Source organism: Cryptomeria japonica, chromosome 5 (genome assembly GCF_030272615.1).
Source record: "Cryptomeria japonica chromosome 5, Sugi_1.0, whole genome shotgun sequence".
In the NCBI taxonomy this organism is placed as follows: domain Eukaryota; kingdom Viridiplantae; phylum Streptophyta; class Pinopsida; order Cupressales; family Cupressaceae; genus Cryptomeria; species Cryptomeria japonica.
In genome coordinates, this window is record NC_081409.1 from 672198804 (window position 1) to 672270892 (window position 72089).

The 72089-nt window shown below is 37.4% G+C and overlaps 1 protein-coding gene across 1 annotated transcript; it reads left to right on the forward strand.

The window, feature by feature from the left end:
* Positions 1 to 208: 208 nt before the first annotated feature.
* LOC131039533 (probable 2-carboxy-D-arabinitol-1-phosphatase) lies at positions 209 to 42323 on the forward strand. Its single transcript, XM_057972319.2, has 9 exons — positions 209 to 723; positions 8722 to 8827; positions 9296 to 9512; positions 9610 to 9731; positions 10811 to 10918; positions 41035 to 41088; positions 41183 to 41281; positions 41370 to 41471; positions 41793 to 42323. Exons 1-9 carry the CDS (start codon positions 383 to 385, stop codon positions 42198 to 42200), a joined length of 1557 nt encoding a protein of 518 aa, XP_057828302.2. The 5' UTR covers positions 209 to 382; the 3' UTR covers positions 42201 to 42323.
* The last annotated feature ends 29766 nt before the right edge of the window (positions 42324 to 72089 follow it).

The window sequence follows — 72089 nt, forward strand, 5'->3', positions numbered from 1 at the left end:
CTTGACATGAATTAATCGTTTTAAATATTTCTATATATTTAAATTTTTTATCTCTTTATATTTAACTTTAACTTTCTTTCACCATGTTAGTTTGATATAAATATTTAAATATTTAAATATTTATTATTAAGAATTGAAAAATATTTCCTGTGTAAAAAAGACATTACAATGACAGTTTTATGCATAAGGCAATTCTAAGGGCCAAAGAAATGCTGTCCATTCAGGGGTCATCCTCATACAGCTCAAGATTTATTCCCTTCAGCAAGATAGAAAATCGGAGTTATCAATGGTTCCCATCAAAACACTAAATACCAAATAAAAAGCAAGGCAGAAAATCAATACCTACCAAATTCTATTCTGTCTGTCAGCCAAACGAGCGAGAATGTTTATTGCTGACCATGCAGCTATTCTACCGAAATTCCAGGTGATGCAATCCTCATTGTTTAGAGGGTGTTTAGTTCAGTCTGCTCCCCTGTTTTGCCATTTGTTTAAAGCCCACAAAATAGAATATAGATTTAGAATATTTAGATTGAAGGTGAAGGCTTGTGGAGGTGAGCAAAGGAAAAGAGTAGTAGTTGTGAGGCATGGGCAGAGCACATGGAATGAGGAGGGAAGGATTCAGGGCAGCTCCGACTTTTCAGTTCTTACACAGAAAGGAGAAATGCAGGCTGAAACATCCAGACAAATGCTTCTCCGAGACACCTTTGATGTTTGCTTTCACAGGTTAGTTGCTTTCATAAACATTCTAGAAGCGTGGAGGAAAAATTTGTTTGCTAAATTTCCCTTGTATAGTGGTATCTCTTCCTTCAAAGTCACATTGGTTTCTATTGTTGGAGTACACCATGGAAGAGGTGCTTATAAGAAGAAAGTTATTGGGAATTTGTGTTCTTATTCAAGTTACTGGGAATTTGTGCACCTGAGAAGATCTTGTGTACAAAATCTGCCAAGTTAATCCTAATTTGGAATTGTACCCATCTGTGTATTTCATCCTGGGAATTTGTGTTCATATCCCAGTTACAGGGAATTTGTGTACCTGAGTGAGCTTGATGGTGAAGATCTTGTGCAAAACATCTCCCCCGTCAATCTTAATTTGGAATTGTACCCATATGCGTATTTCATCTTGGGAATTTGTGTACTATCGAGGTTACTGGGAATTTGTATGCTTATCCCATTTAATGAGCTTTTGTGTAAGCTTCTAATTTGGAATTGTGCCTATCTTTCTGTATTTCTTCGGCACTGGGACCCTGTTTTATCTCTTGATGTGTGGGGGCTTCATTCATTGTGCTTAGCCCTTGTATTTCACCTGGAACTTGCACCTGGCCTTGTCAGTTGGGGTCTGCAGGCCTTGTCTGTTGACGTACGCTACATTGGATTGGTATCTCATATATCAAAGTCATTGAAGACTTTAACCAAGCTATGTTTATTAGCTTTGACTTTCACCCAGTCTTGTCCATCGAGGTAAGCAGGCCTCATCCATTGGGGTATAACGCATGGATGAATATCTCTTCCGTCAAAGTCAGCCAGTACAGTAACACTTTATCGTCTATGGCAAGCTGGCAACTCCACTTTAGCTGCTGATATTCTCCATATATTATAGAAAATTAAAAATCTATTTTCAGACATTTTAAAGTGATGATTTTGGGTGTATAAAGTTTTTGCCCAATTTTCCGCTATGATAAATATAAAAGCAAATGCTATTTTTTAGTTCATGGCCAAGGTGGATGCCAAACGTAAGTTAAAGCATAAGGATCCATAAAAGAGCCTCTGGACTAAATAGCTGCTATGAGGGTAATTGTTTCATCAGATGTCCTTATAACATATTCAGGATGTAGGTCAGGTTTGAGTGATACAATTTCAGATTTGGGGAATTTTTTGTCACTATTTAAAGAAATAGTCTGCCCATTAATTTTAAACGAGCAGATAAAATATATAAACAACACTAAACAGCTAAAAGTTAATTACAGACAAACACACAAAATAAACACATAACATAATGAATTACATGGTTCACTATAACTGGCTACATCCATGGGAGAGCAGGGAATAACTTCTATTAATCAATATCCAGTACACCAATACATGGTCTACTCTCACATCCATTTATACAATCATATGCAGTTGTGAAATGAAGAGTTGGGATGAGCCAAAAGGTCATGTTACCGTTGGACTTTACATTCCTAACAATCTCCCCCTGAAGTCCAACCGGTACAGCCATGACTGTGACATCCCATGGATTCCACTTCTAATCTCACATTACAGCCAGGCCCATTGAATATTTTAACTTCGCCAGATTCTATTCGAGAACTCTTCGAATTAATCTTCTCCAAATCAAATCAGAATTAATAAAACTTAGCAATTGTTCAAACACTTCAATTACTCTCTGCGCATGCTCGATAGTTCCAACATCAAAGCTCTTAGCAAACTTTCTGATTACATACTGATCCAATCCTGGCTCTTTGTATGCAAACTCCTTCAATCTTCTAGCGAACTGAATCTCAATGACACCAACCCCAGGAAAGATACGAGTCTCCCTGCGCATAGTCTTGTAGCTATTCACATCAACATCAATGGCTCTCTCAAGATCATTCAATATACTAACTATACTTTGAGGCAATACTACTGTTGACACCAAGTTTCCACCTTGTTCAATTTTCATAACAGTTACTCTGGCACCGCCAAATTTTCCTACTGAAATTAAGTCAGCGAATTCCCCAGGATGCCCAACCTCAGATATGGGATCAGCCATTGGAGAAAACTCAGTGAACACTGAAAGCGTTTCTTCATTGGGCCTGTCACGATAAGGCCAAAGCACCCGTCCTGTCACAATGCCCACGGCATGGGTTTTCCCTAGTTGCACCTTTGCAGCACCTTCCTTCCTGCCAAACTTTATTCATAGTCTGGAGAAATTAAAGGGGACATGTCCGTCAATTCTTTGATTGAGTTGCAAAGCCTCTAGTATCACCTTGTCCTTGAAAAATCTGTCAAAAGATTTCTTTTGAATATCTCTCAACTTATCAGTGAAATTTCCCTCCATAACCAAAGAGAAGCCTCCATGCTGTTTGGCCAACTCAGAACCAATGTCGCCACTACTCTGTTTCGTCGGTTCAGGGTACCTAAGTGAACTCTTGTTGCAAGTTGTTCCTTCATTTAACAACCTTCTAAGATGATTTTGGTTTAAGGAACTTTCCAAAGGTCCCGCATCACTGTCTTTTGAACATGAACCTGGTGCATCTTGGGCCTGAAAAAGTTTGCTCACTCCTGACTCCTTGTCCATGGGAATTCAAATATTCACAATCTCTATGTCTACAGCAGATTGAGGCAACTCAACTCCTCCTGGTGTCACACCTACCTTAGCCCCTACCACACCTGCAACACCTATGCGTCTACTAGCAATTGACGTGCCAAAATCTGCTTTCACAACAAATCTTCCATTTTGAATTTGTTCTCGAAGTGCAGATTTTTCTTATTTTAATTTTTCTTCTTCATCTCGCAGCCATTTTAATATTCTCTTCTTTTCTTCGTCAACCACTTCTTATTCCTCCTTCACTTCATTTCTTCTCTTAAAAAAATTCCCATTCTTTCCCGAATTTCTCTTTTTCGAAATTCATCATAGGACAGCGCAAATCCTCCATTTCTTGTTCCATAAAAAACATCTTCCTCAAATTTATCTTCACCCACACCCACCTTGGCGTCCTCATGATTACACTCTGCTTTTCATACCCCCCTTCACCATCATATTTTTCGATTTCCTACACATCACTCTTCATGAGTTCATGGTTGCTCAAACCATTTATTTGTGCTATAGCTACATCAAGAGTCGAGAAGGAAACAAACCAAGCATCCTCTTCCTCTTCAACCATAACCTCCTCTTTTTTCCAGCCATCCCACCAATTTACATGGCGCTTCATTTCAGCTTTCACTTGCACAACATCATTCTTTGAGTTGCCAAGAAATTCTTCAGTGATTGAATCAGCTTCATCATTTTCATCATTTGAAACTACAAATTTAGTCAGTCCCATTAAAACATACTTGAAGTACGGAGAAGCACGGAATGAAAAACCCAGCTTGCAAATTTCACCTTCTTCCATCTCTGCTCAATCTAACCAAGCACTGATACCAATTGTTAATTTTAAACGAGCAGAGAAAATATATAAACAGCACAAAATAGCTGAAAGTAAGTTACAAACAAACACACAAAATAAACACACAACACAATGAATAGGTGGTTCATCATAACTGGCTACATGGAAAGCAGAGAATATTTTATATTAATCAATATCCAGTACACCAATACATGGTCTGCACTCAATCCATCCAAAATCTATGCAGTTGTGAAATGAAGAGTTGGGAGGGGCCAAAACCAAAAGATCATGTGACTGTTGGACTTCACATTCCTAACACTCCTCCCTTATACTAAATTACAAAATTTGAAGTTTTTTCTGAACACTTCCAATGGGATTTCATATGGAATGTAAATTTATTCAACTCCATGGAATTTCGAGGGCCATGAGCTTTTGGAGTTGTACTAATGATGCCTTTCTTTTGTGACGAAAATATATATTCTGCTTTGCAAATGAAGGGAGGAATTAGTCAGATCCATGCGATGATGAATTAAATGGCTTTGAAGTGCAACTTAGTGAGTTTTGTTCTCAAATATATTATATTGTGACAAAAGTTGAGAAAAATAGATTGGTATTAATTTTTTCAGGCTTTCATTAGTAAATATTAAACGTGAATTGAATTCAAGATTTCTAGATGTGAGAGGTGAAGTTTAAACCTAGAAACATGAGAAATGCATTCAAACACACATTCATACTAAATCAAACCACAACTCCTCCGATTGAGCAAAAGAGCTATTCAACATGAGGAACAAAAACATGGTTCAATCCTCCCAATCTCTTTGATGTTTGGGATGAGATCAGGACGAGAGGGAGAGAGATTTTGGTAGAATATATAGGTTGTTTGAAGGATGAGATTTTCTAATTTAGCAGCATGTACTTAAGTTTCTACTTGACGGTTATTTGTTCTAGGAGAGGTAGGCTTATATAGATTTTCAGCCTAGGACATGGATGGTTTGGATTATGTGTTGGCTTGGATGGTTAGGATTTGATTAACATGCAAGGCAAGCTAGGATAGATGCAAGTGGAGGGGTAGAATTGATTTAAGAGATGGAGGGTTGTGAGTACCTTAACTTGCATGGGGAAATGAGATGCAAACAAGTGGAGGCTTGAGGAGGATGTGAGTGGATAGGGGAGATCAAATCATGAAATGAAAGGTTGATATCAATTTGTCTTGCATTGAGAGTTAGGACGCACACATGTGGATGCTTGGGGTGAGTGCAAGTGGAGGAGAGAATTTGAGTTGTGATGGATAGTCAAGATCTTCTTAAATCTGAATGGAGGATCTTCTTAAATCTGAATGGAGGATGGAGATGGGAAAAATGATTTTTTGGATTTTAGTGGTGAGGTGGAAGTGAATTTTTATTTATTTTTAATTTTATGAAAAAGATGAATGGAGGAATGCGCATTAGCTTAATTAATTAAATAAGTTTGATTTATTTAATTGATTAGTAGAAGGAGATTAGTCATAATTAATTAAATAGAATTTGTTTAATTAATTATTCGTAGAAGAAGATTGGTTGAACTAATTAAATAAATATAATTTGTTTAATTAATCAATGAAAGGGAAGTAGCCTAATTAATTGAACAATACTATTTAATTGATTAACAAGGAATCAATGTGGAGATGGAGTAATGAAGATGGTTTGTTAGAATGCACGACTGAACATAAGTGTCTAAACTAGATACATTGCATCAAAATTATAAGTAACTCCTTAAACGTTTGGGGTCTGTTTGAGAAAATAAATATATCCCATCCATTGGGGTATGCAACATCGGATCTTCTGTCAAAGTCACTTGGGACTTTTTACTGAGCTTCGTCTATAACTTGGGACTTGCACTTGGTTTTGTCTATTGGGTTGTGCAGGTCTCAATGTGGGACTTACGTGCTGCCTCATCTGTGGAAGCTCCACTACGCTTACTGATACTTTCCATAGGTCATATAAAATTTTCAGACATTTGGAAATGATGATTTGGCAGTGCTAATTTTTTTTCAGAATTGTCCACCCAGTATGAGAAGTATAAAGGTAAATGTTGTTTTTAAGATGGCCCAGCCAGATGCCAGACGTAGGTTAGTACATAAAAATTATCAAATAAGCTCTGGATTAAATGATTACCATAATGGCACCTAGTTCATTGGATATCCTTATGAACATTCAGGAATAGGTTGACTTTCAGTGATTCAATTTAGATTTAGGAAATCTTTGTCACTATTTAAAGAAATAGTCCACCTTTCCCGAAGTACTTCAAAATTTTAACGTTTTATTGAACACTTATGACTTGCAAATAAATTTCATACGGAATGTTCATTTTTGACATACTAAATTGTTTGGAATTTTAAGAGGGCCACAAACTTTCGAAATTATAATGATGGCGCTGTAGGCATCTAAAAAAGGTCAACGCTTGTGGTGTCATACTTTAACATGTCCGTGTGATCGTATTTTAGGGTTTTCACATCCTATTAACATTTCTTCTATGTCGCACACTTGATCTTTATTATTTGTTGACATTTTGTCATTCTTTTGCGTTTCTTGCATTTGTCGCATTTTCAATTAGGTCTTGTCAACATTATCATTATCAATTGCGATCTTTGATCATTATCAATATTATCATATCAATTGGACATCGTCAACCCTTCTCAATGTCGAACTAGGGTTTTGTCTTGATCAATCATCAATTTATCAATCTCTTATCAATTTGCAACCGATTTGTCATTGGTCTTTGGTCATTTGACCTTCATCAAGTCGACCTTTCATCAATCTTTGATCGATTTGTCATCAATCTCAATCAATCATCATTTCTCGTCAATTTGGATCGATTAGTCATTGGTCCTCATCAATTGGCGTCTATCAATTTCATCCTTGTCAATCTTGATCAGTTTATCATTTATCATTGATCTTTATCAATCAACATTGACACTTTATCAATTATCCAATTTTCATCATTAAATCATGATCAAATCGACCCTATATCAATTATCTTTTGTCATGACCTAATTATCATCCTTGCATTTCTAATTCATCTCCTAGGATTTTGTGATTTAATCATTTAATCCTATTTGTCATTTTCCCTCTAGGTTAAATAATTTATTCATTTATCCTAAGTCTTCTTGTCACAATTAAATATTTATTTAATTGGCTAATTAATTTCCCTTCTTTTTTGAATTAATTAATGAATGAAAACTTATTAATTAATTCACCCAATTTCTAATTTCACCACTTTCTATTTCATCATTTCCACCTAATTTCCTAACTGCTAAATCCTAATTTCCTACTCATTATCTCTCTCAAGTGGCTCCTATTTTTGTGCTTTAATTTGGAAGCATGTTTCCTTATTCGTCATGAGTTTGGATATGGCATCTTATCCTAACATTAGATTTGATGGCTAGTCTTATCCTCTTGCATGGAAAGTGTGCAATGGCATTTCTTTCTAAATCTGATTTTTCCCATTTTTGAATCCAATTGCATCTAATATCGATTTCTTGCTAATTGTTGTCCTCTCTCCAATCTGATTTTTCCTATTTTTGAATCCAATTGCATCTAATATCGATTTCTTGATAATTGTTGTCCTCTCTCCAATTTTTCTATAAATTGGATGCATTTCTCATTAGATAAACCACACTTCTAGTATCTTCGCGCTATCAAAATCGATCTTGCTTTCATACTTTGCTCTTGCACTTGTAGGTGAGATCCACAAATCCGCTATTTGGAGGAGAAAGGAGGACAATGGAGGGATATGAAGGAGATACTTTGCTTCTATGGTTTGCAATTTGATTAGCATTTTGTCTTCATAGCTTCATTGCGTGTAATAGGATCAATTTCATTGCAATCTAGCTTTCGTGGTTGGCTAATGTTAGGCTTTGAATCATCTGTTCCATTTTCCTATCTACAGGCGCCTTTCCTTTTCAAAGATTTTTTTTTGTTTATTTTCAAATGAAGGGATAAAATGTTTAGATTCCTATGATGATGACTAAAATGGCTTTAGAAATTCAACTCGATGAATTTCTTTGTTTTTTATTGTGGTGAGAGTTCAGATAAATAAATTTGTGCTTAATTGTGTCAGGCTTCATCCACAAATATCTATTGAATTCAAGGTTTCTAGATACATTGCATCAAAACTGTAAGTAGCTCCTCAGATATTTGGAGTCTGTGTGGAGAGAATAAGTATATTCCATAAACCCCTCACACCTGCCCCTAGAAAGTTCAAAATTACAATATTAAGGAAAACATCCGTATCATGCTCAAACTCATGACTTTATACCTTCCTAACAATAAAGTACAGCAATGTATTGTTTTCTTATAATTCATTAAGCTCAATTTTTTATTATTATTGTTGCCTCTTCTCAATTCTTCAAGGGGTTTCAAAGATTGCTTTGCTTTTTTTTCTTAATTTTGACTTCCTGTTTTGATTTTTCACTTTCTACAAGAAAAAAGTTGCATGTTTATGTCTGGATACATCCAGCAGGCTGAGACTATCAAATTGTGTTAGCAGGTGGTCCTCAGTTGCCTTCTCTTTATAAATGCACATTATATATATCATCAAATGGTTTAGAACTGAACGAAAACAATATTGACACAACAATTTTTCTTGATGTTTACTTCAGTCCTCTAGCCAGATCAAAGCGAACAGCTGAAATAATTTGTGACTCTCGGAAACTGGAAATGATTCCAGAATATGACCTTAGAGAGATCGATCTTTATTCATTTCAGGTTTGTAGAAGTTCTCTGCTCCACATCAAATGCAAAGTAGTCTGGTGGTTGAATTATGCTGAGTAAAAAAGCCATAGTTTTTTAGGATAGCTATGTGATGAATATTTCCAATATAAATATAAGGCATGATAATCTGAAGGCAAACACAAAACAATATTTTACCAAAAACACAGTCTTCCAGAGGCCTTGAAAGAATTTGTGGGTGTCGAATAAACATGCATTTTAAAAAACAGTTCAAGTATTGTCAATCATTCATTGTAGCAGATTAGAACCGTTGTTTCTGTTTATGATTACAGGTTTGACAAATTTTGTTGTAAGCTTAACCATTGACAATATACAGAAAAGTTTATGTAGTAGAAAATGAACATTGCAAATATCAGTAAGGTCTTTCAAAGAATAGAACTATGTTTTAAGGGTTATATTATAAGCATACATGTATAACCTTTCATGTCTTGCATTGTGTTGCAGGGGTTATTAAAGATTGAAGGGAAAAAAAGATATGGAGAGGCATATAGTCAATGGCAGAAGGATGCTGCAAATTTTGTTATTGATGGGCATTATCCTGTAAGAGAACTATGGGAACGAGCAAAAGCCTGCTGGTCAAAAATTCTAAGCCACAAAGGCCAGTCAATACTAGTAGTTGCTCACAATGCTGTGAATCAAGCTTTAGTTGCCACTGCAATAGGTAAGAGATTGTTTTCTAGTGCCAAATTTTTTTTGGTGTTTTTGTGCCGCATAAAGCTATGTAATAGATTTTCTTGTTTGAACATTGTATTGCTTAGGTCTTGGTCCTGAATATTTCAGGATACTTCTGCAGAGCAATTGTGGCATCAGTGTGTTAGATATCACACCAAGCATCATTGATAATGGCTTTCCGTATATTTGTCTTGATCGGCTGAATCAGGTAGGAATTGAGGTTTGTAAATACTATACAATATTGGTTTGATGTGGAAAATGGAGTTTATTGATGAGAGAACTTTATGTATGTGAAGTTCGATGGGCTCTGCCCCTTAACATTCCATGCCTCTTCAATTATGCTGCCCCCCCAATCACTTCTATATATTGGGGACTTTTAATTGTAATATGCATGATGAAGAACTTGTATTTGCTGCTGTTCGTTAATAAAGATATTGTGCCTGCCTTTTCCGTGGATGTAGTCATATTGGCGAACAGCGTAATCACTGCATCATTTTATTGTGTGTGTGCTCTGTTTATGATGTTTAATTCATTTTAGATTACTCAATTATTTTACAAGAAGTTGAGTGCATGTTGAAGTGAGCAAGGGGGTAAACTTTGATATTAATTCTTCGAACTTTGCTATTGATCGAGCATGTGTTTTGTCGCTTAACCAATAATTCTTACACTGAGTTTATGTTTTCAAAGTGAGCGTGCACAATGGAACTTATGTCTTTTAACACGTTATTTTTCCTCAAATTTTAGTATTGTCTAGATCTTGTATTTGTTAAGCCTCTGGGATTGATATAAATTCTTGCATCTTGGACAAAGGATCTAGGAAAAAATGTAAAGTTTACTGTAAATTCAAGTCAATCTTTGGAACTTTTATTTCTTCTGGTTCCAATTCATTTTGGTATTTGTCACACAGTCGCACAGTCTCTGAGTGGTTTCTCATTGTTTCAGTGCCCATTTACTCAAATCCATTTTTTTTTCTTAGTTTCACAGGTACATTATTTCAAAAATTTCAAACGCAAATTTTCATTATGATCCTTTGAAGTTTGAACAACTATTTGTTGTTCAAATATGTTATTGAGTAGAATATATTCCAAAATATTATACCCTCGCTCAAACCATTCCTCTTGCAAGATCTGTTATTTATTCCCTCTCTTATGGAAGATTCTAAAATATCTTTTAGTCACATATTTATTGTTTTAGATGGCCATTTTAATGATGCTGCACAACCCACTTTAGACAAGAGTGGGGATAAGGTGACCAAAGTGATGATGCAGGCTAATTTTTTGGTTGCAGACACCAAACTCACCAATTACACCAATTACCCCTGGTCAGTCGGTGGGTAGGAAAACTGAAGATAGAATCATACTTGTGTGCCATGGTACCACTGGCAGCATCGCTGAGGTATAATAAATACACTAGCATAGTATTCAATTTATTAATTGATATTCTCTCTTTAATTTAAAATATTTATTTGAGCCTTGTATTTATCTCGAAGCAAAATAGTTGGCTTAGTCATGTTAGATAGCAGTCTGATGATTCAATTTGACATAAAATAGTTTTAAGTTTTTCACAAGATCATATTTCATACCTTGAGAAGGTGTATGAAATAAAAGTTATTTTCTCTGTAAATATTTCTATTGTTTACAGTCATTGATAAATTCTTCTGAATAGTAATGAGCAGTCAGCTTAGCTTAAATATTTTAATTAGATTGGGATGTATGCTTGATATCACAACCTTTTTGTTGCAATGGATGATTTGAATATTATGTAAGAAACGCAAAGCATGCCCTGCCAAGTTCCATGTAGGGCCTGATTACATGGATGCAGGCATATATATGTAGAAATTTAAACAAACTTCTTTCTTCTTGTAGATGGTGATCATTTTTTCTATAAAGTACTACATATATGAGAAGATCCACTTGGTAATATTCCATATAATGTTTATAAGAAGCGAATTTGGAAACCTAGAAATCCATGCAAGTTTTAAAATACTAATATATTTCAATGTTTAGTGTGGGTGTGAGTGTAGAAGGATAAATAGGTCACTTTCATAAATTACTAAATATATGTAGATTGTCAGGGATAGATAAATATTAAAAGAGTGAGTACTGTGGTAGTGTTGGTGGTGGATATCATCCGTTGTCATTGAAGGATAAGGCTCTCATGGAAGAGGGGTTGGACAAGAAAGGTGACTTGTTCTCAAAGAAAAGCAAGGAGGACAGCAAGTCACTTGGGTACTCGATCCTTTAAAACCACAACCTCTACTTACTAGATGTAGAAAAAATATGAAATGTGCATTCATTGATTTTATTTGGTACTTGAGAAGCTCCAATAGATAGAGATCTGACATGTCAACAATTTTCTTTTGAGTAGCTATGCAAGAGCCTCTGAAGAAGGTTGGCGTCCTGTTGTGACCTTTTCACACAACTCCTCATTGTAAATGGGGACCCCCTACATTTTTGTCCACTTGGTCTTTTCTTTGCGAGTTTTTTGGGTAGTTTGGCAATAATTTCGTCAAGTCTCGTAGTGTTTGGATGAGTTTGTGATGATTTATGCTAAGTATGGAAGCAAGCATTGTCTATTTTAGGGTTTCTGTCTTGTAGACCTAGAAAGGAAATGGGTAATCTTGAGCATAGTGAAATTTGGCTAAGTGTAGAAAAGAAAATCTTCCAAGGGGCCTTCTAGTGAAATTTGAGTGTTTTTCATGAACTTACTATTTTTAGTAAGTTTCATAGTGGCCCCGATTGGCCTAATTTTGAGTTTGAACAAACTTACTATTTTTGGTAAGTTTCATCGTGTACCCTTTTGCCCTAATTTTGAGTTTGGAATAACTTCTTATTTTTAGTAAGTCTATTTTTGGAAAGTCTATCCTTGACAATAGGTGAACACTGTGCAGATTGAACCAAGGCATCCAGTTCCAAATCCGGAAAGACAAATGAAGCAAGCAAATGATCGAATTTTTGCTAAGTTTGGAAATCCTCCTTAAAGGACTGAGCACATCAGAGAACTTTCCTTGGGCGCAAATCCCAAGAGGAGGATTCATCCTTTGTTCAAAATTCCTCATCCTTTGTGATATGCATGGGATGTGCTTAATACGTATTCCTAATATGTGAAGCCTGATAATGTCTGTATGCAGAAGTTAATAGTAATATTAATATAGACTGCAATACGAATGAGTCTTATTTCATTTTATATATAATGGCAGACCAGATCTGACGCATGTCAGATCTGTCTGCCTTTACAAACACTATTATACTAGCAATTAATGCTATTAGGCTACCAGCAACGATAGAAAAACTCAGTGATAGGTACAAATGGAAAGGATTTCTGATTTTATTTAAATAGCCAATAATCTGTATATTAAATCTTATATGAACTTAATTAAATTAGTGGCATTAATATGGTATAAAGCTGAAGAAGCAATCTATATATAATTATTCAAACAGCTTTAGAATGACTACGCATAATATTGCTGTAGATAATATATATATATATCAGTTAATGAGTCAAAGGTAATCAAATTCAGTTTGCACAAATTGTTGATAGTATAAGGAATATAATTATAGTTAGATGCACAGTAGGGAGAGGAAAGATATATTATCTGCAACCATCGAATGGATTGGAAATGATCAGATCAGATTAGAACTGTTATTGAGTTACAGACAGTAACATCCCTGTTCTGGGTGGTATGTATAGGGGATGTGATTAGTAAGTATGCTTAATATATGTAGCCCGAATGTGTTTGTATGCAGAATTTAATAATAATATTACATAGTCTGCAACATGTACAATAGTAATATTTAATTCATAACAGTGACAGACCAGATCTGTCATGCGTCAGATCTGTCTGCCCTGTTACCAGCTATTAGAGATATTCATAACTAATGTTTTAAGTAGTGATAGTTTCAATACAGTATATAATAGGTACTTAGCAAATACTTCAATAATTGGTCATATTATTTAATTAATATATGTATTTATGTGTATATATTCAAACCAGAATAAGGATAACAATATATATATATATATATATATATATATATATATATATATATATATATATATATATATATATAGTAATGAAGTAATATCAATAATGTTATATACACACATAACGTTTTAATCAGACAAATGACATTATTAGATTGTAAACGAGAAAGAGCTCAGAAGATAATACATGGTAAGCAGAATATGTTTATATGCATAATCCTTGTTAGTATGTTACTACTGTCAGTGTTTAAGAACTTGGGAAATGAGGTGTTTTCGTGTTGGGGACATTACAGTTGGTGTGACACTTGCATTAAGAAATTATGGGTGTATGATAGATGAACGATTTATTTGTAGTTAATTGAGTGAGCAGTGGAATATCACTGATTGGATTCATGTTAAGATGGAAATATCTCCTAATATATTTAGTGTGAGTCATAAGTATATTGAAATGGATTAATTATGGTTAAAACATAGTAGGGGACATTACACAACACTCCTTCCTCGTTGGGTTCTTTCCCTCCTCTGTCTCCTTCAGAACCCCACTCCCATCTATCTGAATCTTCTGAGTTGGAGTCGGATGACGCGAGCTCTTCACTGACGGACTGGTTCCTTAGATCGATTACATACTTATGACTGTCACTCTCGATTGAGAGCGTATTCTTCTTCCAGTTATGATTGGCTCTGTCCATGATCAGCCATCCCCTTCCAAGGAGGGCGTCGTACGCTTTCCTTTCTAGTGGGATGACTACGAAATCCAGGAGGAATTGTTGTGTCCCGATTACCACCTTTTGTGCCATGAGAGTACCGAGAGGTTTGATACTGTGTTGGTCTGCACCGACGAGATGGAATGTTGGTGGTCGGAGGGTAGGCTTGCCAAGGCTTCTCCATGTTTCCTCCAGTAGTACGTTGACTCTGGACCCGCCATCCACAATGGTGTTTGTGAGCTTTTGTCCCATTATGTCCATCTCCACCACGACAGGTTTCTGACCAATGCTTACTGTGAGTAGCATAGGGTCCATGGCGTCTGTACCAGGTTCCTTCATCGGAGCCGTACTATGTGGTTCTGTCATCGCTCGACGTTCCTGGCCGATGGTGGTGTCACCGATTGCATTCGTCAGGGCCATCCTTAGCTGTGGCATGGTCTGTAGGAGGTCGGATACCCGTACGGGTATTGTGGTTTGTAACATCTGCTTAATGATAGTTTTCTCCGGTCCTGACCGGAATGGTGTACGGGAAGCCGGGTGTGAGGCCTTCCGCTCTTCCGCCATCGCACGCTCGATATCCGCCCTGGCTTCCTGGAGTCTTTCTTTCTCCGTGCGAGGGTCAGGGTACATGGCTTTTTTGTTTTGCAATCTTGTGATTGCCAATACGCCTTCCCTCGGTCCTTCCACCTCCAGCATATTCACCCCTTTTTGCCTTGGACAGTCTATGTCCTCATGATTCCCTGGACCGCACCATTTGCACAACAAACTCCCGGGTCTCCCCCGTTTTGACATTCCTGCGCAAAGTGACCCCATTCGTTGCACTTTCTGCATTGAATCATGGGTCGTCCCTTCGCGTCGTAGTGAATTCTACTCCTTGGCATGTTATTATTGGACCTATTGTTACCCCACCGATTGTTTCTATACCCTCCAGGAGAGGCGTTAGAGTTTGCTGCCGGCTTCAGAGGTGTCGCTGGTGGTGTGACTTGGTTGGGTTGGGCGTAGAGCACTTGTGTGCTCCGTGTTTTCAAGTTGTACGGGCATTCCTTAATGGAATGTCCCATTACTTGGCAGATGTCACAAAAGGCCTTGCGGGGACAACTCCCCTTAGTGTGTCCTTCTGTCTTGCAGTTGGTGCACCATAGCTCCTTTCCTTCCCTGCCACCTTCTTTGTCAGCCTTTAGTTCTTTCATCATTCTCATCATATCCCTTCGGAGTGCTTGCACGGTTTTGGACTCCCCATCACTGTCTTCATCCGTACTATCACCATCGCTCACCTAACGCTTCCTTCGGGATGTCTTATTTTCGCTCTCAATATCCATCGCACGATTGTACGCCTCATCATACGAGGGCGGCGGGACCACCTTCATCTTCCGTCTGAGGGATGGTACCAATCCTTCAACGAACCATCTCTTCTTGAGACCATTGGCCGGTTGGTTCTCCATTTTATTGAGCAGTTCCCTCAACCTTCTACTATATGCCCGCACGCTTTCACTTTTTCCCTGCTTGGTATTGTAAATCTCCGCCACAATTTCATTGTCGTCCCGTAGGAGTTTGAACTCCTCTTCGAAAGCCTTCTTCAGATTGTTCCAGGACGTTTTATGCTACGCATCCAGGTCCGTATATCAGTCAATGGCTATTCCTCGTAGAGTGGCTGGAAATGCCTTCAACCAGTAATCCCGGTCGTCTTGGCCTTTTGCCTCCCAAATGGTCACGCATGTCTTACAATGCCGTATGGGATCCTCCGACCCGTCGCCCATGAATTTTGGAAGCTTTTGTTTCTCCGGGGTGTGTGCCATTGTTCTTGCCTGGAGGGTTTTATGTAGCGCTTGGAAGTGACTATATGCCGGAAAGGTACTATGTATCTGGGAGGTACCATACGCTCTTGGTCTAGTTGGGCCCCTGTCCACAGGGATTTGGTCACCCTCGCTCCTATAGTCCCTCCTTCCCGGGGTTTCTGGATCTGACCCTCCTATTTTGATGCCCTTTGACAAGGACAAATTCCTGATGCCAGATAACGTTGCTTCAAAAATAGTGGCGATCTCTTCGTGCAGGTCCCGTACCGCCTCCTCTCCTTGTTTAGAATATTCCGACGGGTTGCTCTGCGACTCGGCTCCGGAGTCCTCTTCACTTGATGTCGAGTGTGGGGCCTGGTCGGCGAGATCTTCCTCCGCTACGTGTAGAAGTGGCAGGTTCTTGGCGACCTCAACCAACTCCTTCCACGTACATGGCCTTTGCCTGTCCCGACTACGACTTCGACTCACACTCCGACTTCTGCTGTGTTTCTCCAGACTCTTCGAGTCAGCAACCTCCCTTAGCCGCTGTCTCCTTTCGGCCTGTTCTCTTATGCGGAGAGATCTCCGTATAGTTCCCTCGTCTACTCCTTCGATGGCAGTGGTACGTTTGTCTTTGTTTGGCCATAGGGGCATCAAGTGCTAGAGGTACGATGTCGACTAGCCTCCCTCTGCTCTTCCTCCCTACGGCTCCGCTCCTCGTCCCTTCGGAGTACTTGTTGCCGACGGAGTTCTTGTGCAGTTTCCTCCCTTCAGTCTTGAAGTGTAATCAGATTTCTGGTGAGTAACATTGGAATACTTCCGAGCAGGTCAAAGACGGGAGTGCTGACGGTGAGTTCACCATGTACCGTGCCTTCTGAGACGGCTCTCCCGAGCCTCTCTCTACACGTACTGCGTGACCGACACGTCCCACAACTCTACCAAGTCTGCCGTCAACTGATCCTCTCGTGCCTCTTCCGCGGTACTCTCTTCGTGCGTGTCGCTGTCCACGACAATTAACTGCTGGTTAAATGGCCAGCCCATTAATTCCTTCCGCCTGCCGCCATAGTTATCTCCAGGTTCGTTCAGGCAACGGCGCCAAAATGTTTAGTCCTTAATGTAAGGTTGGTGAATGAACAGATAACACAGTGCTTCCCACACGTACCAAATATTCATGTACCAGTACATTCATATTTCACAGCATAAATAACAATGATACTAATTAGACCAGAAAAGTATATCTTTATTCAAGTGTCCAGAATGTCCATCCATAATCTCCCCTACCGAGGTTCCATCCAAACCATAGATGGCACACTCGCAAAGTACTCGGCGAGTTTTAATGACTTTAACTCGCAGCAAAAACTCGCCAAGTAATCGCTGAGTTTTTTGCAAAAACTCGGCAAGTTTCTTTGAAAAACTCGGCTAGACCAAAAAAAGAGGCCCAAACATGTCAAAAAATTATCATTTTTTGTTTTTCAGGTCAATTTCATTCTCTTCATCAGAATATACACATGAAATATAACATTTAAGTATAAGTGGCATTTCAATATGGCTGCCCCTTGACCCCGCAAGGAGCGATGCCCCTTGACCCCAACTTGGGGGCACTGCCCCCAAACCCCTGTCGAAAAATATAGGGGGAAACTACGCTGATGGAAGTAGGGAGAATTTAACCTCCGAGTCTGATTAGGCTCCATATAACAACATAATTAGCATTGAAGAAATCTTGGTATTATACATTTTAGAGTTGAAAGTTTGAAACTATCAGTATGAATGATGAAATTTCAAATATTGCGCGTTTGTAGATCTCCACCAAGATCTAGACCTATCTCTCTACCCCTCTTTTTCTCACCCTCATAACTAGGAAGATCTCCACTGGGAAGAGGAAGAGGAATAGTAAATAGTTTTAGCTAGAGCTGGGAAGAGGAAGTTGTAATTGTAATTTGTAATGATGTATTTACTTTTGGTTTTACAAAAACTATTTACTATTTTGCTTCCAGCCATCAGCATTCCTCATGAGGATGCGATTTTGTAGACACTTTGCATTTAAATATATCTAGAATCAGCTTGTTTCTTTTGTGTTATCATTTATTGACTCATTGGATGCATCTTCTCATTAAATTTTGCAAAAAAAATGCATTTTTTATTAAAATTAAGCGTGGTTTTACATTGCCGAGTTTTTCCTGAGTTTTTTTCTCAGGGGCTTGGCGAGTCGAGCCGAGTCGTGAGTAGTCCAACTATGATCCAAACAATATATAGACCCGACGGTTGGCCAAGTTGCCAATCGTCACCAACTCCCAACCTCTTGACGGGAACCTCTCGGCGATGCAACATAACCATAAACACAACATAAACACAATTATGATTATTATTCTTACTAACATAAGTTATTTACCCCTAACAAGAATGTTTCCTTGTTCTCAAGCATCATGCACAGGACTCAAGAGGCAATGTCAGGATGGGAGAAGATTTTCTGCAAATGTGAAAAGGATATAGCTATTTTGGAGTATAAGCTTGAGACTGCGCCAAGTGTCTCTGTGGGCGAACTTGAAACCGTCATGGCTCGATTCATTGCATTTGTTGTAAGAGAGGGATAGTGGGTGCCCTATTTTGGGTGATGAGCTATTAAATGCATAATGGAGTGATGGGCTACTAAATGCATAGTGGGTGCCCTATTTGGAGTGATGGACTATTAAATACATAGTGGGCATTATGCCTTATTAATTGCTAGGCCCACTACTTGGTGCCACTCAGGTCATTTCTGGTCAAACCCTAATTAGGGTTTGCATTGAGAAATCTTGGCCCTTGATTTCAATTTGATCTTGCCCATCCATTTCATTTTTGGGGCCTATAAAAGGGGTTCGCCCCTTCATTTGTAACAAAGGGAGAATTTGTGTGAAATTGTTGCTATAAACTATCAAGATAATAAGAGTAACTCATTGAATTTTGGTGATTACTTGTGTTGTTTTGAAATTTGCATGTTTTCTCTTCCTCAAGTAGATTAGATTTGTTTTCAAGCAATTAGATGAACGAAATGGATAACGTTGTTTTGTGGTGAAATCATTTGCTCATACATTTTGCAAATAGATTATTTCTACTTGTAGTGTAAGGTTGGACTGAGCCTTATGTGTATATTTAACTTCGATCATCAAATGTGCATTGTTCTTCTTGATGGTGTTCATTGATGGCGTGGAAATTCCTAGCACAACCTTTGAAGATTTGACCTCCTTTGCATAGTTGTCTAGGTTGGCGAAACAAAGTGTGGTCGATTTCACCCAAACTGTCATTGTCTTTTGAGTTCTTTAGAATTAGAATAGAGTCTCTCGATCCCTTACTCTTTTTACTTTCTGCATATTTGATGGAAAATGTTTCAAAAAATACTTATCATTGCTAATCATTCACCATATTTCCTTGAAATCCAAATTTGTTCAAGTCTCCTTAAAGATTGTTTCACTTCGTGTAAGTCCCCCTTGAATTACCAACATACATCAAGCAAAACAAGCTCATATCCACCACAAAGTGGTATGTTTGTAGTAGGAACCTTGGAATCACTTGTATGATCTTTCGTAATCTTAGCATACACGGGATTTTGCTCAAGAGAGGACAAAGTGTCCTTTGGAAACTCTATATTGTGTTGGTGTGGTCATAAAACACCCATCAACATGTCCCTTTCTATTCTACATGTAGGTCTAAAGAAAATTAGATGCGTGTTCTTGCTATTACTAAGAAACGGTGCTGAACAAAAACTACTTTGACATCTAACCTACCCTATACTAACTAGTCAAAGGAAAAGGGACAAGAGAAGGATAAGGATTCAAAGAAATAAATGAAAAAAGGTGGATGGAGTGCCAAATAGCGGCAGTTTATTAACCTTCTCTACAACACACAACCAATCCTGCTTTGTGAACGAGTAGATGTTTGTGGCGTGGTTTTCTCAACTTACTTTTCATAGTTTCACTTATGATAGAACAACATTAGCTGACATCTATGGCTAGTTGATATTCGATGCACAAAAGTAATCTACTTCAGTTTGAGGGGCATAAGTAGATAAATGCATGCTTGCTCATGAAATTGAAATAGGGGGTAGTCTTTGAGATGAGTAGCAGAGAAACATAAAATGCTAAATTACATTCACATTTCGTACAATAAAAAACTATGATTAATCAACCTTTTAGTAGAGAGAGCCAAAAGCTAGTTCTATATTAAATTGCCAAAATATATTTACAAGAGGCTGGAGCCTTTGAATATACAGCCACAAAAGTCTTCATGCAGTTGCAACAAAAAAGATTTAAAACTTTCAAAAGAATAGAGAATGGGGGAAGTAGATACGGTACATATGTTTGATGGTCCACAACATTTGTAGGATTATCCTTTGACTAATACTAGATTGACAGATGAGAGAGGACACATGTAGGGGGTTAAAAATTCTAGTTGTGGATGAATGGAACCATGATGGGTTCTTACACCACCTATGGCTTAAGAGAATGGAGAGTCTGTGTGATCCAATAGAGAATGAATCATGGGTGCTTGCTACAAATTATGAGAAGTAGCTCACAATCAACAACAATTAGGGTGAGTGGTGCATGTGTTGGATGTGAGGTGAAGAGGGCCATGTCAAATTATTAGTGCTTTGACCAATTAGTCAAACGTATTTGAGTGTAGCAAAGAAGCTACAATTCCAATGGAAGATTACTGAAGGAATGTCTAACTTGATTGATATTGAGGAAGGCTAAGAGGCTCTAGATGGTTGGATGTTATTTTAGATTAATGAATGGTTCAATCTAGAAGGTGCTAGAGTGGAGGGGGTTCTAAAAATCCCTGAAAGAAGGCTACTGTTGGGGGCAAGTTGATGTCATATGGATGAGTAGTGCAAAAGAATTCGTACTATTTTTTAAGCTGGTATATTTTAGTGGTATTAGAGCTTGGCATTCTGCTAGCCTGTGGATTGATGAGTGACAAGGATCGGAGATATAAGCAAAGAGAAAAGAAGGCCATGGGTGACTGGGATTAGACAAACCTTCTAGAATTCATTAGGGAAATCAAAGGAATCCATACCAACGTAAGGGATAGTATGAGGGAGATGGTTCAACTTTTAAGAGGAATGAGCCAGCAACTAAGTGCTGATAGGCTCGTGCAAAATGATGCTGAAGGCAGCAGTTCTGGTGGAGGAAAAGCTTCAGCTGGTGGGGAAAAAGATTCATTCAGCTAATGGTGGGAGAGCTTCAATCAATACAATGACCTTCAAGGCTAAATTTATGGACAAAGAAGCAGTTGTAGGTATTGGGGAAGAACAATCAGATCTAGAGGAAGACATGGCAAGATTTCATGATGCATACTATGCCTTAAGACTTGTCATATGTACAGATTTGACTTTCAGGGACTATTATGGAATTAAGAAAGCCACAAGGCATGGGAGGAAAGGGTATAAAGTAGTGTTACAAGATCCAGACTCACCATGGACTCAGCAAATTGATTTTGGACTCGAACGATCCGGACTCACCATGGACTCGGCAAATTGATTTTGGACTCGAACTCAAACTCGACACCCAGACTCGACAAAAACTAGGCAAAGACCTGACAAATTGAAAAACCCAAGAAATTTAGATATTTTTAAGGATTTAAAACTTGTTTCATGCACTCTTTAATAAATAAACCTTAAATACACAATAATCTCATGAAATAGAAGCTACTTTTAACACATACACAAGTATATATTGATCACAGAAGTATAACTGCAAATTTTAGCTAACAAAAAAAAACACGTTAGATATGTAAATAGTGTCAAATGTCTACAAAAGTCATGAACTATGAAATCCATGGCATCAAAAGTTCCAAATAAATATCAAAATAAAAGCTAGAAGTCTATCGCTCAGAGGAGCCTATATCACTCGACACCTCGATCCTCGTTTGTGTGCGCCTAAGATAGGTCTTGGATGATGTTACGACCATGATATCTACCTGTGTCTTAGGCTTAGGCTCATGCTTAGTGACATCCACATCCTCCTTCTCCTCTAGTGGGTCTCCTCATGCTCTAATCTCCTCTACCATAGCTATTGCCTCTGCCTCTCGATCCACCCAATCAACCCATGCCAAGTCACCATCACTAAAGACAAGATCATCAATCTTAGTGATCCACTCTGACAACGGATCAACCTCCTCTAAAGTGATAGGAGATGTGTTTGTGCCCAATATTTGTTCATGATGAAGGCGAAGGTTGTAATGAACATACGCAAGATTATTCAACCTTTGCACTGACAACTTGTTGTGCTTTTTGGAGTGTATGTGCTCAAGCATACTCTAATTGTGCTCACATCTTGAAGCACTACATGGTTGGATCAAGATATGAACTAAACAATAAGAATGACTTTTGGAGGTAGAAACAACAAATAAGAATGTTTGCCTCTCCTTGTGCTTGAAAACAATAAGAATGACTTTTGGAGGTAGAAACAACAAATACAAACCCTTTACTTTTGACTAAGAACCTTTTTTTTCCTTATTTTTTTGTCACCTTTTGCCTTGGCTGAGTGGTAGGGTCCTGGGCTTGGGACTCGGTGAGTCTACCAAGACTTTACTAGCCTTGGCATATTCGAGTCTAGAGTCTTAGAGACTCTGTAGAGGTGACTCACCTTTAGACCTGGCCAGACTCGACAAGTCTTGTAGAGTCTTGTAACATCGGTATAAAGGAAGGAAGGGCATTCAACACCGATTGGGGAAGATCATCATCCCAACCTTTGATTAAGTAGGAAGCTCATTAGCAAGGGCTTGGTTGCAAAAATTAGATACATATTTATCATTGAATCTAATGCTTGAAGAAGAGGCTTTCAAATTTTCTACGTTGCATCTGGAAGGAGTGGCTCACGAATGGTGGTGCCAAGACATGGTAATCCAAGGGCATGATTCTATCACCACCTTTGGAAGACTTCAGCCAAAGATTGATTGAGAGGTTTGATAGGAAGGATCCAAAGACTCATTTTAGAGAGTTAGCACAACTAAAGCAAGAGGGAAAGGTGTACAACCATGTAGTAGAGTTTCAGAGGCCAGTAGTGATGGTTTCTGATGTGTTAGAGAAAAGACTTATATTCTTCTTTATAGAAGGCCTAGTTGAACCTCTCAAAGGGTAAGGGCATTTAATCTAAGCACATTACAAGAAACTATCAAGAGGGCTTTGAGTTTTGAAGATTTAGTGACTAAAGACAAATGGGGTTCCAAGCAAGCATCTCCTATGTTATCAAAGAAATCTCTTAAGAAGAGCATGCTGCCACCTAGGTCAAATCAAATGGAGATGTCTAAAAACCAGTGTTCCACGGGCGTTGGGGACGCGTTTCTGGGATTGGGGGACCAAGGGCCTAAGTTTGGGGACAGTGGGGGGTGGGGGGGGGTGGCGGGGTGGTGGTGCTGATATAGTTATACATATACATATAGTACTTGAAAAACTAGTTTTGAAAAGATGTATGACAATATTGCAGTATAAGAATTACATTTCAAATGAGACTATAGGAAATTTGAAATACTAAATCTAAATACCAAGATTTCTAAGTTGTGTTGTTATATGGAGCCTAATCAGACTTGGAGGTTAGATTTTCCCTACTTCAATCGGCACAGTTTCCCCCTATATTTTTCAACGGGGGTTTGGGGGTAGCGCCCCCAAGTTGGGGTCAAGGGGCAGTGCCCCTCGAGGCCAAAAATACTTTTATTATTTTCTAAAGGCGCCGGGTGTTATTTTTCTATTGGCCCACGTCCAATTAGGGTTTACCCCTTAACCCCCCAAAAAGTCATTTTTTTTAAAATTTTAATTTTAAACATTGCATATACGTGGGGGTGACAAGAGACGTCTGGGCGTCTCCCCGTCCTTCGAGAGACGTCTAGGGGGAGACGCCCAAACGTCTCCCAAGGAGACATGGAGGCGTCGCCATGTCTCTCTGGGAGACGTGGAGACACCTCCGTGTCTCCGGTGGCGCTTGGGTGGCGGTGGCGGGACGGCGGGGGACGTTTTGTCCCCATTCCCCTGTCTCGGAGATGTCCCCATCTCGGAGACGCGGCCAAAAAGGGGGGGGGATGCGTCCCCGTGGAACACTGCTAAAAACGAGATGTGAAGGAAAAGCTATGCTTCATAGGTGTTGTTGTGAAATATGGATCGAAGAATAATGACAGCGATTCTGGAAGACTGATTGCCGTGAGTTATTGATCGTCTCCATCATTGAATCCGGTTTAAATACAAGAGGAAAGATTGCCTCCATAGGGACATGTCCATACGTACATGCCCCTACGGAGGCAACCGTTCATAACAATTAGTTTGTTTATGTTTAATTTCCGAACTATATGCTTTGTTAATATATCACTCTCCAGATAATAACCGATTTACCATTAGTTAGATTCACGAGGGCTATATCTTAACACTCCCTCTTAGCAGGAGTGGATCTAAGTAATTTTCTTGGGAGCATTTTCTGTCATGACTTTCGACACAATTCGGGACAACATTTAATATAGTCTTCTCATGACAATAAACTCAATATCATGATATCCGGCTCAGTCCGGGACAATCACTTAAGAAGTCAATCATGAGATCATCACATACTTTAGGATCAAGATATCCGGCACAGTTCGAGACAACAACTTAATGTAGTCAATCTTGACACTTGGTCAACTATTGTCAAGATCGTCACCTTGAAATAGTAACCTTAAACATAAGAAGATCGTCATCTTCTTGAACACAGTTAGAATATTGCAATATACATTTTATTTATTTATTCATGAACAAATTACACATGGTAGGAATTTCATCCTAATAATCTCAATTATAATCTAGTCATACCAAGTTTACTTCTGAAGTATTCTATCTTCAATCTTGCAAGTGGCTTGGTGAAGATATCAGCATTTTGTTCTTCAGTACTGATGTACACTAGTTTTATGACGTTTCGATCTACCATATCTCTTATGTAGTGATAAGGGATCTCAATATGTTTGGATCGATTGTGAAAAACTGGATTTACTGAGAGCTTGATATAGCTCTGATTATCACAGTGAATTATTGTTGAATTCAGAGTTTTTCCAAATAATCCAAATAATAACTTTCTTAGCCATACCGCTTCACGAGCTCCCATGGAGGCTGCCATATATTCTGCTTCAGTGGATCTTTGTGCAACTGCTGACAGTTTTCTGCTGAACCAAGATATCATAGTAGAACCAAGACTGAAGCAACACCCTGTAGTACTTTTATGGTCAGTGGTACTTCCGGCCCAATCAGAATCAGAATATCCTTCAAGTTGAATCTCAACATTTTCATACTTTAAGCCAAGTTCGATTGTGCCTCGTAAATATCTTAGAATGTGTTTAGCAGCCATTAGATGTATCTTCTTAGGTTCACACATGAAGTGACTTAATACATTTGTAGCACAGTAGATATCAGGACGAGTATTTACCAAATACATGAGTGAACCGACGATTTGTCTGTAGAGTGTGGGATTTGTAGGTTCTGAATCTTCTGCCTCAATTTTCTGCTTGTGCAAATTAGTTTCCATTGGTGTAGCTAATGGCTTACACTCCATCATCCCAAATCTAGTTAGAATATCTGAGGTGTACTTTCCTTGATTTAGGAAGATGTAGTTTTTCTTCTGCCATACTTCTAATCCCAGAAAATAATGTAGAAGCCCTAGATCCTTCATATCGAATTCTGCTGCCAGATCTTGCTTACATTTCTCAATGAGATTATCCTCTCCTGTTATCAAAAGATCATCCACGTAAAGGACCAATATAATCATATTGCCATTTGAAGCCTTGAAGTAGATGTTGGGATTTGCTAGGTTCTTGGAGTACCCTAGTTTGGAGAGATAGTTGTCTATCCTTGCATACCAGGCCCTAGGTGCTTGTTTTAACCCATAGAGAGCTTTCTTTAGTTTACAAACATAGCAATTTTTATCACGTATGGTGAATCCTTCTGGTTGTTCTATATATACTTCTTCTTCAATTGAACCATTTAGGAAGGCAGCCTTTACGTCCATTTGGTGAATTTTCCATCCTTTGGATGCTGCAATTGCAATGATTGTTCTTACTGACGTATACCGGGCAACTGGGGCAAATGTCTCTTCATAATCAATTCGAGCTTTCCGAGAGAATCCCCTGGCCACAAAGCGAGCTTTATGTTTTTCAATGCTGCCATCAGATGCATATTTGATCTTGAATAACCACTTGGATGAGACAACTGATTTGTCTTTTGGTCTAGGCACTATATCCCAAACATCATTCTTTAGTATAGATTGATATTCTTCAACCATAGCATCTTTCCAAGCCTGTTTTGATAAGGCTTCTCTGACATTTGTTGGTTCAGAATTTGTGAGTTCGGTTAGAAGTGCAGCATAACATTTTAGAGTTCTTGTTCTCTTATTTTCTTTGGAAATTTCATTTGGTTCTACATTATTCTCTTCAATCATTTTCCTTGCCCATAGAGGTCTTTTCTTGTTATTGAGTGTTTCAATATTTTCATCAACAAGAGGTTCAGAAGCTCTTATGATGTCCTCCCTCTCAGTGTCTGAAGGTTCGGAATTTTCTATGATATTCTCTCTCTCAATCTTAGTTATGTGATCTTCTTCTTCTTTAGTAATGTTATCATCCTCAGGTTCTTTGAGTGTAGTGTTTTCTTCAAACTTTACATCTCTACTTATCTCAACAGATTTTTTCCTTGGAATGTAAATGCGATAGCCTTCAGTATTTTCACTATAGCCAATGAAGATACCTCTTTTTCCGGATGGTTCTAGTTTTGTCCTCTTTTCTTTAGGAACATGTATATATACGGGACAGCCAAATATCCTTAAATGACTTAAGTCTGGTTTGTTCCTTGTAAAAGCTTCTTCAGGAGTTATGTTTTCTAGAACTGAGTGCGGACATCTGTTTTGAATGTAGACTGCTGTATTTGAAGCTTTTGCCCAGAATGAAGTGTGTAAGTTTTGGTCATGCATCATGGCTTTTGCTGCTTCAATTATGGTTTTGTTCTTTCTTTCTGCTACTCCATTCTGTTGTGGATTATATGGTATAGTATACTCCCTCTTAATCCCAACAGAATTACAAAAGTCTTTGAAGTTGTCAGATGTATATTCTCCTCCATTGTCGGACCTTAACACCTTAATTTTCTTCCCTGACTGGTTTTCTACTAGTGCCTTGAATTCTTTGAACTTAGATACTACTTCATTTGAGTCTTTGCACTTTAGAAAATATATCCATGTTTTTCGAGAGTAGTCGTCAACAAAGATTATGTAGTATAAGGATCCAGTTACGGATGGTGTTGACATGGGACCGCATAGGTCTGAGTGAATTAGTTCTAAAATAACTTTTGATTTGTGCTCGCTTGAGGGAAAAGAAACTTTCACATTCTTTCCCAAGGCACATCCTTTGCAAATGCCTGTGTGTTCAGATTTTAGTTGGGGCAGTCCTGAAGTAATCTTCTTTATGTTGGATAGAGCACTATATCTTAGGTGTCCTTAATCTTTTGTGCCATAATTCATTATTATTTGAAACTTCAAGATTTAGTGCTTCCTTTTGATCACCGCATAGTTTGTATAGGCTACCATCTCTTGAACCTACTGTTATGGCATTTTTGATATTTGTATTTTTAGGCCAGAGTAGAACTTTATCTTTATTGAAGGTAACCTGATATCCTTGATCAGCTAGGCCTGAGATTGAGACTAGATTTCTTTTTATTCCAGGTACAAACAGAACATCCTTTAATTGTAGAGATACTCCATTTCTTAGTTTGATAGTACAGGTTCCAATTCCTTTCATAGGATATGTGGAGTTATCTCCAATAGTAACCTCTTCACTTGAGTGCCCGTTAAGTGTTTCAAACTGATTTCTGAATCCAGTTATATGCCTTGATGCTCCACTGTCTACGATCCAAGTGTTTTTATTTGTATTTATTTCGCTTGATAGGGCTAAGAAGAAAAGTGAGTTTTCTCCTTTGACTTCGGCTAGAGTAGCTTGTGTTTTCTTCCTTTCTGGACAATTCCTGTGAGTGTGCCCATATTTGTCGCATTTGTAACACTGAATTTTAGACATATCTCTTTTCTGATGGTTTTTATTTCCTCTCTTCCGTTTGGAGAACTTTTTCTTTTTGTTGAAGGTATTTGTATTAAGTACTTGGATTTCTCCTTCTTTATTTGGCCCTAATCCTCTTGAGATTAGTCGAGATTCCTCTTGAATGCACTCATTCTTTCAAATTTGGGTAAGGGGGGTGTTCTGCTAATACATTGAATGTAGGATTCCCATGAAATTGGTAATCCTCTTAGGGCTATGAGAGAGATTTCTTGATCATCTACCTCATTTCCAATAGTTTGTAATTGGTCTTTTACTTCAGATATCCTTGAAAAGTATGTAGATATTGTATCATCTTTATTCATCTTTATGTTTAAAAGTTGTTGTTTCAAGGTTAGCATTCTGCTCACATTGTTAACTTCATATGTATTTTTAATGGTTTTAAATACTTCATATGCTTTAGGCAGTCTGGCTATAGATGGAAGAATATGATCTTTGACTGAGTCAATAATTATTTTCTTTGCTTTATTATTACGCCTTTTCCAGGTAGATTTCTCTGGTTCATCATTTGGCATGTCTACATTTTCTTCTATGTAAGACTCTAATTCTAGTTCTTCAAGAATGGCAATGATTCGTATCTTCCAGGAAACTAAGTTGAGGCTCCTTCGAGTCTATCTTCCACTCTCATATTACTTGACATTTTGAATATTTTCTTAGTTGGATATATCCTCTGTGTATATAGCCTCTGCGTCGATTTGTTATTTACTTCCGATAAATGCTTATGAGTAATATGGCTGTCTAATTTATTCTCTTAATATGCTGGCTCTGATACCATGTTGTGAAATATGGATCGAAGAATAATGACAGCGATTCTGGAAGACTGATTGCCGTGAGTTATTGATCGTCTCCATCATTGAATCCGGTTAAAATACAAGAGGAAAGGTTGCCTACGTAGGGGCATGTCCATACGTGGCAGTTGCCATGTATGGACATGCCCCTACGGAGGCAACCATTCATAACAATTAGTTTGTTTATGTTTAATTTCCGAACTGTATGCTCTGTTAATATATCACTCTCCAGATAATAACCGATTTGCCATCAGTTAGATTCACGAGGGCTATATCTTAACAGGTGTTTGGGGAAGGATCAAATGCACCATATAGAGGTAATCTTCGATGAAGACGCAGACGAGGTAATAGGAGGTGTGGATTCAAACTTGAAGTTGCTTTAGGACAAGCAACATTCGGAATGGGCAGACTATAATGACCCCAGTTAAGTGCTAGTTCAGCCAGGTCCTAAATAGATAAATAAAAAATTAAATAAAATTATTAATAAATAACATTATTAAATAATTTGCATTGGCTTCCTTTGGGCTGACCTTATCTTTCTTTTTAGTGGTTATGCCTGTCCGACTTTGTGGTGGTTGAATGGATGCGTATATATATGCATTTTCTATTGAAAGGAAAGGCATCAATCAATTTATTTGTGGATAGCATTAAATGAATGCATATAGAGAGCTTGGAGACCAACTCGAGTTTCTCATAGTTGGTCAGATGAAAACCTTACCAGATTTATATTCATTTGCTCAGTTAGTAATCTCTTGCCTTTCTGCCCTAGTAATCTATGATCATCTCTCTGTATAAGTGTGATTTCATAGGGAGGACATCCTGCGGCAGTTTGAAGGTCATTTCTAGGCTGGGGTGGACAACAGTAATAAGCTGGTATATTTTAGGGGTGTGCTCCTCTTCTCCAAACCGTCTACAAAAATCAATTATATAACTGAGTCTATGCCACATAAGTTAGTCACTTGTATTTAGGCGATTTGGTAAACTTAGATTTTTCCCTGTAAGTTTGCAGACTTGAACTGTGTTTGCTAGTATTTTCTTGTATAAATGTTCAATCTGGAGATTCTAAGAAGGTTATATTTGAGAAAGCTACTCTGTAATTGCCGATTGTTAATGTATGAATGCATTGATGTCCTGAGAAAGTGACATGATTTCATTTCTAATTGGATCAATACTACTGTGAACTCTTTGCTATTAAGTATTAAAGTTGTTTTTTAAGTTGGTATATTTCAGATCTACTGCCCAGAGCTAGCCTTGCAAAGATAATAAATAATTTACAATGTTTTGTAGGCATTGACCCACATGAATTACAACCCAAGATGGAGACACCGATCGCCAATCAGATTTGCAGGCACCAACCTATGGGGAACGCAAATCTCCTAATCCAAAGAATTGAGCACCAACCTCAAATACAAATGAGATATATCATGCAGACCTTCACAACTCGAACTTTAACATTTATTTGATTTGATCTGGATCAAAACATTCTCAGTGTGTATAGATCCGCAACTTGGTTCACAAACTTCAACTCATCTTTGCTCCTTATTGAATACACAACTTGCACAACTTTTTCCTCTTCCGCCAACAACCACTCATCATTGGAATGAATCTAAGTGACATTAAATATGCATCACAATTTTAATTAGATCTTCAAGCTGGCTTAGAACATATTTACAATATCCACAAGTTGACCACAAGTATATTCAAACCAAATGTATAGCAAGCCCAATCCTAAAGCCAACACATTACACTAGGAGTAGGATCTCCCTATGCATTACCCAACATGAACTTAATTGGTCCCAAAGTATATTTACACGCTTCCTCCAATTGGCACACAATACCAAACTCTGGCGCATCAAACATGAACATCAATGCAGTCAATAGGCAGACATAGTAACCCCTCTGTCGCTAATAACTTTTTTTCTTTTGAAGCTTCACCTCTGAAACTTCAATAGATTAGCCTTCGTGCATAGCCTTATTTTCCAAATTGCAAGTTGTAATACATCTCTATAGTAGAATGCGATACCAAGAACTATGACAATGCAATTAGGTGCACATACTATCTTTGAGCAATAGACCTCATAAATCTGCTGTAGACACTTCTAGATGACATCACATATGCTAGGCAGTTAGGAACACCTGATACTGGTACAAGATGTGAACTATCTACCAACACTTGACTCTGCCCTTCAAATGTTTTGGCATGACATGATATAAATCATTAATGCTTCATCAATTTCCTTGATACCTTGACATAAGTGACAATACTTAACATCTTTGACATCAATGCCAACAGTATGCTCAACAATCTCCCCCTTTGTCACTGATGGCAAACAACAAAATGCTCCCCCTATGGACACTCCAAACACTATCAAATGCTCCTCCTTTGTTGAATGTCTGTCTCCTTGATAGATTTTAGCATTCTTTCTTTAGTTATCTCTTTAAAGCATTTTGGTTCTCTTTCGCCTCCTTTGGCATCAATCACAAAGGGTCATTTGGATCCTTGCTTTGAGACTTCTCTCCCTCTATCTGAAACAAATCATGCATTGTTCCATTTTGCACTTTACCATAAGGCCAACAAGTCTTTTTGCGTAGAGAGTCAACACTCCCCTTGAACTTGTACTTCCTCTTGAATTTAAGAAGAGGGAGCTATCATCCAAGCTTTTGCTTGGGATATCCAAATGTTTCCTTTGGAAAGGGTTTTGTGAAAATGTCAACAATTTGCTCCTTTGTCTCAATATACTCCATTTTTACTTCTTTATCTGCAACCTTTTCTCTTAGAAAATGATACTTTATTGAGATATGATTTGTCCTTGAATGCATCACCGGATTCTTTGAGATGTTTATAGCACTTGTATTGGCCCAAAGAATAGGAATGGGCTCATCATACACAATTTTCATTTCCTTTAGGGTTTGTTTCATCCACAGTACTAGAGTGCAACAAGAGACTACTGCAATATACTTTGCTTTTGCTGTAGACAGGGATATCGAATCCTACTTCTTGCTCAACCATGAGATATGACTGTCATGAAGGAAGAATGCTCTGCCACTTGTGCTTTTTGGGTCATCAACGCTTCTAGCCCAATTTGCATCTGTATATGTATTCAAATTGGAATTCTTGCTCTTGGGATACCACAAACCAAAATCCAATGTAGCTTTCAGATATCTAAATATTCTTTTTACTGCCTTCATATGAGTTTCCCTAGGTGAGGCGTGAAATCTTGCCACCATACCTATTGCTTGCATTATATCAGGTCTTGAAACAATCATATACAACAAGCTTCCAATCATTGATCTATACAAAGTTTGATTTGTTGGAGAAGACTCATCATATTTACTCAATTTACACTCAGTAAGCATGGTGTGCTAATCGCTTTGCTATCTTCCATCTTAAAATTTTTCAACATCTCTTTGACATACTTGGTTTGTGATATGAATATACCTTTATTGGACTCAGTAATTTGTAAACAAAGGAAAAATGATAATTCACCAAGCATTGACATCTCAAATTCTTTTTGCATTTCATTCCTAAATTTCATGCACATTTTATCACTATTGCCTCCAAAGGTAATATCATCAATAGAAACAACAACAATTAACTGATGATCACCTTCAGTTTTGATGTAAAGGTTACTATCTACAATACCTCTTTTGAAACCTTGCTGTCGCAAATACTTGTCTAGTCTTGAATGCCATGCCTATGGGGCTTGCTTGAGTCCATAAAGAGATTTCTTTGATTTGCATACAAAGTTCGGATTCTTTGACAAATGAAATTCTTTCAGTTGTTCTATGTATACCTCTTTTTCTAATTCACCATTCAGAAAAGCTGATTTCACACCCATTTGATATACTTTGAAGTTATTGAATGCTGATAAAGCTAAAAACATTCTGATTGCTTCTAACTTTGCTATTGGAGCAAATGTTTCCTCAAAATCAACTCCTTCCACTTGGGCGTAGTCTTTGCATACAAGTTTGGCCTTGTTTCTTATCACTTTTCCATCTTCATTCAGTTTGTTTCTAAAAATCCATTTTGTCCCTACGACATTCTTGTATTTAGGTCTTGAAACAAGTTCCCAAGTCTCATTCTTCTCAATCTGATTTAGCTCTTCTTCCATTGCCTCTAATCAATTCTCATCCTTGCTAGCTTCCGCAAAAATACTTGGTTCAATTTTTGATATTAAAGCAAAGAGTATTTGTTCATTTGTTCTTTTGGTCTAAACTCCATTGTCTTTATCTCCAAGAATATGGTTTGTAGAGTAATTTTTTTGAACATACTTAGCTGGGGTATTTGTTTTTTGAGTTTCACTTTCAGTGGGCTCATCACTATTGCGGAATGATCCATCACTATCATCATCATCTGGAGCTTCATTAGAGTGCAATGTCTCATCAATTCTCACATTAGCACTTTCAACAATCCTTTGTGACCTTTTGTTATAAAATCTATATGCCTTGCTTCTTATAGAATAACCAAGAAATAAACTTTGATCAAATCTCGAGTCAAACTTACCCAAATTGTCTTCACCCCTTTTGATATAACATTTACTTCCAAATATTCTAAAGTGTTTGATTGATGTCGGTCTACCTTTTCATAGTTCATATGGAGTCTTAGTGTGCTTTACTCTAATTTGTGTCCTATTTAAAATGTGGGTTGTAGTGTGAACTTCTTGTCTCCAATACAAATCAAGTAGCTTAGCTTGGTTCAACATTGTTCTTTCCATCTCCTGAATTGTCTTATTCTTTCTTTCCACCACTCCATTTAGCTAAGGTGTTTGTGGCAGAGTACTATCTCTAAATGCCATGGTTCTCACAAAATTATTCAAATTCATTAGAGGGATTCTCCACCTTCTCATTCTCTACCTAGGATTTGAATATTTTGTACTTCTCAAAAGCTTCTAATTTCTCTTTTAAGAAAGTAACCCAAGACATTCTGGTAAAATCATCAAGAAGCACCATGAAACACTTGTCACCTTGTAGACTCTTTGCCCTCATTGGTCTGCATAAGTCTGTATGGACCAGCTCCAATGGTCTTGTAGTCGAATACTCCTTTGTTGGAAACTTCACTCTTGTTTGCTTTCCTTCTTGACATGGATTGTAGATAGTACATGAAGGTTTTGTGTTCTTAGGCATGTCTCTTATTGCTTCCTTAGAACTAATCTTCACACGATGATCAAAATTGATACAACCCATCCTTTTGTGCCATAACCAACTTTCCTCGCTCTTTATTACAAAACAATTCTTTCCATTCACTTTATTGAGATTATACACATCACTCTGTCAAACTTCCTTTCGCAACCAACTCACCAATATTTTATATTTTGATTTCACATCCACTAGCTTTGAATGAAAGATTGTATCCTTTGTCATACATTTGACTTACGTTCAAAAGATTATGTTTCAAACCTTCCACATATAGGACATCATATGTCTTAGTTTTTCCACCATCAAGACTCAAAGTACCTTTTCCAGAAATCTTTGCAACTGAATTGTTACCGAGTGTTATTGCTCCACCATCAAACTTTTTCAAGTTCATGAACTTGCTTTTATCTCCAGTCATGTGACTAGAACATCCACTATCAATAATCCACAAGTTCTTTTCACTCTATGCATGAAGTGCAGTTTGTGCTACCTTCGATCTCTCTGACTTCTGTTCCTTCTGTTTCTTTTTCCACACTTTCTCAGTTTTAGTGTTTTGATTTGTTGTACTGTTCTCCTTAATATCTAGCTTAGTAGGATTCACAAAACCACTTCTACAATTTTTTGCAATATGTCCAAAATCAAACAAAGGTGCAAATGTATTTCTGCTTACAAATTTATTTCGTCTTACAGGAAACTTCCTACAATTTACTGCCTTATGACCAAATTGATTGCAATTAAAACTGTAACTAGAAAAAGAATAATTGAACCTGGTATTGTAGATCCGTCTTCTTGGATTTTGTCTTTCTGATCTTCTCTTCTGTTTGTTAACTTAAATGAAACCATCTTCCTTTTTGCTGTTCTTAGTCATCTTGAACTGCTCAGATCTTGAACTTCTAGAGCCATTAGTAAATGTCTTCACGGACTACTCAATCGCCTTATTGTTTTGAGTTTCATCAAATCCAATACCAGTCTTGATGTGCGGTGATCTCTAACTATTCATAATCTCATCCAGAATCTCAATGCTCTTCCCAAACTTCAAATTTTTACTGAGCTGATTGTTTGCTTTCTCTAAATCCTTCTCAAAGATACCACTTCTGTTTCAAGCTTAACAAAATCTTTCTCTTTTGCTTTTAATCTCCCTGTCATGATTACTTCTATCCTTTTAGCTTCTTCTATCTGGATTTTCAGATCTATGATTAGCTTCTTTGATTTTTCAAGATTTTGTGCTAGTTTATCTTTGGCTTTCATGTCCTCCATAATCTTCCTCTTAAGTCTCTTGATCTCCTTGCCGACACAATATAACTCTTCCACAAGATCCACCTCATCTTCATTTCCGGAATTTACATTTTCTTCATCACAATTTGAAGTTTCCATTGCCATGGATAGGGCTCTCTCCTTTTCACATTCACTTCCATAGATTCATTGATCATTCTCATTAGATGAGCTACTATCCTCTTTAGAATATAAAATTTTCTTGTTCTAAAAATTCTTCTTCTTAGGCCTTGACCTCTTGTAATTTTTTTGATATTCTTTTTCTTCATCATTGCTTGCTTTGTATGGACACTTGCTATAAAATGTGCTTCTTCACCACAATTGAAACATTTGAAGGGTAACTTACCTTTCTACTTCCTGAAAGCTCTATGCAATTGCTTTACAAAGTTAGCTTCTTCTAGATTTGAGTCATCAATGGAGTCAGATTCATTAGTCTTCTTAGATGCTTTGAAAGCTGCCTCTTTCCTTGAAGGTTTATCATTTACAATCCTCATCTCATATGCGGTTAGAATTCCATGTAATTAATCCATAGACAAAGTATTCAAATCTTTAGCTTCTTCAACAGCTTAAACAATCAAACGTTGTGGGAAGGGATTTGAGTACGTTTTTCACAATCATGGCTTCTTTCATTTCTTCACCAAGATTGTGTTAACAATTTCTATCAACTTGGAGTATGAATGCAGCAACATTTTCTTCTTCCTTCATCTTTAGACTCTCAAATTGACCTCGGGAGGTTTGAAGATTTGTGTACTTGACTAAGTCATCTCCTGCCTAGATATTGTGCAACTTATCCTATACTTCTTTGTGGTCCTGCAATGCATTATCTTCACAAACTCAAAGTTAGATAAACCACATAAGATAGCATTTCTTCCCCTAGCATTATTCTCACAAGCTTTCTTTCTAGCTTGATCTTTTGGAGAATTTTCAAGAATCTCATAGCCATTTGCAATTGCTTGCAAAAATGTTAAACCCTAAAGCCATTAGATAGGCTTCCATCCTTGTTCTCCAAAATGTATAATTGGATCCATCAAACAACGATGTCTTGTTTGAAGAAAGACCTTCCTTAGCAACTATGTGTGCCATCTTGGATCTACCTCAAGTTTTTAAGCTCTTCCAAGGAACTTAGCTTTGATACCAATTGTTAAGCACACAAATATATTGGGGGTCGGGGTGAATTAGTATATACTATGGTCATGAGACTCATACTCAGTGTGGAATCAGCAAGCTGATTTTTGATTTGGACTTGGACTTCGCACAAAGCTCAACAAAGACTAACAAATTAAAAACCCCAAGAAATTTAGATATTTTTAAGGATTAAAACTTGTTTCATGCACCCTTTAATAAATAAACCTTAAAGATAATAACATCATCAAATAGAACATAATTTGATCACATACACAAGTATACATGGTCACATAAGTATAAACTCAAATTGTCGCTGAAGGAAATAACAAATTTAGATATAGAAATATTGTCAAATGTATACAAAACACATGGAATATGAGATCCATGGCATCAAAAGTTCCAAACAAATATCAAAACAAAACTAGAAGTCTATGGCTCAGAGGAGCCCACATCCTTCCTACAAAGCCGTCTAAGACAGGTCTTGGATGATGATGTAGCCATAATCTTTGCCTCTCTGTGTGCCACCCACAACAACATCCAATGTGTGTGTTCGTTCTTTATCCGCTTGTGCCATGGCTATAGCCTCAATCTCTCTATCTGCTTGGTCAACCCAATCAAGGTCCTCATCACTAAAGATAGTATACTCAGCCTTAGCGACCCAATCAGATTGTGGATCGACCTCCTCTAGTGTGATGGGGGTGGATTTAATGCCCATAATTTGTCTATAGCGTGGACGAAGGATGTAATGAACATAGACTAGATCATTCAACTTCTCCATTAACAATCTATTGCGCTTCTAGGAGTGAATGTGCTCAAACATACTCCAATTGCACTCACAACCCGAAGCACTACATGGTTGGCTAAGTATTTGAATTGCAATCCTTTGAAGATTTGGTACCTTAGCTCCAAACATTTCCCATCATGTATCTGGGATGGGAAAAAAGAAAAAAATCAGTCTTATTATCCCACTTTAATTTTCAACATTTAATAATAATATATAAGAGGAAAAGTTTATTACTTTTAAAACTTAAATTATGCCCTTAATATATTTCTACTTGGCTGCTATGCCGTCCGAGTATCTTTGCATAGGTCACGAGAAAAGAGCTCTTCTTGTGCATGTCTAAAGGTCTCGATCTCGTGGACTATTTGTGTTGTAACATTAGGTGACATCGGCTCTATCATTGTGTAGGGTCCATTCAGAAGCTTCTCATTTGCCTTGAAATCAAGGTGGTATTGGAATGCCGGATTGAGGTAATAAGCGGTTGCATCTAGGGGCTTGTGAAGCTACAGGTGCCATCGCCTATCAATGATCTCCCAAATGGGATGATATTTAGCCTCATCTCCTATATGATGGATCTAATGGCCTCCTTGGCCCTATCCATACTCTCATATATGTAGCCCGTTGTGGGTTTCTCCCCATTAGCAACGGGTAGGAGAACTACCAAAGGCTCAATGAACTGCAATTATTGTGAAACATTAACTTAAGTAAGTGTGAAAAAAAAAAAGTAAATAAAAGAAAAATACGAATATAAATTAAAACATAATGTGAAATACATTTACTTAAGTAAGTGTGAACAAAAATAAGTAAATAAAAGAAAAATACGAATAAAAATTAAAACATAATGTGAAATTAGATTTTCATTTACCTTTACAATCTCCGCAGCTAGTACCCAAAAGCCTTGCTCATCAAATATCCAATTTTCCACATCAACCCCTGCAATGATCTTAGCATAGGATGAGGAAGTCCACTCCTCACTAACAAACATGCCCCTCGAAGCTCCCTTTGACTGAAGCAAGGATTGTAATGTGATGAAATTTGTTGCAAATTGGGTTATGCTAGTACGAGCCAACTCTTTTTTGCCCCGTGAATTGCCTCATTAGGTTGAGGACCCATGTGTGATTGTATACAAATTTACAAATGTTTTTGGCCAACTCCACATGTTTTGATCCATGGAAGCTTGCCAAATTTCTCCAATACGAGGTCCAAGCAATGGGCTCCTAATGGAGTCCAAAATAATGATGGGTGCCTCTCCATCAATAGTCTACCTGCAGCAACATAATTTGCTGCATTATCCGTCACCACTTGCACCATATTCTCCTCACCCACCTCAGCTAGGACTTCCATTAAATCTTCAGCGATTGTGGGGTTGCTTCTTTTGATTAAAAACATAAAGATGAAAATACATTTTAGTTTGCTGGATTATAACAGAGATCCAGTCATGTCCCCTTCTACAGGGGTTTATAAACAAATGCCCCTATTGTTACGCAATTCTTCCTATTTTCTACTTGCATATGCTGCTATCTAAGACTACTGGGCTTAAACACAAAATGCCTTGAATTCATTCATATTACATTATTTTTATCTTCTGAAACAATTATCAATATTGAGCAAAGCAGTACCATGACCCTAGTTGTTCTCCTTTTGAGAGCTATCGATCCACAGAGAAATCATCCATTCAATCCCAGGCTCCTTGATTTGGCCCATGGCCTCTTTTAGGAAGACAACAACGTTTTTGGCTTTGTGGCACCTTTTGTTCTCCATTGCAGTGTTGCTAGTTATGATAAACAGCCTCTAGGCACCTGAAGGTTAGTTCTTTGGCAAAGTAGTGTCACTGTCATTTGGAGTGCCTTGTCCTAGAGCTGCAACTTGCAACTGCTCATTGAAACTGCCCAACACATGCTTCTTGACCAGAGATTTAACCAATTCTCTCACCATTTCCTTGCCATCACTCAAATCAAGAAAAACTGCCACAAACATAGAGGAATTGTTGATATTAACCTGATATTTGTTCTCAGCAACCAGAAACTCCTGCCTAGGACCCATTGGACAGCATATTAAAGAAAAGTTAAATGGGTTTTGAAGATTTTCTTAAGCCTTAATTCTGAAATCATCCTCACCTAGAAACCCCTTACCTAGGACACTGGACCCATTGGACAACATACAAAAGAAAACTAGTATGGGTTTTGAAGGCTTTCTTAAGCCTCAAATCCAAAAATACCCTAAAAAATGTCATGTGGACCTTCACATGTCAATCTAACAGTTGTATTCATTTTCCAACCATTGAGGGTGATTGACAGAATGAAGAAGTAATGCTTGGCTTCAAGATAAATCCTCCCACAACATACCACCTCATAATGTTTTTGGAGATGATATTAATCATCACCTTTTATTAAGCCTGTGCTGAGATCATATTTCACCTTAAGCTAAGGTCTGAATTGCCAAACAATAATTTTGATGTATACCAAATCTCCAGAGATCATCTCTTGTAATGATTGGCAGCTTGATTATAAGAATGAAGTTCGTCCTAGTCTTCAACTAGCAGACTTAGGTTCTTTTCTTCTTTCATTTCAAAAGTGTAATTAGCAAGATAATTTGTGGCTGGATTATCCTTCCTATATATGTATGTTGGGCCGTGAAGGAGTTTAAATTTTTGATGAATGGCCAATCCTATAATAGCATGTTACTGATTTTCCAGTTATCAGTCTTTTGCTTCCTGATTGGATTTATTATATTCATGGAATCTTGTATCTCTACGAGTCTACATTGCTTAATCCGAGATGATGGCAAGTTTGGAGGCCAAGCACCAATGCTTGAGCCTCAGCCTTCTTGTTTGTTCCTTCTTCAAGTTTAAATGATGCAGTGGCTATGAAGTTCCCTTTGAGTTCCTGATATGAGCCCTGCCCCTGATTGATCTGAATTGCCTCTTGAAGTACCATCAATATTCAATTTGACTCGTGGAGGACATTTCCATTTATTTCATTTCTGAGGTTGATTGTCGAATTGACTCCAAAAATTCCATAAAACAGGGAAGTTGCTTCCTTTGTTGTTCGTTACTGCATATCTCTTGTAGGAAAATTTATATATCTGTTTAAAAAATTAGCAGATCTATGGTTTAAAGTTCATGATACTGTCTAGTTACAGCGTCAGATCTCAGTTTGGATCATAATGTTTGCAACATACTTCTACTTAGAAATGAAAATTTTGTGTTTTTCTTGTCAAACTGGAACCCTAGGCGATGTAGTAATCTATGTCAATCCTTTCAAATATGTTGTTGAAATTCACTTTCTTCGATAACCTTAGAATTGTTACCTGTAGTGATCAAATTGTCAACACAAATCATGAAGATAATGGTATCACCATACTTAATCTTGATCTCTATTCGACAATCTTGTCATCCTTTGCGATTAAACTAGTCTGGTTTCACAAAGAACTTTCTCGTTAGGAGAAAAGTTTATAGGTATTTTTGGAAAGCAATTGTTACAGACAACAGAATCCTTTCTAAGAAGAGTCTTACAGTGTTCATGGTGCTATTTAAAACATACATTTTATGTCATTAGTTGATGTCCAGGCTATCCCTAAAGCATGTGAAGCATGTAAATTGTGTGAATTTACTGCATTTTCTTATTTATTCGAAGGACTTTTGGATGCCTTTGTGGCTCCATTGGCTGAAGTCCAGTAAAATCCGGGAGTATCCCATAAGGACACCAGATACAAGTGTAACTCCCAGTTTCTGAGTATGCACCTTTTCCATTAGAACCTTTGACATAGGTGTTGGTTCCTCTGATATCACATTTTGTTATATTTGTGGAAAATGCATAACTGTACATTATATATTTTTCCTCTCAAATATTTTTTTTATCTTCCTGATTGGTTGCAGGGAGGACTCCCTACATCCTTTGATGCGCCAATGAATATGCTTGGGACAATTCAGGTGGATTTACATACTTGCTTCCAATATCATTTTCTAGTAGTGAATCCAGCTTGATGATTAACGAGCAGCCTCTTTTCTATCATACTCCACACAGTCTCAGAAAACTGCAGAGCTTCTATTAGATTTGAGGGTGGGCTCGATTTTGTGCAGCCCTCACTTTGTTGCCTTAAAAACAGCCGAGGCCATAGCACAGGTTTGATACTTTTTGTGAAATTGTGAAGTGTTTCAGATACCCCTTGATTGAACAGGAAATGACTGATTCTCAAGTTTGGGATTTTCAGGTACAGGAAGCTGCAGATTGCTTGGGAGCAGATTGTGTACCTCGATATGTGGAAATAAAACAAATGCAGGAACTTGGAGATATGTCTTGGGAGGTATTGTTGGTAAGTACCAGGTCATTAGACTGGTTTTATAATTTGATTTGTCTTTGACTACACAGTCTTGTCATAGTGTGCAGAAGGTAGTTATTGCCAGCATTTCTCTTGTTATTTCGATTTCCACATGGATATAGAAACAAAAAAGGTCCTACTGCTGTAGATATATGTGCTGAATGTCTGGATGTATATAACATTTCAGAGAGATACTGATTTAATAGTTTTTCTGTTCCAATTTTTTTATACTGTAAATAATATGTTTATCTGAAAGAGAGTGAAAATGAGAAGCATGTAAATAGCTTAAATTTGATATTTTTATAATTATTGCAGGAACAGTTACAGAACCAAGTGGGTCAGTTTGGCAGGTGGCAAGAATGCTTGCAGCAAAATTGCGATAACCTTGAAGACACATTTTCAAATTTTTGGGATAGGGCTGGGGAAGCTTGGAATAGTCTGACCAAGCAGTTGGGAGACCTGCGAAAGGATCTTTCTAGTCCTGAGAGGAATGTTATAGTTGTAAGCCATGAAATAGTAAATATTGGAATTCTCTGTCATTGCCTTGGGCTTGAAAAATCCTCCATTGCTGCTTTTCATCTTGATACAGGCAGTATTAGCATGATTGACTTCCCTGATGGTCCTAATGGGAGAGGGGTTGTTCGATGCCTTAACTATACGGCACATTTGGGCAGGTGGTCGGTACCTGTCACAAGGCCAGCTATGGCAGAGGAAGATTTTTGATTAGAGGAAAGTATTATTCAGATGTTTTTCTTCAGTGCCAGTAACTTGGCATTATAAACAATGTTTCCTCTATTCATGAGGTATGGTGGTTGCTGTATTAATATATGCTGTATTTGATTGAAATGTCTTCCTAGCACGATCTAGCTTCCTAGCTAACCAAGACATATTATAATCATTCCCATATAGGCTTGTATACCACACCAAACACCCATGCATATCCCAAATGCTGATATAAGAAACACTTGACATCACAAGTGTTGTCCCTATATACTAGAAGCATCCAAACGATCAAGATATAGAAAGATATGGTGACAAGAGTTCTAAAATATACGAATTATATGTACTATGATCAAATGCATGTGTATGTAAATGCCAAAGGTGGCTTCTGAAATTTTCATGGCACGTAGGATTCAAACCTTGGACCATTCATTTGCTGCTGGGTTGCTCTTTTACTGAGCTACCAGTCCTGACAATCTGGTATGTGGATTAATTTTTAAATTCTTCACTCAACCCACACTATAAATGCTTTTGGTCACTACCCTGGTTTTGACACCAACATAAAATTCCATGGAACAGTTACAGCCTGAACCTAGGACCTCTCTTTTGCTGCTGGGCTGCTCTATCACCAAGCTATTGACCTTTTATAGTTGGATTTGGTTGATTTTCCAACTGCTCCAAATTAGGGTATTGAAACTCTTTCAGCTGAATCAGTAAAAAGATTACATAGTTCTTTACTTGGTCCGATGTAGAAAAAAGGAGGTGCTATTCCTAAGATAGTTGAAACTTGAGTTATTTTTGTTAATGTTAGAATCAGAAAGGTAAGACACAGAAATCTAAAACTTAGAAAAATCTCACAAGAACAAGATACACAGAATTTTATCCTGGGAAAACCCTCCACCTGAGGGTGAAAAACCCAGCCACACCAAAAATCAACCTTTATTAAAGGCACAAATCTGATACAAAGCTTCACAAGCTTAATCACTTGACAATTAACAGAATAAGTTGATAATGTCTCAGAGAAACTGATGGTTTCTACCATACGGCTAGCACATAAGCTCTCTGTAATATGAAATACTCATACATCAATCATATATGAAGAGAAGATACAGAAATGCAGATGAAGATCCAAGGCTTCTCACATGGATGATCTCATAAGCAAATATATATATATATATATATATCAATTCCGTTATTAACATCTTGCACACCCCCGACAACCTGCTAACGCTACAATATATAAGAACAAGGCTCGAAGATATCTCTTGACGAAGGAAGACGGAAAGCTGTAGAGCCATAAGCTATCGGCAGTTACAAAGTGAGCCGTTACATAAACCGGTTATCAAAAGAGCCACATAGGCGATGAAACAATCTGAACCTCCCAATGGATGAAATACGAAAATCGCTGCCAGCACACACAAGGCTCCCACGAAGTTGTTATTTCATGCACACAGGTTGGTGGCGGTTATCAAGGAAGTCGTTACCCTTCCAGCTATGAAAGAATCCAAAGAATCAAATGCAGAACTCAAAATTGTCGAACAATATGGATTCACAACCATTGCAGGAATAATGGAATCTCCTGCAGCTACAAACATTAACAATTTTCTCCTCCATTTCCCTCTAATGAGGGCTTCCATGCAAAATTATGCAACTAACTAATTAGTACAAATAGAACCATTTGCAAGGTGGCATTACATGTTTCTAAGTGCCAAACCTCATCCACCATGTGCAATAAAGGATTCATTACTATGTGACGCATTAAAAGGGCAAATTTTGCATCCAATCTAGAGACCATGTGACATCCAATTTAAAGGCCATGTGATACGCTCCATTGCCAGTGTATATTATTTTTCTTATATGAATAAATTTATGCAAATTGAAATGCAATGAAATTTTTGGCACAATTCTAGCAGCCCCATATAAATACCATGGCTTTGGTTTAAGGATTTGTTCCTTACGTGAATGTTTAATTGCAACTATTGGGCTTAAAGCTCATATGCCTCTTCCTGACTAATTCTTTTACACACGACTCTTATAAAAAATGTAAAGGTGAACATTTTTCCAGGTTACATTTTGAACAAAATTCTAATGGTCTAACTTCTTACAAGATAGCATTTAAATGCTAAATCTATCACGACAGCTTTCAGTTTTCATCTTTCCATGATACTCGGCTCACGCCGACAGACAAACTAAAAACATTTTTATCCCTTGTAACCTAAAACCGATTTCCAAGATTAATGCCTGTAAACCAAAATATAAGAGATGATAAAAAAAAAGTATAGATTATCAAATAAAGCATCCTTAAACTAAATCGGCTACAGCTACTAATGAAATGAAAGGTAAAAGAAAATACAGAAAAGATCCTTTAGTATTCGTTATGCCATGGATCCAGCAGTTGTATTTAGTGTCTATTTCTCATGTGAAGGAAAATGGTAATAAAATAATATCAATCTTCAAGAGAAAGTGTAGTTCTACATAACAGTCTGCAACATGCAAAAGGATACAGGGATTATCTACTATATTTGTTGTTGCTCTTGCAAAAATTAGAATATATAGTATACACCCACATTTATCAAAAATAAAATTTTTCATTTACGAGAACTGGAGAGAATTGCTGTAAAAACCAGTCAAATTCATTAGCCCCAGTACCAGGTCAACTGGCAAACTTGATGAGAACCAACTGTAGCCTCTTTGTTATACTCCACCTAATGCAATACTAGATGATATGGCAAAGCTAGGTTGTTTAATATACAAATCAGAATTCAATGGAATTAGTATTGCTTCATGTTTCGTAATATATGTTTAAGTAATTTTTTACACAAAATGCACTATTTTAAATTGGTGAGAACAAACTGTAACCTCTCCATACTATCCTCCACCTAATGAAAATCTAGATTGTAATGCCCCCTTATTTGGAATGCCCTGAATTTGCCCTAATTTCTCAATTTCCAAATAGACAAGTGGGTTATAGAATACCTTTCTCCTGATTTAAACCCTGCAAACAGATTAGAAGCCACTTACAACAATGATTCCAAGAATCAGATTACAGCTATAGTCAGAGTATTATAATCAGTAAATTAAATCAGATTTACACCAATAATCAGATAAGTATAATCAGTAAATTCATAGCAGAATTATTGGTTCAGTCATAAAATATTAAATATCTATGGAGAACTCACCATTGGAGAACTTGGGAGAATGTGACTTCGATGGAGTGTGTTGGACCCTCTATCCTGGGCCCAAGAGTGGATATGCTATCGCTTTTGGCCTCATGTGGCCCATGCCATCCATATGAGGTGGTCTATCCAGTGAGATGTCCACTTTTCCTCTATCCCCTCATCTGGCCAACCTTTTCCCTCCCTCTCTCTATGACTGGTCTCCTTGCTTCGTGGTAGGGGAATGAGGCTGCAACAGGGTGCCCTGGAATGCCATCTCCTTTGAGCCCAAGGGCAGGGTACCCCCTTGGCCTCGTGGAACCATCTAGTTCCCTCATACAGGTGGCGTACCATAGAGGAGTGCCCCATCATTGTACCCCTATTGCAGGCCTACACTCCTTGCACCATGGTTGGGCACACTCATAATATATGAAGTAACTACAGAGTATACTAGTCTGAAAATAATCATATTAACAGTATGTGATTAATCATAAACATGGATAAACAATATTGTTGAGTGATCACTAAGTGATTGTTGATTAGATGATTGATGAGTGAGTGAGTGATCCTTGAATGCTTAGAATGATGTCTCCTTTATACTTTATTGGGGAAGAGTCACCACTTTTCATAGGAATTGAGGCACCACCTTTCATAACAATCGAGTCACCACTTTTCATTGCTGCCTTTGAGAATAATATATTATTCTCCAAATTGATCTCCCTTCCATCTCTTCCTCAAATGAACCATCTTCCTTTTGTATCTTCCCATGTGAGGTTGAGGTCACATCACTCCATCATGCCTGCCCCTCGGCAAGAGAAACAACACCTTATCTACTTCCTATTCCTTTCTTCCTCCATTAATCCTAAATTGATTGCCATGCTTCATTCATTTCTTCACTCCTTCAAATGATCTGTTCTCCCTCTTATATCTCATTTTTGAGAGTCACAACTCTTCATTCCATGCCTTTTGACCATTCATTAACTTAATTACATTTTAATCATATTATATTATATTTTTTTATTTTATGAATTTATTATTATTATTGTTATTTATTATTAAACCTTATTTTAAAATGGGGATATTATAGTCTACCCCACCCAAAATTGATTGTCCTCAAGCAATGATGATGGAGTGTTTCAAGATGATTCCTAATATGAAATGGCTTTGGGAAAACACATGAAGTAAACTTGTTGTAAACACATCAAACACGATGCAAAGCATATTCAAGACATAAGCATACATTAGGAAGGCACACACACCATGGCAAATACGAGGCAAGCACATAAATGCTTGTAAGATATGAATCATATATACAAGACACCAAGCAAATATGAGAAGGGTATGCATATAAAACACACATGGGGTAAACATGTTGAAATACATTTGGTATGAAGCAAACACATGAAGTATGAGGTACACACATGAATATGCATAAGGCATGAATCATACACACAAATACATGCAAGGCGTGAAGCATGAAGTATACACATGAATACAAGAAAGACATGAAGCATACACGTAAAACATGTGAGACATGAAGTAATACACATAAATACACGGAGGTATGAAGCGCACATGTAAGGTAAAAATCATATATGAGAAAGGCCCTCGTGTTGTGGACATACTTCAATCATGAAGCAACACACAAATGCACATAAGACAAAAGGCATACATGCTGAATACATATCAGCCATGAAGCAAATACAAGGCATTAGGAGAAAAGCACACATATTAAATATACAAGTAAGTGTGGTCAACACACACTAGGTATGAAGTAGTTACAGGCATACATACATAGAAATGCAATGTTAGTCTAATTGATTTTATTTTTGGACTAAGGTTATAGATCCCTTTCTTAGATCTTCAATTTGCTTTTGAATAGAATGCAATTCATTGTTTTAGCTTTTCCCTACAAGCTGACAAGATCATGCTCTGATACTATTTGTAATGTCCCCTGATTGGGAATGCCCTAAATTTGCTCTAATTTCTCAATTTCCAAATAGACAAGTGGGTTAGAGAATACCTTTCTCTTGATTTGAACCCTACAAAAAGATTAGAAGTTACAACAATGATTCCACGAATCATATTACAACAATAATTAGTAAATTAAATCAGATTTACAACAATAATTAGTAAATTCATAGCAGAATTATTAGTTGAGTCATAAAATATTAAATATCTCTAGAGAACTCAACCATTGGAGAACTTGGGAGAATGTGAATTCGATGGGGTGTCTTGGACCCTCTACCTTGTGCCCAAGTGTGGATATACCATCCATCTTGGCCTCATGTGGCCCATGCCATCCATATGAGGTAGTCTACCCATTGAGGTTTCCACTTTTTTGTTATCCTGTCATCTAGCCAACCTTTTCCCTCTCTCTCTATCATTGGTCTCCTTGCACCATGGTAGGGGAATGAGGCTGCAACAGGGTGCCCTAGAATGCCATCTCCTTTGGGCCCGAGGGTAGTTGACATGTTTTTTATGACAGTGTCGAACACATAATAAAGTTACCAATGGTCACCTTACTCTCTCTTGATCAAAGTGCAGTTGTAGACTAAGATTGCAAAAGTTCAAACAATTGACTCCAATGTTCCTATATGCAACGGATGTGACTCAATTGGTTGATGTGATATACTGGTGATCCAAGGGGCCTTACGTACACTGAAAGAAGATTTGACAATTTTGCAACTTAAATGAATTTAACTCGCGAATGATTTATCGATGGGAGCTCTTTTTTATGATTTTTTTGACTTAAAATATGCGAAATTAAATAGGAAGGGTTTATAAACGTTATTCTAATCTAATCTAAATCTAAGAACCAGGAGACATGGATTGCTCAAGTGAACCCAAACCACACTCTACTTCGCCACTAGGAGACAACTACACAGAGGTGGTGCAATCTTCAAAGGCTGTGCAAAGTGTTTTCAAAACACCAATGAACACCATCAATGAACAATGTCCACCTGATGATCGAAGTTAAGCTTACATGTATAAAAGACTCAGACTAACCTTACAAAGTTAGCAACAATCAGCCACTAACAAAAGGTATGAGTAGGGTTTTGCACTATAAACAATCTCATTAATCCCATTCATCTAACAACTTAAAAGCAAATCTATTCTAAGTGAAGAGAGCAAGATCATGCAAGTTGCCAAAACAAAACAAGCAATACACCATCAAATTGAACAATGTATTAAGTTACTGCTTCAACACCTTATAGCAACAATCTCAAAATCAATCTCTCATCTCTTTACAAAATTGGTGCTAGAAGGAGGACCGTTGAAGAACTTTCACTAAAGGAGAAACCAATTTTTTCAAGTAAGAATTGTTTAGATGACTCAAGATGGTGTTGCATGGTACTAGAAGTTCACCTTTTGTTTTGCAGCCTGGTTTGGGGTTCCACAATCATCAAGAAGATATCATCTCTGGATTAGCTGCTCTTGCCTTGAAATTGAGCAAAAGCTGTAATGTCCCCTTCTCAGACCCGATCTTTGACTTGGTCATTATTGGCTTCAGGGCATGATTGAAGAGTTAAGTTGATATATTTAATTAAAAGGTCACGTTTTAATATTATATTCGAACGTTGACCCCTTGGCCTAGTCTATTGACTTTATGTTGTTTTGAAAAGTGGGCTTTTTGAGGGTGGCGCCTTCATTAAAGATTATTTTATTAATTTCCAAAGTCAAAGCAAGCTTAATGTGGGCGCATTTATCAAGGTATTGAATTTAATTAAAATATCAATATTAAGCTTGAAAGGAAAAGGATGCCATCTTGGAGAAAGGATTAGGGTTTGGATATTGAAGTGGATTTTAGGGTTTCGTGAAGCCAACAGGAAGTTATAAAAGGAAGACTTTGAGCCGGTTTGGCTCTGGGTTTGCTTCGAGGAATGAAGGCCTCCTAGCTCGGGCATCGCTTCTTGTTTGTAAGACAACAACTAGTGGTGATTTTAGTCTAGTTTGTGAGTTCATTGAAATTTGTGCATTGTAATCTGCATTTGTCTATTTAGGTTCAGTTTTTGCATATTAGAGGTTTCTAGTTTTTGGCATTTTAGCTTCAGCAGATTTGATGTTTTATTCATAAATCCAAAAGACAAAAAAAATTCATTGTGGGTATTGTTTATTTCCTTCCATCTTGGCTAGGCGCCCCTGTGTGCAAATTTGTAGATTTTTTGAAGAGGATCTGAATTTTAAAAAGCAAAATCGCCCCTGTGCTGGGCTGTACCATTTATGGTGTCTTGGAATTCGTGCATTTCATGTAATCTGCATTTCAAGTCTATCTTATGCTCTTAGTTTTAGCGCCTCCCTTCTATTAGTGATTTGCAATTGATATCCAGCAGTTTGAATGAGAAAAGAGTGAGTTCCGAGCATTTCAAGGAATCCTATGTTGCTAGTTATTTGTTGAAAGGTGCAGGTCTGTTACATCAGTTTGGAGAAATCTGCACTTTCTTTATTGGATGGTGATGAGAGTTCTTTTAAAGCGATGTGGATGCTTCATTGAAGATTTGTCCAAGTCTGGAGAAAAGGTTGGATCTGTTTAATGCCATTTCCGTTAATCTTACTTCTCAGCAAAGAAACTCACTAATATTGTACATCTCTATTTATATGCTGATTTGTATTGTTTGCAAGATCTCATCTTTCATAGTGTAAGCTGGCAGTAATACTGACAGCAAATTATAATCTTGCTTTATCCAATTGTAATACTCATTCTTCTTTCAGTAATTATTGTATTAGTTACATCTCCGCCCTATGGTAGCTACTTTCCCAGTTCGGGTTAGAAAGCACATTCTGGGTGTTGAGTCCCTTTCAACAATTCAGTTATTTCATTCAAGCATTGTTATTTGTAATTACTCCGCCATATGGTCGCCCCTCACTCCACACTGGATTGGGTAGCACATACTTGGTGTCGAGTTCCCTTTCAGCATTTAGGTAGAAGATCCTCTGACCATATGCTCGCCATCACCGACGCCATTCTTGGTTAGAGTTCCTGCATAAGCATTTTGTTTTAGATCCTCTGACCAATGCTCACACCTTGCCCACATCGGGATCCTGGTGTACATTCTGGTTAGAGTTGCTTCAGCACGTTTTGGTTTAACCTCTAACCTTAACGGGCGCATTTATTTGAGTTTGTAAATTGAAAAACAAAAAAAAATTTGGCTCAAAATATTTCAAAAGCCAAGACCAATATAATGAAGCCTGCGTTGTGTTTTGAGAAGAACAAGAAAATACTATAGAGATTGGAGTGGCTATTGAAAGAGAACTCCTCAATCAAAGACTTCCACTTTCTCCATGTTTTCAGTGATTTGAGAAGCTGAATTTACATGTTGGATTATATTAACTCTTTTTCACTAGAAAGACATCAAAGGATTTTGAGATCTACTTCGGGCATGAAGGAATTGCAAGAATTGATATTTGTTTCCTAGTCAAAACGTGGGAAGAAGGAGGTTTCTACAAGTCAGGATTCACTGAGTGTTGAAGATCTTATCCACCTATTTCAAACTCCACCGCCACAACGACCGGTGCAAGGAGCGGCTCATGCAAGTTATCAGCAAGGACCTGTCCAGACAACAACACCAGTAGTTATTCAACCACCACCAGTTCAAGCAATGACTCGACGTCCAGTAAGTGCTTCTCCCCTCGGAGCCTTCACTATGTATCATGATATGGCCAAGAACCCAGAGCATTTTTGCTCCAAGTTCTATGTTAACGATTTTAATCACACTACAGAAGAACATATCAAAGTATTTGAGGATACTCTCAAAAATAGAGATATCTAGCATGACGATGTCACCTACAGACTATTTCCATATTCATTGGGCAAAGAAGCATTCTCCTAGTATATCAATTTGCCCGTAGATTCGATTACAACACAACAACAAATGAAAGATACATTCTTGGCTAAGTTCAAGTTGCCTATTTCTCCAGTAGAGATATATCTGCAGTTCATTGAAGTAAGAAGACATGAATGTGAGCCGATTGGTGCCTTCAATAATATATTCCAAAGGGCATATTCTAGGCTGCGCATGCCATATAATGTCAATGATGAAGCAGCTAGACGAATCTATTATGCAACTTGGATTGTTTTTCTTCCATGTTTGTTCAGAAGGCAAATCCAAATGATTTAAAGACTACCTATAATGAAGCTGTTAAAATTGGTCTCCGATTGCCAACAACTGCCACAGGGACACTTCTTTATTATTTGCAAGCTAGCGCAACAAATTATGTTCCTATTGTCAATCTAGTCCCTGCTCTTGCAAATAAATTGGTGCCACACCCAGGAGCTCCAATGTCACAAGTGCAACCACCACAACCACTCTATCTACAAAACACAACAACCTCATCCAGGACTCAAGAAGAAAAGGAAGAGATGAAGGAGCTGATCGAGTAGGTGAAGAAGTTGTCAACTGATGTGACTTACCTCAGAAATCAGAACAATTAGTTGCAGAGCATGTAGAGGAATTATAGGCACATCAAGGTGCCAATGGAGGATATCATAATAATCCTCTGAACCATCAAGAAAACCATCAAGGACACAATTCTGGACATTAAGATAACAACCATGGTTTTCAGAATAACAATAACAATAATAATAATCAAGGATTCCACAAGAGAACATGGAACACTACACCAAATAATGGGGGTGTGCCTTCGCCGCTAGATAATTCGCCACCTTCCGATAACAAGCCGATAGACAAAGTGTTCCTTGCAGAAGCTGCCTTATCAAGTTGGTGCAAACTGCACAATACCAATCAACACTCTAAGTTACAATGTCATTAATTCCAAGTAGCTACTGATATCTTCAGGCAGTAAATGAAGAATTTTGAAGTTCTTGAAAATTCTCCAACATCAGGATATGAGATAGTCCCGACACAAAGATATGATCAAGCCTTGATCATAGAGGATTTTAGATTCCTGCCTGAGTTTGAAGACTATATGCCACCACAAGGAAATCAAAGATTTCCACTAGCATCAGCAAATGGCCCTATAGAGGTGCCAAGGTGTCAAGACCCACCAACAATTTCACCTTATGAACCTCTGGTAAAAGATGGATAGGTTTTCCCTCCACTGAACAACAATGTTTTAGTGGAAGTAGTTGGTGAGGTTCAGGCATGCCAACAGTCAAATGGAAATGCCGCTCCAAAGGCATACCAGAGGAATTATTGGAATCAAGAGCCATTGACTTCATCTATTCCTCCGAATAATTTCTCAACTCCTCTGAATCCTAACGCTAGTAATGTTCCTAGTCTATTGAGGGATTCACCAGAGTATAGACAACAAGATGCTTCTTAGAACAAAAGAGGACAATCACCTGCTCAACAGACAGAAAGGAGACAACAAGATAATCCTCCTATGGAGGAATTGAAGAGGTTAAGCTCTTATGTGTTGGAAGAATTTAAGAAGATCAAGGTGAGATTACCTATGTTTGAATTGATGAAGATTATTGAGATTAGGGATACCATGTTAGGAAGCTTGAGTGATGCTCCCGTAGTAAGAAGCACTCCTCAAAGCACGATGAATATTCAGAGGACTTCTCCTTACAACTCTCAACCTAATCCAACACAAAATACAAATTGTGGTTCAGGATGTGCCACAGGTGTCCTTTGATGCTTCAGAATAGCTGCTGAGCTTTACAGGGATGGTGTAAAATTCATCAAATGCCCTAAAAGAATAGTGTGATGTGACAATGGAATGTGCTCCATAGAATGCTCCTGTGTCAAAGAACGAAGAAACAATTCAGAGAGTTAGTGAGCCTATGAAGCCAACCTCTACCAATGTCATTCAAGTGCAAGATGGAAACCGGGAGACACAACAAGAAACAAGAAACAAGAAACAAGGAACAAGAAATAAGAAACCAGGGAGTGAATGATACTGGTGATCAAAGAAGAAAGCACACAATATATTACTAAGGAAGGGATGAACCAACTCCTTTCTTGGTTTCTATTAGGATTTTCAACAAACTCCTATATAATCTCCTGATAGATTCTGGTGCTTCAAGTAACGTAATGCCATTGGTTGTGTGTAGAAAGTTGGGATTGATGCCTATCCAGACCAACAAGAAGGTCACCCAACTGGACAAAACGAAACTACCAGTGGTTGGAGAGCTTAATAACATCCATATGCAGTTGGCTGCTGACCCTAGAGTGCAGAGTTGCATTGATATATTAGTTGTTGACATTCTAGATGGGTATGGTATGCTCCTAAGCAGGGATTGATCCAGAAAGTTGAATAGATATATTTCTATAGGCTTCTCTCATATGTGGTTGCTTTGTAAAGGAGTCCCTAACTAGATAAAGATTGAGAGTACGTCGAGGCTCCGACTAATGATCACCGAGTATGGCGAAGGGAATGAAATTTTATTTGCAGAAACTTATTTAGGTACTTACAGGCCCAACGTTGAAGAAGTCCTGATGTTGCATGTATCAACAATAAAGGAACAAATGGAAGAGACACTCGACTCCACCAAAATACTCATTGAAGATGATCCCGAGGTACAACTAGGTGGAGGTGAAGATATGTTTAAGAGTTTTAGAGACTTTGTCTTGAAAAGCATGAAGCACGAAACTAAATTGGGTAAAGGCACCCATGTTCATGATTTGTTATTACCCAATTGGTGCAGAATTCATAATGCTTTTAACTCATAATTCACATGTGCAATGTGCAAGATAGCCATTGAGAAAGTATCGAAGATAGTTCCGCAAGCCCCAACAATGGAAAATGTTGCAAAAACTAGTAATGCTAGGAATATTCCTGAAGAGGTGAAGCCAGATACTGAAAATGGAAAAGCAGAGATTTCCCAAGAAAGCAAGGAGAAAGAAGCTGATTGGCCACCTAAAGCTCAAACCGTTGATCGATTTGGACCTTAAGATTTGATGGATCCAAATCTAAGAGCGGAAATGGAACTGGAATTGAGCTTATTAGTCCAATTGGAGAAGCTTACTTGGTTGCTTATAGAGCGCAGTTCCCATGCACCAACAATGTTGCAGAATATGAATCATTAGTCCATGGATTACTTCTTGCGATCCAGAAAGATGCAAAGACTCTGCATGTGTTCGGAGATTCAAAGATTGTTATTCGACAAATAAGGAAAGTTTATGCTTGTCATGACAAAAGGTTATGTCGTTACCACAATAGAGTATATAAGATCTTATTGAAAGTTTTGATGCTTTCAACATCAAGCGAATATACAAAACTAGCAACGAGACAACAGATGCATTAGTGAAAGAAACCACTTCACTGGAACCACTGGCTATGGAAGGCTTGAAGAAATTCACTGTGGAGTTGAATTTAGATCCTTTTGTGCGCGACAATGTTAAGAATTAAGAATTTTCAAGTGTTTGAAGATGACAAGCACATTTTGGAATTCCTCACAAATTCTTATGTGTTTTCTCCATAGATCATTGATGAAGAGGAACTTGAAGAAGCTGAGTTTGATGTCGAGGGGATAATGAACTTGAAGACAAATACTATTCCCCAAGGAATGATTGAATTGGAGAGGATCATTGATCCTGATAGACTGAGTAGAAATCAAACTATAGAAGGTAGTGAGTGTGAAGTAGTAAACCTGGGGAAAGACGAGCAAGTAAAGAATGTTTTCATTGGGAAAGTCTGCACCCTAGGAAAGCTTGGTCCTCCGAAAAATCCACGCACCGAAAAGGGTTTTTTTGTCTCTGAAAATGAAGCCCAAACCTACAATTACAACCGCGCACCTGCAACCTACACACAGAAAAGAAGAGAAGAAGGCTCGTGGATAGGGGTTTTCCTTAGTCAAACCTTGGTTGAGGAATCAACCTTGAAAGAAAGTAATTGCAAATGCTTAAATGTGGATAATGGAAATGTATACCTTGTAGCTCTGCAATTTGTTGATGATGGTTGCTTTGCTTCTTGAATGTAATCACAAGTGTTGCATGAAATGGCATGTAAGATGACAAAACCCCAACACACACATGCTTGAAAATGAATGTTGTAATGTTTCTCCAATGGATGAAAGAAGACACATGAAGAAGAAGACTTGATGGATGCTTGAAGACTTGAAGACTTGAATGCTTGATGATGATAATGGAGACCTTTCGCTTGTTTAAACAATTTTCGCTGATCTTCGCTTATTCTTGCCTATTCTTGCATATGCAAATGAGATGACTAAATCCCTTTTTATACTTGCCTTGGAGGATTAATTTTCATCTCACCGAAGGCCAACATAGGGGAATTCAAGTCCCGAAAAGAAAATTAGGGTCAAGGGCTGGATGGACCCATTTTAGGGCCACCTAAAGAGGGGAGGACAAGGGCGCCACACCCCTGTCCTACCCTATTTTGGGGTCTGGATAGGGTCCTGAGGTGATATTAGGACAAATTTTGAGGAAATAGGGCATAAAGGGATCCCAATTGGGTAGGGAAATTCCATTGCTAGGGTGAGGACCTAAAACGCGATCAAAATTGCAAAGGTTGCAATTTTATGATGCTACATTTAGCCCCCACTTTAGCGGGAGTATGGCTTATGCCAATACTGTTGGTAAAGTAGAAGAAAGAGAGAGATGAAGATGAGAGATGCAGAGAAATAACACAAGGAGTACAATACATCACTAATCTTGAGGAAGAAAATCCCCCAATCTTAGGATCTTAACTCACTCAAACATATGCAAGAGCACACAAAACAAAAAGAACAAACAAAACAAGATGAAACACAAAAAACCCATGTCAAAAACAAAACACAAGATCACAAATCAACTAGCCGAAGATACCTTGATACTCAAATGTCTCAAACAACTAATTGAAACACAAAAACAAATGCCATCACATAAACACCAATAATCACATAAAAGAGCAAAGCTGACATCATCCATGAACCATCAATAGTAAAACTATGAGTTCATGAGAGGAAGAAGAGAGAGAACATGAATACACACTTTGGTGATCCATGAGAAGAAAGACGAACAAGAGAAACCATGGACATCTCGCCCCTAGAACTAGGTGATCCATGGAGAAAAAAGGACATGGAAAACTAGCCCCTAGATTCTGTCTAGGTGATGCATGTAAGGGAGAAGAGTGAGAACACCGTTAGTTCCACTCAACCTCGTGCGTGTGTGTGCAAGTGAGGTTTGAAGCACCTCATAGGAGTCTATGCCCGAGTATGCTACAACCTATATAGTATGTATAGTACAAATGTCAAGAAAGACATGACATCTCGCTCTAAGAGACTATGCTTTGGTTGTGAGAATAATCACCCTGTATAAGAGAAAAGTGGCGACATCTCGCTCTAAGAGGCAGCCCTCTGGTTCTGAGATTGATCCATTGTATAAGAGAAAAGTGGCGACATCTCTCTCTAAGAGGCTGCCCTCTGGTTCCAAGAATGACCCACTATATTAGGGAAAAAGAGTGGCGACATCTCGCTCTAAGGGGTTGCCCTCTGGTTTTGAGAGTGACCCACTGTATAAAAGAAAAGTGGCGACATCTCGCTCTAAGAGTCTGCACTCTGGTTCCGATAATGACCCACTGTATAAGAGATACTATGCGTGAGAGAAATATAATACAAAAGGAGCAGTGTGAGTGCCCCCCCCTTAAGATGTCAACATAGTTTAATGTTGGTATCTTAAGGAAAGTAGAACAAGGATACCTTCCTTCGACACCAAGAAGATATCCATCATGCAACAATGTCATAAATCCAAGCAAGAGAATATTATTCAAGTAAGGATAAAATAGTTGAAAAGAGATATCTTTCTATAAGTGTAAAGGAGATCCTTGGAGGAGAAGAGATCTTTTGGTCAAAAGACATCTACCCCCAAGAGGAGTTGTCTTAAACAAAAATAACATCTTCTAGAGCGAAGCACAAAAGAGAACAAGAATTCAATCCTTCCTCCTATTGCGAGGTGAAAGGGATACTTGATGAAGGATGACTCACTTTTATCCCAATTGGGATGGGTGAATTTATTATGGATGTACATTACCAAGTGTGAAAGAGGTTATAGTCAAATACTTACACCTCTTGTATAAGAGAGAACCCTTGAGAAAGAAACAACAATCTCACACAAGGAATGATGTCAAGTAATAAAACTCACACTATCCACAAAAATAGGAAAGAGTGGATCCTTAGAGAAAGAGAGAGATCGTTGCCCCCCAAGTGTAAGGAAAATGAGAAGATCTTGCACAATCTTCTAGAGAGAGATTCAACAGAAGCAAATGCACAATGTACTTACATGAATGCATGCAAAAAAAGACATTCGTATATGTAAAATACACGTCTCAAGAAGTGGTAATCTTCTAAGAGAAGAGAGAAAGAGCATCACATATTCCCCAAGAGAGATTAGTCATATACCATTGTAAGAAATGATAATCACATATGAAAAATGCAACCCCTAAAGGAAATAATGATAAATGAGATAGAAAGAAAGAGAAAGGAGCGAAATCCTTGCCCCTCAAGTGAGAAGAACAAGGAGAAGCATTACACATCTTCTAATGGTGATTATTTTCAAGCGATATGCCTTCCTAATGGAACAAAACCTCTCAAGGAAGGGACATGTACTTCACGAGAGATCATTCCATGCTAGGGAGCATATCATACTTATGAATAAACGAAACCATAGAAGAGGTAAGTTTTCCAAGAGAATGAAGGCAAGAGAAGAAGTGAATTACTCATTAAATATGCTCCTCTCCAAGCAAAGAGGAAAACCAAAGAACAATTATATGCTCACATAAGAATAACTCTATGCAAGAAAGGAGATCTAATAATGAATAATGCACAAAGATAGAGGTAAATCCAGGGAAAGAAGAAGAAAAGTGAACTTCATGTTGCTACCCCAAGGTATGTAAAATTGAAATAGTACCACCACAAATGAAAAAGAACCCCCAATTAGGTTGGCTACTTATGTCATAGGGTGAAGAGCAACATGAAGAGAAAAGAAGTGTTAAGGCACTATATTTTTTCTAAGAAAGACAACTAGATCTATTGTAAGACAAATTCGTGCAAGATCATGTTGCTTTTGAACAAATTTCTTAAATGCATGACATTTCCCAAGAGAATGTGAATATGAATCATGAAAAATGCAATATTCATCACCTTTTACTTGCTTAAGATTGTTGTTTTGGTTTTTAGGAGCAAAGAAAATGTTCTTATCATATTTCAATCTCCAATAGATTCTTGTAGCTAGTCTTTTAGGATGATAAATATGTTTTAATTAATTTTCTTGACACAAAGGAAAATAATTATTAGAAGAAGAAAGGTCATTATCCATGATTCTAATTTTTCCATTGTTTATGCCTTCTTGAATAGATTTTTGAAAATCAAGGCAATCATCGACATTGTGATCATGGGTTTGATGAAATGAGCAAAAAGGACGTTTTGAAGAAGAAGCATTCTTGCGAGCTCTTTTGATTTGTTGTCTTTGGAGATGATTTTTAAATGTTTGGAGCCTAAGGAATTCGTCCATAGGGAGAGGAGTCTCGTTTCCTAGGCCTTCTGTCATAGCTTGTGTGGTTGGGTTTATAGGGACACAAATTCCTTGTTCAAATTTCCCAAGTCCTTGTCTTCTAAAACCTTGTTTTGTTATTATATGAAAGCCACGACTATAAGAATGTTATAAATGACTAGGTGGGGGAATAGGAGCATGGATTTCTTAGAAATTTGATGTGTAAGGGGGAATAAATGGATTTGTAGATGAGGAAGGAATATCACTTGAAGGGACATCCTTCTTTCTCTCATCATGATTATCCTTTTTGGGAGATTGGGAATGAACATCTTCATCATCTAAAGGCTCATTTTTACTTATTTCTATGTGAGGAGAAAGATCATTAATAAAATGCATAACATCATTCTCTCGACATATATTTTGATGTTGAAGATAGATCTAAGGAGAATAAGGAGGGTCTAAAGATGTAAGAATGTTAATATTTTGATTTTGCCCCCCTTGCTCAAGGGTATGTGTATGAGAAGAAGATGGGCCCATGTTGCTTTCCAATGCTTGTGCTCTTTTAAAAATATTATTGGGTGAAGCATTAGTTCTCATCTCATTCAGACAAGATACCCTAGAAGAGGTGCAAGGATTCGGATCTCTAAGATTGGGATCTACAAAAGCCTTAAGGTGATTAACATATGAAATGCATTTTGTTAATAACATCACCATAATACAACATAAATGATACATGAAAGCTTTGAGATCAAAAGGAAATGACTTTGAAATCCTAACGACACAATATGACCAAGTACTATGAATGAAAAGAAGTAACATGAAATGAAAGAAGCCATTATCCAACACATGACTGTAATAAATATACATTAAAAACAATATAATCACATGGGAAATATAAAATAAATCTAATCCATTGATTTCCATTGAAAGTCTCTTAATGAAAATCTGAATTTGTTGAAAGAGAAGATCTAAAATTAGGACCCTTTGATGCAAATTAAGTTAAAAGTTGAAAGTGTTGAATTTTGAATTTGTTTTCGTGCTTAAGAGGTGTAAAAATTGATGAAGTATGTCAATTTTCTGGATTTAAGAAGAGAAATATAGTCAATTCCGACTCTCAAAAATTCAGGAAAAAGCTAGGGACCAGGTGCAAAGTGTACCTGGTCCGACCAAATTTTTCCAAAATTTTCAACGATTATTGAAAATATGATTTTATTGCTAAATCCAAAAAAACAACTGATTTGAAGATGTCTAGATCGTTCAAATGAGCAGCCAAAGGTTGAAATAGGAGATTCTTAAAAAAACAGGGTTTTGCTTTTTAACCACTTAATTTTCAGAATAAAAAGATAGATTTGAATTGCAATTTTGAAATAGAAGTTAGATTTGGATGAAGCAACAAAAATGGTACACTTCACAAGCTTAATTTTCTTAAAATGAAAAATTAGGGTTTTTATGCAATTAACCTCTAAAATTTGCAAAAAGATCAAACTGGGAAATGAAAATTTGAAATTCAAATTGCAATTATTCGGATCCAATAATAAGGAATGGGAATTAAAATGTAAGATGTCGAATTCACCAAGATGTAAAGTGGAAAATTGGATCCTAGTGGCTCCCCACCTAGGAGAGAGAAAGGAAACCACTAGGATGATTTTCACTTGGTAGAAACTTTACATTCAAAAGAGGGGCTCAAATCAACTAGATCCAAATCCAAGGGAAATAAGGATGTGAATACCAAGTGGATTGCAAGGATTGAAAAGTAATTTGCCCTCTTTTGTAAATAGATATGTTGATTTGTTGACTATGCAAAAAATGAAGATAAAATGGATGAAATAAGGAGCTATCGATTTTGGATTGCGCTATAACTTTAGATCTGAGATATTAAGAATGATATAGATCTACCTTGCAAATTTGGAGAAAATTCATCGGGACCAAGTTGAAGTTGCACTTGGTCCTTCGAAAAATCCACGCACCGAAAAGGGTTTTTTCATCTCTGAAAATGAAGCCCAAACCTACAATTATAGTTACGCACCTACAACCTACACACATAAAATAAGAGAAGAAGGGTTGTGGATAGGGGTTTGCCTTAGTAAAACCCCAGTTGAGGAATCAACCTTGAAAGAAAGTAATTGCAAATGCTTAAATGTGGACAATGGAAATGTATACCTTGTAGATCTGCAATTTGTTGATGATGGTTGTTTTTCTTCTTGAATGTAATCACAAGTGTTGCATGAAATGACATGTAACATGACAAAACCCTAACACACACACATGCTTGCAAATGAATGTTGTAATGTTTCTCCAATCGATGAAAGAAGACACATGAAGAAGAAGACTTGATGGATGCTTGAAGACTTGAACACTTGAATGCTTGATGACGATAATGGAGACCTTTAGCTTGTTTACCCAATTTTCGCTTATCTTCGCTTATTCTTGCCTATTCTTGCATATGCAAATGAGATGACTAAATCCCTTTTTATACTTGCCTTGGAGGATTAATTTTCATCTCACCGAAGGCCGACATAGGGGAATTTAAGTCCTGAAAAGAAAATTAGGGTAAAGGGCCGGATGGACCCATTTTAGGGCCACCCAAAGAGGGGGGGAGAGGGGTGCCACTCCCCTATCGTGCCCTATTTTGGGGCCTGGACAGGGTCCCGAGGTGATATTAGGGCAAATTTTGAGGAAATAGGGTAGAAAGGGGTCCCAATTGGGTAGGGAAATGCCGTCGCTAGGGTGAGGACCTAAAACGCGGTCAAAATTGCAAAGGTTACAATTTTATGACGCTACAATAATATAAATTTTAACACCTCACAACCTAATCAACAATATCCTAACTTACATTTTAATTGGTCGAACCAATATTTTCCAAGTATGTTCTCTTATATCTTTAGTGGCAACACTAAAACCATCTCCCTCTTTGTAAAAGAGTTGAGTACCTCTTGACAAGTTAACTACATGTTGGTACACCATCCTTTTTCAAATATTCTCACATTAGTTCTTTCAATAATTTATCTTGGAAGGAATTAAGATATAACAAATATTCTTCGTTTGTTGAGTTAGGGTTATCTCTCATATAGCATCTTACACAAGAAGCTTCCTCACCCCTAGTAGCTTTAACCTGTATTTCATCACACATCATAATTTTAACTCAAACATCTTTCAAAAATAAACAGGACATTAAAAGAAGGATAAAGAAATTAAAAATAGATGTAGCTCCATATTTGAAAATACCTTGAATGCATTAATATCATTGCTCAATCAAAAGACATGTGGGAAAATATCATGCAACCTTGAAGGAAAATCAAATTTTGGAAGAATGTTCTCCGGAATAATTGTATCTAATGTTTTTGATGACAAATCAGTGTTTGTTAATACATGATAGCTTCGGTAAGATAACTGATTGAATGAGAGATAAATGAAGTCTCTCATTCAATCATTTATCATATCGATAACTATGATAAAACCTTCAAGCAATTAATTCCTCTTTGATAGCCATTCTACATTTGCATATAAATAACCTATTCATTGATAATCATACTATATATTTTGTTCATGTTCATCGATTACTAAATCTTTCATTTCAATTTATATCGATTAACATAATTAATGATAAATAAATGATTAATCAAAAACACCGATTAATATCGGGTTGCATATGATATATCGGGTGACATAATAATAAAGGTTATTGATAGTTATCGAGTGTTAAGCCTACACCGATAGCTATCGGTTGTTAAGGCTAACATGCTGATAACTATTGACTGTTAGCATTCTGCGAACACCGATAGACATGGGTTGTTATAATACTTCCACACCGATTGGTATTAACGTTGAACATGCATTTGTTTAGTATAAACAAAGAGGCACGGTCAAGTAATGTCTTGATCGGTCATGACTGATCAAGGCATTTCTTGATCGTACCCCATTTGTTATATACTTATATTGAGTGGCATTCGTGAGATAGGACATAGAAAATATTAAATGCTCCTCTCACCTGCCACAAACAAGAAGATAGTCAGATTCATAGATTAAGTCAATAATATATACAACAAGATTATTTCAATAGAATATAACTTGCATATTGGATGTAAATTGAACATCATTTACATGGTATCAAAGCTATAGTTAAATCGAACCTAAGGCTATTCAATTTTACATAAAATTCAAAATCAAGTATATATTCAACATCACAATCCTATCAATGGCTAGCAGTATCAGATTTGAAGACAGACTCGCAGGGGGTGACGACTTCTCTGCATGGAAATTCAGAATTCAAATGATTCTAAAAGAAAATAAAGTTGAATCATTTGTAAAGACTGAAACTAAAGAACCTGAGACTGAACTTGACAAAGCAATTTGGAGAGAAGGAAATGATAAGGCTATCAAAATCATAGTTGATAGGGTAAGGAACAATATAATGCCAATTATAAAGAAACATGAAACAACCTTCAACATGTTCAAAGCACTTGAAGATGCTTTTGAGATATCCAATGCCAGTAGAACCTTGGCTCTAAAAAGAGAGATAAATCATATAGCCACGATAAAAGGAGAATCAATCAATGCCTACTTCATGCGAATATCTACCTTGAGGGATGAACTGGCAACCGTTGGATATGAGATCCAAAGCAAATAATTAACCCTCATTGCCTTAGATGGGTTGTCTAGTATCTGGGGAACGTTCGTCCAAGGCATTAGTGCAAGGGATAACTTTCCAAAATTAGATAGGCTAAAGGCTGACTGTCTCCAAGAGGAATCAAGGCAAAATAAGAAAGGGATCAAACAGAAGAATATAGATGAAGATCTTCAAGTTCTAAATACGAACTCAAACAAAAAGGGCAAGCAGAAGCAATTCAGGAAGAGAAAAGGTCGTCATGGCAAGAACTCCTTCAAGAAGGACCTTTCTCAAATTCAGTGTTACAGATGTGACAAATTTGGGCACTATGTTTCCAAATGTCCAAAAAGAGCTAAACAAGCCACATTTGCCAAAACAGGAAAATCAAAAAAGGAAGAGGACTTTGAGAAGTATGTGCTCTATTCAGCACTCACAAATCAAGCATCAAACAAAGTGAACTCTTGGGTGATCGACAGTGGCTCATCCAGACACATCACAGGATTCAGAGAAGTACCAGACTCCATGAAAGAGGAGAATGATGAGGAGATAACCATCGGAGATGACTCTACACACCCTATCAAAGGAGTTGGAAACTGCACCATCAAACTAAAGTCAGGCGTATCATTACAACTTAGAGGAGTGCTATATGTTCCAGGCATTAAGAGGAATCTTGTCTCAATATCAACACTGGAGGATAATGGATACAGAGTGACCTTCATGGACAACAAAGTGTTGGCTTGGCCAAAGAACTCATCCATCAAGAAAACTAAAACAATTGGTCAAAGACAAGGCTACTTGTATGAGCTTTGCACAGAGCCCAACTTAGCCCTAATTCATGAAACTACAGATGCCAATGAAATCTGGCATAAAAGACTAGGCCACCTAAATTTTAGAGCTTTATTATCAATGGGAGACCTTGTCATAGGTCTACCTAAGCTAAAGCAATATCATTCAGGGGCATGCACAAGATGTGCCCTAGGTAAAAATACTAAGGGTGCTTTTCAGAGTAGTACTAGGAAAACAAGTAAAATTTTAGAGTTAGTTCATTCTGATGTATGTGGATCTATGTCTGTAAATTCATTGGGGGGATTTCTATATTATGTAATATTTATTGATGACTACTCTAGGAAAACCTGGATCTACTTTCTGAAATGTAAAGAAATAGAAGAGATCCTTAACAGGTTTAAAGAATTCAAATCACTAACAAAAAATTACTCAGGATACAAAATTAAAACCTTAAGAACTAATAATGGGGGGAATACACATCAAAATTATTTAAAGAGTTTTGTAAAAATTCAGGGATCAAGAGGGAGTTAACAATACCTTACAACCCTCAACAAAATGGGATAGCAGAAAGGAAAAATAGGACAATCGTTGAAGCTGCCAAAGCTATGATTCTTGATCAGAATCTAAATATCAATCTTTGGGCAGAAGCAACTAGCACTGCTGTATATATTCAAAACAGATGTCATCACTCTCATCTTGAAGATAAGATCCCTGAGGAAGTCTTTACTAAATCAAAACCGAATATAAGCCACCTTAGGATTTTTGGATGCCCTGTCCATATTCATGTACCTAAGGAGAAAAGATTAAAATTAGAGCCTTCTGGAAAAAGGGGAATCTTTGTAGGATATACTGAAACCTCCAAAGCCTACATGATATATATACTCGATCACAAGAATATTGAACTAAGTAGGGATGTGATCTTTGAAGAAAACTTAGCCTTCAAAAGAGCCCAAAGCTCTCTAGATCCTGAAGTTTATATTCCCAACCCTAGCTTAGATAGAGATCCTACTCATGAGGTTTAGAGGGAGAATCCTGAGGAAACTATGAGTGAAACTCAAAGTCCACCTAGAGAAAACCTCAAGAAAAGACCACTATGGGCCACCAAGACTGTAGAAGAAGCTCAGAAGTTTGTTGCTCCCTTAGGAACCTTCAGAGAAAGCAAAAGGCCTAATAAATTCACTAGCTATTTTGCCCTTATGAATGATCTCTCTAAAGCCGAACCAAACAATGTATCAGATGCACTTGAACATCAAGTATGGAAGGATGCCATGTCTAAAGAGTATTAGTCCATTATGAAAAATGATGTTTGGGAGATTTTTCCTAGGCCAACCAAGAAATTTGTGGTTTCATCTAAATGGCTTTTCAAGATCAAACATGCTGCAAACGACAACATTGAAAAACACAAGGCCAAATTTGTAGCCAGAGGCTTCTCACAAAGGGAGGGAATAGATTATGAAGAAAATTTTGCACCTGTTGCCAGGTATACATCAGTAAGAGCTGTATTAGCCATTGCCAGCAAAAGGGTGGAAGGTACAATAAATGGATGTTAAGACAACCTTTCTAAATGGTGAGATCTCAGAAGAAGTCTACCTAGAGCAACCTGAAGGTTTTGAAATTCATGATGCAGAGTCTCATGTGTGTAGACTCAAGAAAGCTCTCTATGGGCTCAAACAGACTCCTAGGGCCTGGTATGAAGGAATTGACACCTATCTCTCAAGACTAGGCTTCTCCAAAAATGATGCAGATCCTAATCTCTACTACAAAAGAAATAAAGGTGATATGCTAATATTGATTTTATATGTTGATGACTTATTAATCACAAGAAATGATCACCTTATAGATCAATGCAAGAATGATCTATCCAAAGAATTTGATATGAAGGACTTAGGAATCCTTCATTACTTCCTAGGATTGGAAGTATGGCAAAATTCTGACAACATTATACTAAACCAAGGAAAGTACACCTTGGATATTTTGAAGAGATTCAAAATGCTAAACTGTAGACCCATGACCTCTCCTATGGAAACCAACTTACATAAACTTAAATAAGCAACAACACAGTCACAACCGACAAATCCTACTCAATACAGACAGATGATTGGGTCCCTGATGTACCTGGTAAATACAAGACCAGATATCTGTTATGTAGTTAATGCTCTAAGTCAGTTTATGTGTGAACCGAAGGAGATACACCTGGTTGCAGTAAAACACATTATGAGATACCTACAAGGTACTCTAAACCTTGGTCTCAATTACGAGAAGGTTGATATAGACCTACATGGATTTACAGATTCTGATTGGGCTGGAAGTGTGACAGATAGGAAAAGCACTTCAGGTTGTTGCTTCAGTCTAGGTTCAGCTATGATATCTTGGATCAGTAGGAAGCAGTCTTTTGTAGCTCAAAGCTCCACCAAGGCAGAATACATTGTAGCTTCTATGGCTGCCCGAGAGGCAGTATGGTTTAGGAAGTTGCTTGTGGGGTTGTTTGGAGAACCTATGAAACCCACTGTTATACACTGTGACAACCAGAGCTGCATAAAACTTTCAGTAAACCTAGTGTTCCATGACAGATCCAAGCATATTGAGATTCCATACGACTATGTGCGAGATATGGTAGTTAGGAATGCAATCCAACTGGAATATGTTTGTACAGGAGATCAAACTACATATATTCTGACCAAACCTCTTTCCAGAGTGAAGGTTGATCACTTTAGAAAAGGTTTAGGTATGATAGAAAGGTAATTTGCTTTGTAATCTATATTTGCATACCTATAAGATGTTTAATGTGTAAACCTCTTTGTCATGATAGGACAATTTTTGGATTCTATCCCCTGGGTTCATATCTAAGAGGTGACGATCTCTCAAGATAGTGAACACTTGTATGGGGACATTATAAGGTGACGATCTTATAATGTCCAAACCAGTTATCATGTTGGATCTCTGGTGTGTCATGGATGTGCCATGATTGTGTTGTGATAAAAACATTTGTATAAAGTGTTAGTGCACTTATCACATTTTGGTTAAGATGAGAAATTAATCTTTCTCATATGATTATCCTTAAGTATTGCGTGTGTAGGCAATACTGATATCACATGCTTAGGTGATATCCTGTCAGTCACAAGATTGATGTGATGGACTTCAGTATCACGTGTTTAGGTGATAATTCATATCATATGATTAGGTGGTATGATTTCCTAAGAGTGTCTAAAATGCTAACTATCAATTGAATTGTGATGCTTGAATATATTGTTTACATTCATCTTACCTAGCTAAGATGGAGTGTTAATACATGATAGCTCCAGTAAGATAAATGATTGAATGAGAGATCAATGAAGTCTCTCATTCAATCATTTATCATATCGATAACTATGATAAAACCTTCAAGCAATTAATTCCTCTTTGATAGCCATTCTACATTTGCATATAAATAACCTATTCATTGATAATCATACTATATATTTTGTTTATGTTCATCGATTACTAAATCTTGCATTTCAATTTATATCGATTAACATAATTAATGATAAATAAATGATTAATAAAAAACACCGATTAATATCGGGTTGCATATGATAAATCGGGTGGCATAATAATAAAGGTTATCGATAGTTATCGGGTGTTAAGCCTACACAAATAGCTATCGGTTGTTAAGGCTAACATGCCGATAACTGTCGCCTATTAGCAATGTGCGAACATTGATAGACATCGGTTGTTATAATACTTCCACACCGATTGGTATTAACGTTGAACATGCATTTGTTTAGTATAAACAAAGAGGCACAATCAAGTAATGTCTTGATCGATCATGACCGATCAAGGCATTGCTTGATCGTACCCCATTTGTTATATACTTATATTGAGTGGCATTCGTGAGATAGGACATAGAAAATATTAAATGCTCCTCTCACCTGCCACAAACAAGAAGATAGTCAGATTCATACATTAAGTCAATAATATATACAACAATATTATTTCAATAGAATATAACTTGCATATTGGATGTAAATTGAACATCATTTATAGTTGACTAGGGTGCCAATCCTTTAACATAGTCATAGACTATCAAAAACCAAAAACACAGACCCAGATAGCTAGACGAACAAAGGGGCTTGCAAAAAAACAGACAACACAAGCCCAAATCAAGGAGAGGAAACACCCACACCTTGATTGGGGAGAGTTTGGGGAAGGTGGGAGAACCTCCCCTTTCGCTTGTGTTGAACAATCATCAATGCAATGTTGTTGATACAAAAGCATCCCCGGTTCTTGGCAATCTTGCATCAACCAAAAACATTTCTTTTTAGTTTGTTTTCTGTTTTGTAGTTTTAGCATTTTTTTTCTACATTTCTTGCATTTTCTCACTGGATCTTGCGGAGTTGGATTTTGTTTGTGAACATGATTATCTTCCTTATTCCTAAACCGTGGAATGTTTGGATCTTTTTTTAGTTCTGAGATAGTTTTTTGGCTTAAAACTCCAGAACCGCCTGGACCTATTTGCTATAGGTGAATCTCGCAGATCCTTTCTGTAGCTTGCAAAGCTCCAATTCATGGATTCTAATATTCCTTGGTGTGTGGCCGACCTTCCCCCTTATCTGCACTTCTTCCTTTGGATTTTCCTTGGCGGAGGCCGACCTGGTGGTTTTACATGTTTGATCTTGTTCTTTGGCATTTGATCCCTCTTGGGTTGACCCGGATCCCTCTTGACCATATAAATCAATGTAATTTAGCATCATAATTCATCAAAGAAAATATAGAAGACATATCTTAAGACTCAAAGGTCTGGAGTTGACCGATTCTATAATTGAGCATGTATGTAGCAGGCCAATGAGCCGAATCTTGTAGCTTGAATGTTATCGGTTATCTGTAATCAATTTTCATGATCTAATTCATTCAGTTCTACATTGCCTCCATCATCTTATCTTGTTTTCGTTGTGTTTACTCTTGTTGCACGGTCTGGATAGATCTCATTGAGGTCCCTCCTAATCACGACTACACTAGTTGTCCTTTAGATCAACAAGGGGGGAATCATTCAGAGGGGAATCCTTGTAATAAGGACTAGCAAGATCATCACTAGGCTCCAAGGGAGTCGCGAAAGAATGAATAGGTTCCATATAAGGTGAAACACAAGTAGCCTCCAGAGGTTGCAGAGAAGCTATAGTAGGTCATTGAAGGTAGCGTGGTCTCAGAATATTAAGGAACACTAGAAGGGTAAGTAGGTGACTCTTCACCCAATCCTTCTGAAGATTCATCCGAAGCATAAACAGTTAAATGATCTAGTGTAGCATCCTTCCACCATGTCGCATCGCCCTTGCGACATGAAGTAGAGAAGTTCGAAGCCAAATGTCCAGTAGAGAAGCACTTTTGTTAGCGAAAGGGGAGACCTTAAAAGTCTAGCGGTTGTGTCCAAGGCCTATCCCCAACCATGAGCACCACATCTCAAGGGAGAGGAGAAGAAACATTAATGTCAACCAAAATGCAGATGAAGGTAGAATGGCCCATTGAGGAAGTGTCATCATCAACCATCAGGACGTGACCAATGGAGTTGCCAATGGCCTCATAGCAGGACTGTTCCCAAAAGTGCAGCGGAGGATTCGAGAGACGAACCCAAATTGGATGCACGTTAAGTGGTTCAGTAAGAGGGTTGAAGGAAGTGGTTCAGTTGAGGAAGTAAAGGAGGTGATGAAAAAGCCTTTAGTACATAGGAAGAGCTCAACATTGTAAGCAACCAAGGGTTTCTATGAGTCAATTACCTAGCGATGTAGGTATGGAGGGAGCGCTAGAGCCTAGAGAATATACACACAAGGGCACAACATTGATAGAACCTTATGTTGTTGACAACATCTTGCCCACATACAACCATAGGGGATGACTTGTCATAGGGGAGAGGATGAACACCCTTGGAGGAAGCTGCAGATCTCACCACATGAGAAAAGATATGCTTACCAGTAGGCGAGGGCATAGATGAGACAACATCCAAAGTACCCTTTCCAGAGGAAGCCACCATTCCATGGGCCAGAGCGGAAGCAATAGAACCCATGGGAGGATGATGTTGAATGGAAGCGGAGGGGGTCTCATCGGTCAGGAGAGAAGAGCCCACCGTAGCCCCAATGGCCAAGGGAGCCGAAGTGGGGTGAGCCACATAATCTAGCAGGTCGAGAACCAAAACACCCAAGTGAGTAGAGGCAGGAGGAGGTAGGCCAGATAAAGAGGGGGAATTCAAACCATAGGGAGTGGGAGAGTTGTTGAGCAGGAGAGCCGTCTTTTCTTGTTTCAAATTTAATTGTATCTAATGTTAGTAAGATAAGTATTCGAGTACCACCAATAACTTTCCCATTCTCTAAGTACTCCTCAAAATTTGGTATAACCAACAACTAGCCACTTTGCTTCTTCCAAGTAAGCATTGATGAACAAATCCCACTACATTACATATTCATCATTTATGAATACTTTATTGTTTGCACTAGCAACTATATATCTTTAATATAACTATTAAAATATCATAAATCAACTAGATAAATGCTTGATATTTATACATAAAGATATATATGCTCTAGTTTATATTATTAATACAAATAGGTATATGTTAGCACTTTAATTACAACCACTTACAACATTTCTAGCATAATTGAGTTATTTTATTCACCATTTAATAAAACATGATGAACGCAACTTTCATATATTTCGGAAGGCAATCCATAGAGCTTGGATCCCATCTAACCAAAAAAGAGAACCAAAAATAATATTATGAACAAATAATATTTTCTAGTAAAATATCTCAATATAACTAACTCATTTAATTTTGTATGGGTTGTTTAGTATTTTATTTTACCTTTCAATGGCATTTGTGAAGAGTTTGAGTTCGTCCAATGTCCCATACGCGTCATATATATCATCAATAACTATTACAAGAGAACCAAATTTTGCAAATCTAATTCTAAAAGAAAAATCCTTGGCTCTACACTCCCTCCTGCCACCCAAAAATAAAATTCTACATATCGATTGTGAACAGATGTTAGTCAGCGAACACCTAACTCCATCCACCACCTAAATAAACATGCAAATAAAATGTAACATTTTCATAACTTATCTACTAGAATTTGTTTTTGATCCTACTATTTTCCATTTGAGATTATTTGTGTGTATCAACATCAATTCAATCTCAATAGTTTACTTATTTTGCAAGTATGAGAAGTTCTCGTTGTTGCATGAACTACACCATTTTGAAGTCTAACTTTGCTAGATCTAAAATCTTCTTGTTACTCTACATGTCATCCTGTATATAAAGACATTGTGCTCTTATACTTAGAAAAATATATATTTTAGTTGATATTTAGACAATTAAAATATATTGATAATGGATTTTTAATTAGATATCCTCTTGTTATACCATGAAATTACAGCTCAATATATGTCAATATAATTCCTTGTTTCCAATCTAGGCACATTGGTGTGCTAACCATACTCTCCAGCACCACAAAAAGTTAAAAATCAAACACAGTTAAGACAAAAAAAACTCACATACTTTGATATGCAAAATTATCAGTATGTATGCATTGGGTACCTCTGGTGAAAGATGGGAATTATTGATCTTTGGCAGAACTTGTTTTAAATATCTAGTTGAAAATGCTTTAGTCTTTTTCATGACTTCCTCTCCATGAAATATAACGAGTGAAACACAAAACAAATTTAGAATTGTCTTTATTTCTTTGTGTGATTGATCATATGAATTCAAAAACTGACCATCTATTCCTCTGAAATTCCCCAACGCACCTTCAATTATCAAGAAAAATCATTAATATAATAACTCATTGTGAAAATAGTTCAATATAATTAAAATATTAATATAAAATACTAAAAGTAGTAAAATAAATGATAAAGTAGAAACTTTTCTTTAATAAACAAAAGCCATTAACAAACTTGTTTTTTTTTAAAAACAAAAAGTCCTTAGCAAAAGAGA

Bases quoted from the DNA above. Each gene is read 5' to 3' on its own strand.
- LOC131039533 (XM_057972319.2), top strand. From the start codon at position 383: ATGTTTATTGCTGACCATGCAGCTATTCTACCGAAATTCCAGGTGATG. The intron at 41,089-41,182 runs GTGGATTTACAT...TACTCCACACAG, and splicing joins ATATGCTTGGGACAATTCAG to TCTCAGAAAACTGCAGAGCT. The intron at 41,282-41,369 runs GTTTGATACTTT...TGGGATTTTCAG, and splicing joins CAGCCGAGGCCATAGCACAG to GTACAGGAAGCTGCAGATTG.